This window comes from Callithrix jacchus, chromosome 19 (assembly GCF_049354715.1).
Source record: "Callithrix jacchus isolate 240 chromosome 19, calJac240_pri, whole genome shotgun sequence".
Lineage (NCBI taxonomy): Eukaryota > Metazoa > Chordata > Mammalia > Primates > Cebidae > Callithrix > Callithrix jacchus.
In genome coordinates, this window is record NC_133520.1 from 38,415,483 (window position 1) to 38,487,167 (window position 71,685).

The window sequence follows — 71,685 nt, forward strand, 5'->3', positions numbered from 1 at the left end:
TCAGGCAATTCTCCTGCCTCAGCCTCCCGAGTAGCTGGGCCTACAGGCGTGCACCACCATGCCCAGCTAATTTTCTTATTTTTAGTAGAGACGGGGTTTCAGCTTGTTGACCAGGATGGTCTCGATCTCTTGACCTCGTGATCCACCTGCCTCGGCCTCCCAAAGTTCTGGGATTATAGGCGTGAGCCACCGTGCCCGGCCCTAATAAATTATTTTATGAGAGTTATTGATGTATGAAGACATTAATGAAGAAACTGGATTTCAAGGTTATTCATTTCCGTATTCTTGCAGAAGAATCATAAAATTTAGTAAATATTATAGACACTCCACTAGATTCTCACAAGTCTGTGTGCCTGTAGCAATTTAAATGTAAATGTTCATGCATGTAATCCCAGCATTTTGGGAGGTTAAGGTGGGAAGGTCACTTGAAGCCAGGAATTTGAGATCAACCTGGGCAAGAGAGCAAAACCCTGTCTCTACAAAAATTTCTCAAAAAAATAGCTGGGCATGGTCATGTGCCCCTGTAGTGCTAGCTACTTGGGAAGCTGAGGTCACAGGATCACTTGAGCCTGGGAGTTCCAGGCTGCAGTGAGCTATGATTGTACCACTGTACTCCCACCTGGGTAACAAAATGAGACCCTATCTCAAAAAACAAAATAGAATAACTGTTAGCACTGTTTTACTCCCTTTGTTCAGTAAAAGTGTGACTTTCCCTTCCAGACTTCTGACTCTAGGCATTATTGGTTGGGCTTCAGAGAGAATGAGCTATTGCTGTTATATGTGTTTCTCTTCAACTATGAGCTGTATCTGATAAATATTATAGAACGGGACATGGCCCTTTACATAAATTTTTTGGCTAAAAATTCAAACTAATGAATTTAAGATAGGATTCTACCACTCTGGGCAAAAAGATTAAGCTTAATCTATTAGACAAAGTGATGCCAATAATAGACGACATTGCATTGTATCTTTCAAAATTGCCAAATGACTAGATTTAAAATGTTTTCACCATAAAAAATTATAAATATCGGAGATGATGGATTTGCTAATCAGCTCGACTTAATCATTCCACAATGTAAACATATCAAAATGTTACATTGGACCACATTATATATATATATAAAATTATTATTTGTCAATAATTATTATTTGTCAATTATAAAATAAATGTTTGGTAGAATTCACTAGAGAATCTCTCTAGGCCTGGTGCTGTCTATTTTAGATGGGACATGCTCTCCCATTTATCCAATTAAATGCTAAATTAGGTGCCACCTTGAGGGGATGAGGCTGATATAATCAAAGTCCCAAACCTTAGGTTAATGAACAAGGATGTTTCCTGGCTGGGCCTGATTCAGTCTGGTAGGTAAAATACCAATTCTTTTTCTTTGCATGGCTGGGCCTGATGGGATCATGGCAGTCTTCTCTCCCACCTCAAGAGCTCTCAAGTTCTTCAGAAGTTCTCATAATCTCAAGGTGGTAACCTCTCTGGGTTCTAAGGCCCACAACAAGAACTAGGAGGGACTTTCCCATTTTGTGCCAGACACGTTTCACAGAGAACTCATGCATCTGAATGACCAAAGAAAAGCATGAGAAGGAATACAAAATCTGTGCCAGGCCATTCACACTGTTTCACTAGTGCCCTGAGGTCCACATGGATTTCAGGGAAAAAAAAAGTATGTCAAGCCTGTGGCAAATTGAAAATGTCTTTTAGATATACATTTTATACCTGGAGTGTGACCTGCCCATACAGGTTCATGATTCAGGATTGTCTTTTTTTTTTTTGAGACGGAGTTTTGCTCTTATTACCCAGGCTGAAGTGCAATGGCGCGATCTCAGCTCACCACAACCTCCACCTCCTGGGTTCAGGCAATTCTCCTGCCTCAGCCTCCCGAGTAGCTGGGATTACAGGCATGTGCCACCACTCCCAGCTAAGTTTTGTATTTTTAGTAGCGACGGGGTTTCACCATGTTGACCAGGATGGTCTCGATCTCTTGACTTCGTGATCCACCCGCCTCGGCCTCCGAAAGTGCTGGGATTACAGGTGTGAGCCACCGCACCCGGCCAGGATTGTCTTTTAAAGATGGTATGTTAAAGTCAGATGTCAATAACAAATACAACATGCAGAATATGAGAGAGGAATTGCTAACTCAGATGGAACATGACGAGATGGCCTGCTGGGGAAAGCCACATCTACCAGTGACATGCTGCTCACACTGCCTTGAACTATACTCAATTACCTGAAGAATAAATGGCCCTATTGGAGTGAGATTGTATCTCCAGGTAAGAGATTGTGTCTTCCAGGTGAAGATATGACATTGCTTCTGCACTGGAGAGAGGCCACCTCTTCCCACACTGCACGAGTGGGGCTTATTCCTGCCCCTCAGTTTCACCGCCAGTTCCACATGCATCCCAGTCCTTCTCCTCCTTTGCTGCATTATGTCCACTGCTTTCTGACTGCTCTCTCCACCCCATATCATCTCACACAGCACAGTGCTCTGTTGGTTCTGACGAGTAGTTTGAAATTTGGCTTATGCAATAGAAATGTTTTTCAATGGGAGACTTTGAGCCCATTTGCAGGCAAAACATAATATTTGGGCCACTTAATTGAGATAAGAGAAAAGTAGTGTCAATGATATTGCCTCAGGCTTGTTAGAATGGCTCTTATCAAAAAGACCAATGATAAGTGTAGGTGAGAATGCGGAGAAAAGGGAACTCTCATCCACTGTTGGTAGGAACATAAAGTAGAACAGCCATCCAGGAAGACGTTATGGATGTTCATAAAAAGACAGAAAATAAAAGTACTATATTGCTATGGGATGCTTGGGGTATCGCTTTGCCGGCCAGAAACCTGTGTCCAATGGTGCCATTGCCCAGGTTTTGCTCAGGCCCATTGGGCCCGCCTGGCCTGCCAGGCTGTGCTCAGCTTATGCTGCCAGTGTGGATCCCATGCCTGCCAACGGCAAGAGGGGCGGCAAGGGGTGTGTGAGTGAGCACAGAGTCCAGCCATCTCACATGCAGGCACACGGGCTGCAGGGGGACGGGCGGCTCCAGGTGCTGGCATGGCACTGGCTCCCTGTGAGTCTAAGCAGCTTCCATGGCTGGAACCAGGGAACACAGTGGTGCCCAGAAGCTTGGAGACAGCAGGAACTGCAGAGCCCTGATGAGGGTGTCACAGCCTTGGTCTGGGGAACTCTGATGTCTGGGTTCCCTGAAGGGTCACAGTTCTTCTCTCCTTCTCTCTTCTCATCACCTGCAATATGGCCAGCAATGGTGTGTTCCAGCCTTACTTGTGTTATAGCTCTTTTAGCCCCATCATTTGACAGGTTCCAAGTTGTTATCCTGCGACCAGGAAGAATGAGGTCTGAAGACAAGTGGAGGGTAAGCGAGGTCTGCAGACAAGTGGATGAGTTTTATTGAGTGACAAAACAGCACAGAGAAGAGTCGCAGTGGGTGGCTTCTTTCTACGGCCAGGGTGTCCCAATGGGTGTTCAGGTTTTAGCGGAGGAGACCCTGGGTGGGTCGCTCCTCTCTGCAGCTGGTCATCCCATCATCTCCTTGAGTCTTGCTGAGTCTGAGACCCAGCTTTTACATGCTTCAGAGGGGAGAAAGTCCATGCCGATTGGTCCGTGGGTGGCTATGGGTGGGCTCGGAAAAACCACCACCAGCTACCACTTTAGTCTGTGGGACTGGCAGCCGGACCCCAGACTTCAGGCCCTCCCCAGTGGGAAAGTGGGGATTCACTGGGGACCCATACCCTTCCACCCAGGAGCCTGCCCAACTCCTGCTGTCATTCATGGTGCCCAGGCTGTTTGTGCCAAGCTGCCCTCAGCCCCCACCTTGGCCTCCCTCCCATGTTCGTTGGTGCCCAACGTCTGGAGGGGGCCGAGGTGGCAGGTTGCTGGCAATGTCAGCACTGCCCCAAGTGTGCACACACGTAGCCAGTTGGAATGTGCATGGGCTCAAACTCAGCTTTTCTCTGTGCTTGGAGCAGAGGCCAACAGTGAGGAGAAGTCAGACAGCTTGGAGCAAGCACTTCCAAGCCAGTGGGGGTGTGGGGACCTTCTCGGGCCCTCGAGGGTGCAGAGATGCATGGGTCTGCAGCTGTGACAGCCGCGCCCAGGAGGCGGGGGCTCCTGCCTGCTCCAGCTCCCACGAGCACAGGGGTGCCCAGCTTATCTATGGATCAACCCCCAAGAACATTGAGAACTTCTCTAGAATGGCATCACCCTTCTGGCAGCTGAAGGAGACGGTGGGAATCTTCTTTCAGAGGGCCCTGGGTCAGGGATGCTGGCCTGGCTGAGACAGATGACCTTCTGCCCTCCCTGTGCCTCCTGGATCAAGACTTGGAAACCTCACCAGGTTGCACTGCCAGTGGCAACAGGTCAAGGACAGGGTCCCCTTGGGAGGTACAAGTGGTCTGGGGCTCCCAGGAGAATTTAGAACTTTCTGCAGACAGATGCCTCTTTTTCCTCATTTTGGTCCAACTGATACACTGGGTGGTGAGTTAAACTTTGCATATATATATATATATATTCATTTTACATAAGATGCATATTTAAACAATCAGACACTGGATTTGAAGGGAAAAGTATTTTAGATTCATTCTTTTCTTTCAAGTGTCATTTAGTCCTATGTATGAACAGATTTGCCCTATTTGTAACAACTATGTAGAAGAAAAGTTATGAAATTGTTTTGCTTTTACAATTCTATATTAAAAAACATTAAAATGAACTCATTAAACAATCCATGCAAGGGCATCATGGTTTTTTGTTACTGTTGTTTAAGTCCTGAAATACAGAGCTAAGAGCTGAGTGGTGGCCACTGGTGGAGTCTTCACAGGACCAGTATTATTCTGCCCCAGCTCATATGGATGCTCAACAGCACATGTCATTTAGCAAAAACAGCAATATGCTTGTGTGCCTACCCCAGATTTTTACGTGCAATAATGGAATGGGGAAGGGGAAAATAAAAGAATGGAGAAAAAGATACCGTACCAGCCAGAACGTGGTGAAGTCACATCGTGGTTTTCTACACGAGAGTGTCTGCTGGAGCTGGAGGGAGGAGTTCTGGGTAAGGCAGCAGGTGTGTTTTCAGAAGACACTCCTGTCTGCTGCTGGAACACACTTATTTGTTCTCCATTTCCAGCTTTGCAGGTGTGTCAGTTTCATTGAGTGACCAGCCGTAAAATCCAAATCTGATTGACTTCATGGCCAAACCCTGCCATTCACCATCGGCTTCCATCCGTTCATTAAGGGATGTGTGCTTCCCCTTCAACTGCACCCCAGAAACATCCTCCTCTCCACCTTCAAATTCATAGAATTGTTTTTCTGTCTTGACTCAAACTTTGTTTCTGCCACTGGCACAGCACTGAACGTCTCTTGAGTTATAGCTTCACAACAGAGCTCTAAAGTCTGCTCAGAACTAGCAAATCTGCAGCCGTCGGAACAGCGGCATGAGCGGGCAGCAGAGCTTCATTCCACGTTTTCATCACCATTCCTACAACAGCAGAAGCAGCAGCAACAACAACAGCTACTACTTCTAAATGTGGTAAAAATACTTAGAATAACGACGACTAACAATAATTGTAGTTGTTGACATTTTTGGTTCATGTAGGATTATTTGTAATGTTCTGCAATTTACTTTTAGTAGAATACGCATAACTTTTGTCATAAGCATCAGGACCTCAAAACACCACACCTGATGAATGGGTCTCACCGATGGGCCTGTGGTCTTCACCTGCTGGTGCAGGCCCTCTCACCAGTCCATCTCCAGACCTAGGATCTGGTCCACCTTCTGAGACAATACAGTAGCATTGACACTCACATGATCTATTTGAGATCTTGGAAAACAACTTTGCCTTGTTAAAAAAACCAAAGGATGGTTGCAAATTGTATTCAGCTGTTTGGCTAAATCGCAGCAGAAAGAATTTTTTCTCAGCAAGTCCATTTTTATGTTACTTGCTTTCAGAGTAAGAGGTTATTTCAGACGAAGTAGTTTGATTTAGTCTTTGTTGAAAGTCATAAATAGTCTACAAATAACAAAAAGGGATGAATAGAATTTGCTTTCATATGGAGTGCATCATATATGCTTTTAAACTTATCCCGTGAAAAGAAATAAAATATATATAACATTGAGCACTGCTTTCCTAAATTAGGAAATCGCCCATTTCCTCAAATGATCCCAAGTTCTTCCAAGATGCTTCAGAAGCGTTCTCTGGAGTCAGCTGTTCCAAACTGTGAAGAGAACGGGCTGGATCGGAATCTCACAGGAGTCTTGCTTCTATTGCAGAAGAGTTACTTTCCAGGACTTCACAGGTTTGGAGAAGCTGCTCGATTCATGTGGTTTACAGAGGTGCATGAGCTTTGGAGTCAGGATAAGTTAATCCTGAGTCTCAGCCCAGCCTTGTAGTAGCTGTGGGACTTTGGACAAGTTTCTTGTCTTGGAAGGTTATATAAACGTCATCTGCAAGAAAAGGTATAATACTGATTGCAAAAATGACAGCAATTCATTTTATGCCCTTTGTGATGTGCTTTTATAGCTGCTTTCATTGAGAGGCAGAATCTGTTTCCCAAACGTTGAATCTCATTGGCCTTAGTTGCTCTGGCGAATAGAAAGCTGTGAACATGACTGTGTGCCAGTTTGGATCTTAGGCACAGGAGCTCGTCAGTGCTTCTGCGTTTTATTTCGGAACCCTGGCATCTCCATGATAACAGGTCCATGTGAGCCTGCTAGAGGATGAGATATTACCAGGGGGAAAACCGAAGCTCCAGTCGACAGGCAGCTCGCCCTCAGAAGCAGTGTTACCTAGTCAGTCAGAAACTGACCACACATGCCTGAAAGGGCCGCTGACACCAAAAGAACGGTTCATCTGAGCACAGCCTAAAAGGTGGACCAGCTCAATCTAATAAGTTTTGGGAGTTTTACTGTGAAGCAATAGCTAATACATACACCTAGTGCAGACAGGATGCTGGGATTCAATGACATGCTGATTACAAGTTACCAGACAGAAGGCGCCCTCTATGTACCGATTTCCTTTTCCCTTTATGTAAAGTTGGATCTCTGGTTAGATGGTGTTTAGCTACACAGAAGTGCATGTGGACGTGCATGCGTGTGATTGTTGCTTAATCTCACAGACTTCAATTCCACACCACAGGAGAAAACAGAAAACCACAGCCTGACCCTTAGGGCCGAAGTCAAATCGCAAAATGAAAAGTTTGTCTTTAAAGTATTCCGTCCACATCTAAACTCTGAGGTTAAGGTTGTGGACAAATCTGAAGACGTGGGTTTTCCACTCCTGGGGCCCCTCATCTTTTTTCCACTGTCTTATCTTTAAAAAAGCCTGGGCCCCTGGCAAGAGCAGGTGGGACACAGTAGACTCCCTCTAGATACTTTTTTTTTTTTTTGAGATGGAGTTTTGCACTTGTTGCCCAGGTTGGAGTGCAGTGGTGTGATCTTGGCTCACTGTAAACTATGCCTCCCAGGTTCAAGCGATTTTCCTCTCTCAGCCTCCCGAGTAGCTGGGATTACAGGTGCATGCCACCACGCCTGGCTAATTTTTGTGTTTTTAGTAGAGAAGGGGTTTCATCATATTGGTCAGGCTGGTCTTGAACTCCTGATCTCAGGTGATCCACCTGCCTCGGCCTCCCAAAGTGCTGGGATTACAGATGTGAGCCACCACGCCTGGCCTCTTAGATACTTCTTTATTGCAGCCCACTTCTCTCTCTGGGCACCGTCTCTGCCACACTTGGGTCCAAGGAGAGATGTTGGCAGAAAGAGGGCATTCCCTCACCTCTAGCAGTAAAGAGGGGTTCGGGCCCTTCACGTCCCTGAGGTCAGGGGAGTCAGAGCCCTCAAAACTGCACTTCAGCATGAGAGCCATTGCCCACAGGGATCTACTTAGCATCTAGAATGTGGCTGGTCTGAATTTGTATGTGCTGGAAGTTTAAAACAGTGACTTTGAAAGATTTAGTACCAAAAAACAAAGAACGAAAATCCTACATTAATAATATATTGATCATATATTTAAATCATAGTATTTTTGATATATTGAGTTAATTTTTTATTATTATTATTATTATTTTTTTTTTTTTTGAGATGGAGTTTCGCTCTTGTTACCCAGGCTGGAGTGCAATGGCACGATCTCAGCTCACCACAACCTCCGCCTCCTGGGTTCAGGCAATTCTTCTGCCTCAGCCTCCCCAGTAGCTGGGACTACAGGCGTGCACCACCATGCCCAGATAATTTTTGTATTTTTAGTAGAGACGGGGTTTCACCATGTTGACCAGGATGGTCTCGATCTCTTGACCTCGTGATCCACCTGCCTCGGCCTCCCAAAGTGCTGGAATTATAGGCGTGAGCCACCGCACCGGGCCCAGTTAATTTATTATTATCAATTTTATCTGTTTACTTCTCTTTTCTGTTGCTGCTAGAAATTTTTAAATGACACCTGTGGCTTGCAGGTGATTTCTATGGAAGTTGCTGCCTTAGAGGCTTGCTTCCCTTTTCAAACCTCAACCTGCTCAGACTGCTTCCCCAGAAGACCAGAGGCCATGAAAGGTAATAAGTCTGAAATTTTAAAGGAATTATTATATTGTTTCCTATTTTAAATATCATATATATTATTCACAAAGGAATGCAAGGTAACATGCAAGGTTAAGAGTATATAAATGAGCCGGGCGTGGTGGCACACGCCTGTAATCCTGGCACTTTGGGAGGCCGAGGTGGGTGGATCACCTGAGGTCAGGAGTTCAAGACCAGCCTGGCCAACATGGTGAAACCCCATCTAAGGAAGAAAGAAAGGAAGGGAGGAAGGAAGGAAGGGAGGGAGGGGGGAGGGAGGGAAGGAAGGGAGGGAGGGGGGAGGGAGGGAAGGAAGGAAGGAAGGAAGGAAGGAAGGAAGGAAGGAAGGAAGGAAGGAAGGAAGGAAGGAAAAGAGTATATAAATGAATGTCCCCTAGGCCAGGCTAGGTCCCAACCGGAGAGGAAGCCCTCCCAGAGAAGAGCTGGAGCCAAAAAGCTGCCTCATACAGACACGCGTGGGAGCGTGTCACCTGTCACTGAGGGCATGAGGGGGCGGGGCAGGAAGCCCTATCCAATCAGGAGGAGCGGGGCGGGGACTGCCCAATCAGGCGCTCGGCCAGAAAAGCGGTGGCGGCTTGCGGGTGTGCCGGGCCTTTGTCTCTAGTGTCCGCACGTGCGTGGGTCGGCCAGTCGCCGCTGCCCTTCGCCTTAGCTCCCGCGGGTGCAGGAGGCTCGGTCGCAGCCCGGGGCCTCCTGTGACCTGCCTGTGCTGGGAGACGCCCCGGAAGCCGGGAAATGGTGAGTCGCGCCGCCGGGGGTCTGGAGAAGGGGCGGGGGCTGTGGCGGCCGGGACCCGGGCTCCCCGCGTCGGCTCCCGAGGGCGGACCCGGTTTCTGCCGACGCGGCGCGGCCCTCGCTCCCCTGCGGCACAGGGCAGGGATGGGCGGGCAGGGGCACCCCGGGCTCCCGTCCCGGGTCTGCGGGCGACTTCCGCCCTGCTCGAGCCCCGCCCTCCCCAGCCCGGTGCCCGCCTCCCCGAGGCTCCCCGGGGTCCTGCAGTGAGACCCGAGGGTCCTCAGGGGAGAGGAGGCGCCGTAGCCACTGCCGCTTCCAGCCCCTCTTTAATCCTGTTAAACTCAGGTTTCATTAAAGCGCTCCAGTTCGCGCAAACAGCGATTCGTGAGTGGGGGAGCACCCAGCCACGGTTTTTGGTTTTTGGTTTGTGGGCCACCGGACGGGCTTGATGGAAAGGCTTTTACAAAGGAAGCAAACCACATTTATTTTTTCTTTTAGTGATGGGGGGCGGGGGGAGTCTCCTTATGTTGCCCAGGCTGGTCTTGAACTCCTGGTCTTAGGCTCCCGCCTCAGCCCCACAATGTGCTGGGATTACCCCGCCCAGCCCACAGCAACCCCAATTTAATACTTGATGAGTTTTAATTGTGTAGTTCTGTTATTCGGACTATTTAGGTGGTTGGTTCCCGGTTATGTAATCAGAGGTAAATTGCTGATTTGGGGTCAAGCTTTCTTTGCGTTCAAGTTATTACTTTACAAGAAAGGCAGGACGTACATTTAGGTTTCCTTGGTGAGGAGCTCTGCACGACGTCGCTTCCTCTAATGTCTTCCTGTTTCGTGATTTCCGCAGGTTTCCAGATGGATGGCAAGCAGGGTCTCAAATCCATGACCTGTCTCCCCAGCCTCTCTTCTAAAACTTGAGTAAAATTCCAAATTTCCAGTTTCTTCCTCACACTCTCACACCCCGACCTCCCCTCTCTAATTTACATGATTAACTATTTGGTCTTTATTGTACATTTGAAACAGATGCAGTATTTTAATTGTTTATCGTGTTTTCGTTGAGCACTGAGGAGCTGAACATTTCACCTGAGAGGAAAGCAGAGAATAATCACCTGACCTCGTCCACTATAGAAATTTTGCCTCTCCTTTTGTCTTCCCCAGGCTCACACACTTTTGCAGAAAGCCTTTGAATGGAGGTTTCCCTTTGGAACCTTTACATGGTGATGTGTCCTCAGACACCCTCCTGCATTTTCTGAATCCTGGCTTCAAAACTGTTTGAGGATGACGTAATGTGCCCACACTGGCCATGTCTCTGGGAGTGTCATAAATAGTGATTGTCAGCCGTTGGGTCCTCTTCTCCAGAAGACAAGGTGAGGTTTAGGGGTGGAGCCTCTCAGAGGAGCAGCTGGATGGATGAATGCCCTGGGACTGAGCGGAGTCTCCTGGTATACGCTTCTGTCCTCTTCCTCTAAAAAGCTAACCCATTGTGAAGGAAGAGACCCCTCTTTCCTGTCTCTTGTCTCGAAGGAGGAGGAAACAAAAGTTGAGACCTAGTAGGCGTGAGGTCAGCTGGCGCCGCTGATGAGGCCTGGAGGTTAGAGATTAAACCCCCCACCCTTAATCGCACTCCTCTATAAATCGCAGGCATAAGGTGGAGAATCGCCCTCGTTCTTCTCACTCAGTCTTGCTCAAACCCCCACCTGTCCTAACCCGCGCCTACTTCATCCATCGTGACCCTCTCACGTACTTTCTAGAACTGTAAGCCTTTAAAAGGGCTAGAACTTTCCTTTTTGGGGAGCTCGGTTCTCGAGATGCAAGTCTGATGCTGCCGTCTGAATAAACCCACTTCCTTCTTTAAATCCGGTGTCCGGGAGGTTTCACCTGTGGCTTGTCCTGCTACAGTTGGAACTTAGATTTCTTTTCTCTCACCCCTGTTGCCTCTCCTTAGAGACAAAATGCTGCTCAGGCAATCAGATACTGGCAATGAGGCAAGAAAGAATTTCTGCCCTCTGCAGTCTCTCATCCTTGCGAAGGGAGAACAGCTATTCAAAAGTACACTGTGGGGGGAACCCCCGCCCCGCCACAGTGAGGCAGGAACCCGAAAAGCAGAATGCATTTGGGGCACAGTGAGGACACACTGCAGTTTGGGGGAGAGTGGGCATTGAGTACTTCAGCGAGCAGGGTGGGGTGGGAGGATTAGGTGATTAGATGACCTGACTTGACACTTGAGTCAGATGTGTCCCTGTTCACCAGTACTGCTACTCCTGTGTTTGTCACCTTGAAAATATTTGTTCACTTATTTTAACTTCAGTTTTTCATTGATTGAAAAGTATGTTTTATCTGTACATCTTGAGAGAGAAGAAAATATTTTCAAAAGGGTAAGAAAGAGGTGTATATCAGAAAAATATTAGATAACTGTTTCATTTGTTAAAAATCCTTACATTTTTTTCTTCCCCAGAGGAAGTGTAGTAAGTTTCACAGGTCGATTCTCTTCTGGGAGTGGTTTCAACCCGAATTCCAGGGCTTAGCTTTGGGAATGCTACTAGGGAAAAATAGGGACACTGTCTTCCATTGTGGGTGCAGAAAAATACATTTTCACAAGAAAGTATAGTAGATAAATTAGTGAATAACAAAGACTCCCTAAAACATCAGTTCCACCTTTGGGCAGAGCGGAGATTTTGTGACAGTGGATGACTCTGTTGTTTCCTGTTACCTGGATGTCCAAGTTTAATGGTAAATTCCATAGGTGGGACTTGGCATTTTGAGATAATTTCCTTATGAAATAATTTGTTATGGAAATAATTAACATGTTTATTGTATGAAAGGAATACTTCTGCTTTTCGTGTTGAGGTATGAAATGTAAGTGCCTTACAATTTTATTCCATCCTATAAACATAAAAACTGAATTTGAGTGATTTTGCTGATTATTTTTTCATTTAAAAGTGGGAGCTGGCGCATGGGTCATGCCTGTAATCAGCACTTTGGGAGGCCAAGGTGGGCAGATCACTTGTCAGGAGTTCGAGACCAGCCTGGCCAACATGGTGAAACCCCGTCTCTACTAAAAATACAAAAATTAGCCCAGTGTAAAGGTACACGCCTGTAATCCCAGCTACTTGGGAATCTGAAGCAGGAAAATCACTAGAACCCTGGAGGTGGAGGATACAGTGAGATTGTGACACTGCTGCACTCCAGCCTGGGTGACAAAGACTCTGTCTCAATAAAATAAAATGAATAAAACGTGAGCTGGGTGTGGTTGCTCATGCCTGTAATCCTACCGCTTTGGGAGGATGAAGCAGAGATCACTTGAGTCCAGGAGTTTGAGACCAGCCTAGACAACGTAGCAAGATTCCATCTCTACAAAAAGTAGGAAAGAAGCCAGGTTTGGTGGCATATGCGTGTAGTCCCAGCTACTTGGAAGGCTGAGGTGGGAGGATTGCTTGGGTCCAGGAGGTTGAGGTTGCAGTGAGCCGTGATTGCACCACTGCAATCCAGTTTAGGTGATAGTGAAACCCTGTCTCAATAATAATAGTAATAGGCTGGGCGTGGTGACTCACACCTGTAATCCCAGCACTTTGGGAGGCTGAGGCGGGCAGATCACCTGAGTTTGGGAGTTCGAGAGTTCAAGGCCAGCCTGACTAACATGGAGAAACCCTGTCTCTATTAAAAATACAAAGTTAGCTGGGCGTGGTGGTGCGTGCCTGTCATCCCAGCTACTCAAGAGGCTGAGGCAGGGGAATAGCTTGAACCCAGGAGGCAGAGGTTGTGGTGAGCTGAGATTGTGCCATTGCACTCCAGCCTGAGCAACAAGAGTGAAACTCTGCTTCAAAAAAAATAGTAACAATAGTAATAAAATAATACCAATTATTTTAAATGACACTCTTTTTTTTTTTTTTTAAATACAGGGTTTCATCATGTTGGTCAGGCTGGTCTTGAACTCCCGACCTCAGGTGATCCCCTTGCGTTGGCCTCCAAAGTGCTTGGATTACAGGTGTGAGCCACCACGACCGGCCCTTTTGTTTTTTTTGAGACAGAGTCTTGCTGTGTCACCCAGGCTGGAGTCTAGAGGCGTGATCTTAACTCATGCAAACTCTGCTTCCTGGGTTCAAGTGATTCTCCTGCCTCAGCCTCCTGAGTAGCTGGGATTGCAGGAGCTTGCTACCACGCCCAGCTTATTTTTGTATTTTTAGTAGAGGCAGGGTTTCACCATGTTGGTCAGGCTGGGATCGAACTCCTGACCGTGTGATCTGCCCACCTCTGCCTCCCAGAGTGCTAGGATTATAGGAGTGAGCCGCTGTGCCCAGCTCATAATTATTCTTTTAAAATAATTAATATAATAAATATTGATTTAATAATAAACACATGAATAACCTTGACTGGAAAGCAGAAACATGAGCTTAGTGACTTAGAGCTAAGGCCAACCTTGATTGAGCCTGTGGGAGGAGGCAATTGAAGAGCCTGTTAGTTCTTCCTGGGGAGCCTGTCCTGCTCACACCAGCCATGAAAGGAGCCCTTTTTACCAACAGAAGCTGTAAGGCCCTGGAGAGCTGAGGATCCACAGGCTGATGGGGCTGGTCTTGGGATAGGAGGAGGATTGTGATGCCCTTTCTAAGGGTGTAATTGGTATTGTCCCGGGACTATTGCAGTAAAATTCTAAATTTCCACTTCCTTCCTCACTCAAACTCCAACTTCCCTCCTCCAGTTTACAACATTATTATTATTTATCAAATAATTTGAAATTTAGGTTAAAAGTAACTTTATTCTAAAGGAGTATTGCAGTAGGAAAGGACCAAATATAAGATCTGTAAGCCTCTCAAAGGTTGGGCAGAAAAGGGCTTTCTTTCACAGGGAGGAGCAAACATGATTAGAAAGGAGCTGGGAGGGAGAGAGCGGGATGGAGGTGGCAAAATCAGATCCTGGATCAGAGACTGTTTCACCTTGAAGTGGCCCTGTTCTTAGGAAAGGTGTGAAAAGGGGTCACAACTTGGCTGACGCTGAGTGTGGGTCAGAGTTCTGGTGCCCGAGGGAAGGAGAGAAACTTAAGCAAAGTTGAATAACAGATATTTTGTTCTGACTACTGAAGAGAAAAGTGCTCATCTAATTGTTTAAGAGGCAAAAAAATGAGAATTTGCAGAGTTTGTGTCTCGTTTTGTGAGAGGTAAAAAAGGAAGCATCATCTAGGTCACAATAAAAAGGAAGTTTCTTTGCAGTAAGCTGCTCTTGATACTCGCAAATGATAGGGGATTTCTTTAATCACAGCCGTTTGCCAGGGTTACTGCCCAGCCTGCCTTCCCTGCCTCTTTGCTCGCGCTATGCATTTTTTCCCTTTGGCTATTCCTTTATAATAAACTGGAAAACATAAAGTGATTTGCTGAGTTCTGTGAGTAGTTCTGTCAAATTATTAAGCTTGAGGAGCGGGTTATGGAATCTGTAGTTCATAGGTAGTTGCTCGGAAGTATAGATGGCCCCGGGGCTTGGGATGAGCATCGGTGGTGGGGGCAGTGTTGTGGGACTGAGCCCCAAACGTGGAGTCTGCTCTGACCCCGGTGGTTCTGAATTGAGCTGTACATTCAGGTGTGTTGGAGAATTGGTTGGTGTTGAGCAAACTCCACACATCTGCTGTCAGAAGAAGGGACATCACACGTCAGAACCTCAAACTGATCCCGGTGACTGGTCACTGGTGAGAATTGAGACCCTGGAGGATGGAGAGTTTTCGCCCTGTGAGGGGGACGGTTAGGAGTGTGGAGCTCCCAGAATGAAATGTCCTGGCTGCTGGGGTTCTCCTTACTTACTACTTGGGAGCGAGCCACCTCGTCACAGTGACAGTGATCCCTGAGCTTGTGAGCGTGTTTCAGTTACTGAGTATGGAGTTACTTGTGCACTGTGCATGAAGCAGGCTGTTTTTCTGAGCTGCTGCTTTGTTTTTTTTTTTTTTTGAGACGGAGTTTCGCTCTTGTCACCCAGGCTGGAGTGCAATGGTGCGATCTCGGCTCACCGCAACCTCCGCCTCCTGGGTTCAGGTAATTCTCCTGCCTCTGCCTCCCGAGTAGCTGGGACTACAGGCACGCGCCACCATGCCCAGCTAATTTGTGTGTGTGTGTGTGTGCGTGTTTTTTTTTAGTAGAGACGGGTTTTCACCATGTCGACCAGGATGGTCTTGATCTCTTGACCTCGTGATCCACCCGCCTCGGCCTCCCAAAGTGCTGGGATTACAGGCTTGAGCCACCGTGCCCGGCCTATATTTTGTGTTTTCTTTGCCTCAATCTGTTGCGCACCTGCTGCTTTCTGAGGGTGGTGGTGTGGGGGTGTTGTCAACCGGTTTACTCACCCATTCTGTGGCTTACAGGACTTGAGTTGTTTCAAGTTTGTTTTTGATGTGGTTGATATTGTTATTCTTGGTTTTGTGTCCAAATGCTAACAGTTTATAAATTTATGACTTATTGGGAAAAAATGGCTGGGTTGTAGATGATGGAAAAATTCAGATTTACTAGGAACTGCCATTGGAACGTATGGGTTTGCTGCTTTGCTGCTCATGCCTGTGCTTTTCTTCCTTTTCAGTATTTATTCAGGCTACATGGGGTGGCTCACACCTGTCACCTCAGTGCTTTGGGAGACTGAGGTAGGAGGATCACTTGAGGCCAGGAGTTTGATACCAGCCTGGCGACATAGCAAGACCCCCATCTCTACAAAAACATAGTTGGGCGTGGCGGTACGTGGCTCGCGACTGGGGTGGCTGAGGAGGAGGATTGCTGGAGTTTAGGAGTTTGAGGTTACAGCGAGCTTTAATGGAGCCACTGCACTCCGTCCTGGGTGACAGAGATACCTCATCTTTTAAAAAAAACTCGTTCTTGTTTATTTCTGTGTGATTATATGTTGCTTTTTACTGATTACCATTAGCTTTGAGCATGTTTTTATGTGTGGTCGTTCGTCGTCTTTGAAGTAGTTTTTCATTGCTTGCTCACATTTTGCCTGTTTGCATGTTTACTGCTTTGGTTCTTTGTGTAAGTGTTTTGTAAAACATACTCCAAACACTAATCTGTATTCATTTGTAAAGACTGTAAATGTTTTCTCCCAGGTTGTATTTTGTTTTTCACTGTATTCTACACGTTGATGGACCGTTCATAATTTTAGAACTGTTGAACTTGTCAGTCTTTTCTTTGGTTCTTTATTTTGTCTCCTGATGGGCAGGAGGGGATGTTGAGCTCACAGAGTTAACTCTTGCAGTCCCCCTGCCTCATCACCAGGACGGGTCCCCACTGGAGCTGTATTTCAGGAGTCAGAGTCTGGCTCCCAGGCTTGGAATATATTTAACTTTTGGAATGTGGGTTTTCACTGTGAGCTGTGGTGAAGCAGGCTCCTCTTCTGCCAGTTTAAACATTTGCTTTTCTTCTCTCTTAATTTCTGTATAGACTGTTGCTGCCATATAACTGTAGTTTTTCCATATATTTAATGAATTTAGTTCTTTGTTGGTGTGTTTTTATTTTTTATTTTTTTGGTTGAATATGAGTAGATTGAGGACTAGGGAAGCCGTGGCTATAGGCCAACAGCCTCCTCCCGGATTACAGAGCCTGGCCTGGGCAGCCCTCCTTTTCTAAGGTCAGGATGGCTCCTGTGGGTCACAGAGCCTGTGCTTCCCCTTGCAAATTTGTGATCCTGTGTTCAGGAGGAAGAAGCGGGAAGAGTTTAAGGACTGCAGGAAGACAACAAGGCCCACTGTGGAAAGCCAAGACCAAGTTTGGCTTTCATGCAGATGTCCCCCCGGAGGGGGGGGGGGCCCTTCCCCCAGCTCTCTGGGTAAAGCTGTGCCTGAATAGGGCTATAGCCAAAACCCTGTGATTCCGACTTAGTCACATGGTTGGTCGCGTCCCCTCTCACTCACAGATGGAGGGGACAGGGCTGGGAGTCCTGTACAATCCTCGTCCCCTCTCACAGATGGAGGGGATGGGGCTGGGAGTCCTGTACAATCCATCAGGGGCACTGAGTTGGCATATCCAGTCAGCTGCACGGTCAGGAGGTGGCCTGCCACAATCTGGGCACTGTCTTTGTGCCTACTCACTGAGCTTGTGCTCTGATTTCCATGGCTGTTTCCTGGGCTCTAGGAGACTCCAGGTGACTCTGCTGCGGTCTCTGTCACCTTGTGACTTGCAGGTACTGGTAGACCCCTAGGAAGGAATTTAGGGTACCCTAGGAGCCAGAAGTGTGCAGGGCCCAGCTTTCCAGGAAGTGGGTGAGGTGTGGGTAAAACCTGCTGGAAACAGCTGTGGCAGGACCCAGGTCACCCTGCTGTCAGCTCCGGAGTCTGCAGCCCCTCATCCTGGCTGGTGCAGCCTGGCCTGCAGTACCCTCTGGCTGTAGGGTGGGGACTGTGTCTGCAGTTGGGACCCAGGCATCCTGCAGGGACAACAGAAGGGTCATTGGGAGAATCCCTACTTGCTGGGGAAGGGGTGTTCACGTGGGAGGAGCTTGTGGTTCCTGCATTTCCCAGTTCCTGCCTATGGTTAAAAATTAAACAGAGGCACCTTTCAGTTGTAAAGAGTTGATTTAACGCAGTGATTGCTGAATGGGGCGCACCCGCCAGGGTTTGTGATGTGAAGGCCCACCCCAGGGCTTGATGGAAAGGCTTTTGTAGCGTGGATGAGAAAATGAAACCAAATCAAACAGTTGGCTGCAGTTACACAGTCCTCTTATTTGGACTGTTCCTTCGGTATTTTCTTGTTACGTAATCGGAGATGAATTGGAAGTTTGTGGTTGGTTTAACCTGTATTTTCTTGTGAGTTATTGACAAGAGCTGCATTTGAGTTAGACTTCATTAATTCACATTATCCACTATTTGTCTTTTTTTGAGACGTCTTCTCACTCTGTTGCTCAGGCTGAAGTGCAGTGGCGCGATCTCAGCTCACCACAGCCTCCACCTCCTGGGTTCAAGTGATTCTCCTGCCTCAGCCTCCCGAGTAGCTGGGACTACAGGCGTGTGCCAACACAACCAGCTAATTTTTGTTTCTAGTAGAGACAGGGTTTCACTATGTTGGCCAGGCTGGTCTTGAACTCCTGACCTCATGATCCACCCACCTTGGACTCCCAAAGTGCTGGGATTACAGGCATGAGCCACCACGCCCAGCCGTGGAGGTCACATTTTAAGACTTGTGTTTTGGTTGTGAACGTTGCACATGATGGCGAAGGGAGAATCGTCTCCCACTCTTCCACTGTTAAGTGATCTAGTTGCCTCTCTTCCTTTTGTCTTCAGTAAGTGCAGATACTTTATCAGAATGTCTTTGGGTTGAGGGTTGCTTTCACACGGTGATACAGCCAAGCCACCCTTCTGTCTTTTCATGGTCCTGGGCTTCAGAACTGCCTGGCCATGACCCATGTGCCCACAGTGGCCATGACTCGCATCCAGTGAAGTCAGACCATGCATCTCCGAGGACAGGCTGGGTGATGGGAGTGGAGCCTCACTGGGGATCACCTGGATGCCTCGGAGCTGCTATGCCCTTCATTTAAGAAGCTAATGTCCTGGACAGGCAGATTTTCTCTCCTCAATTTGTTTTTTTTTGTTTTGTTTTTTGTTTTTAATAAAAACCGGCAGATTTATTCCATAGGGGCCCATTTTTAAGAAGCTGAGGCCGGGCGCAGTGGCTCAAGCCTATAATCCCAGCACTTTGGGAGGCCGAGGTGGGTGGATCACAAGGTCAAGAGATCGAGACTATCCTGGTCAACATGGTGAAACCCCGTCTCCACTAAAAATACAAAAAATTAGCTGGGCATGGTGGCGCGTGCCTGTAATCCCAGCTACTCAGGAGGCTGAGGCAGGAGAATTGCCTGAACCCAGGAGGCGGAGGTTGCGGTGAGCCGAGATCGCGCCATTGCACTCCAGCCTGGATAACAAGAGCGAAACTCCGTCTCAAAAAAAAAAAAAAAAAAAAAAAAAAGCTGAAGCTTCTTAAAAGGTGGGAGAGGAGACCTTTCCTCCCCTTTTCCTTTCTCCCTCATTTTATTTTCCCCATGGGGTGAAAAATGACCCAGAGCCTCAAACCTACCCCTCCAAAAACACGAAGAAATTGATGTTCCAAAAAGTTACAGCATTTTAATTTCACTTAGAAAAGGGGGAGGAGCCAGAGCAAAGGGAGTCCCTGGAGTGGGGAGAAGCACCCAAGCCTGTGGGACATCCGCTCCCCTTAAATGGCGCCTCCAACGTGGCAGGCCTGGGCTATAGCATTTAAAAACTTCACAGCCCATTTTATAAAACAAAACAAACATCTCCACCCACAAAAGTGTGGTATATATAAATCGATGAATCACAGAAATTCACCAAAACATCAGTTTGTTTCTTGCAGGATGAAGCATTTATTCGATTGGATAAGTCTTTGCTATTTTCTATTATCTGCATTTTGCACATTAGTGCTAAATCTGTAAAACAACCTTACTCGGTCACTGTGGCTGGAATTTCCAATACTGTTGAATGGAGGTATTCTCTTCAGCTCTTTCCTGATCTTGGGAGGCAAGGGTTTTTATTTGTTTGTTTTGGTATTTCACCATTGATTACGCTGTTAGTGTTGGTTTTTCATATACAACCTTTTTCATATTGTAGTTTTCTTTTAGTCCTAGTTTGTTGTGTTTCTATCATGAGTGGGTCTTAATAACTTGCCAAAATACTTTTTCTGCATCAGTTGCGATGGTTATGATATTTCAGTCATCTTGGTAATGTCATGTATTACATTGATTGATTTTCTTTTCTTTTTTTTTTTTTTTTTTTTGAGACGGAGTTTCGCTCTTGTTACCCAGGCTGGAGTGCAATGGCGCGATCTCGGCTCACCGCAACCTCTGCCTCCTGGGTTCAGGCAATTCTCCTGCCTCACAGCCTCCTGAGTAGCTGGGATTACAGGCACGCGCCACCATGCCCAACTAATTTTTTGCATTTTTGGTAGAGACGGGGTTTCACCATGTTGACCAGGATGGTCTCGATCTCTTGACCTTGTGATCCACCCGCCTCGGCCTCCCAAAGTGCTGGGATTACAGGCGTGAGCCACCACGCCAGGCCCGATTGATTTTCATATATTGAGCCATTCTTTCATTTTATGGATAAATCTCACTTGGTTGTGGTGTATAACCCTTTTGTGCTGCTAAACATGGTTTGTTGGTACTTCAGTGAGGATTTCTGCATTCGTAGTTATAAAGAAGATTTGTAGCTTGTTTTCTTGTACTGTCTTTGTCCATCTTTGGTGTAAGTGTAATTTTTTTGGCCTCATAGAATGAGTTTGGAAGTATTCCTTTCTCTTTTTTTCTTGGCAGAGTTTGAAGAGGCTTGGTGTTAATTTTTTTTAATGTTGGGTAGATGTCAGTGAAAAAGGTCTTGGGTTTTTATAATTTAGGGGTTCTGATTACTACCTCAAAGTGATAAAACTGTAAGTCTTTATGTTTTCTAATTCTTCATGACTCAGTCTTGGTACACTGTGTGTTTCTAGACATTTGTCCATCTCATCAATGTTACTCAACTTGCTCATGTGCCCTTAGAGACTTTTTTTTTTTTTTTTTTGAGATGGAATCTTGCTCCGTCACCCAGGCTGGAGTGCAGTGGTGTGATCTCGGCTCACTGCAACCTCCACCTCCCGGTTCAAGCAGTGCTCCTGCCTCAGCCTCCCAAGTAGCTGGGATTACAGGTGCACGCCACCATGCCCGGCTAATTGTTTTGTATTTTTAGTAGAGATGGAGTTTCACTGTGTTGGCCAGGCTGGTTTCCAACTCCTGACCTCAGGTGAGCCGCATGCCTTGGACTCCCAAAGTGCTGGGATTACAAACGTGAGCCACTGTGCCTGGCCAGAGACTTTTTACATAAGATTTAAGACACAGATTTCTTTTATATGTGTTTTACTTTATTGTATATGTGTTCTGGTTGTTTTGTAAATGTTTATTTTCGGTTCAGGGTACTTGTACAAATACCAAGCACATGGAATTGACCTCAATGCCGAACGGCAGGAGACTGGATAAAGAAAATGTGGTATATACGCTGCAGTGACCTATGCATGCGTATTTATTTCTGGTAGAATGATTTCTATTTGGCTGTATACTCAATAATGGGATTGCTGGGTTGAATGGTAGTTCTGTTTTAGTTTCTTTGTGAAACTGCCACATTGCTTTCCAAAATGAGTAAATTAAATTCCCACCAGCAGTGTATAGCATTAGGGATATTAATTAGACCCTTGTTAGATGCATAGTTCACAGATATTTTCTCTTACTTGGTAGGTTGTCCATTTACGCAGTTTCTTTTGCTGTGCAGAAGTTTTTTAGTTTAATTAGGTCCCATTTGTTAATTTTTTCTTTTGTTGCGAGCCTTTTCTCCACAACCTCACCAGCATCTGTATTTTGTTTTTGTTTCACTTTATTACTGTTTCTGAGGCCGTGTCTTCCTCTGTTACCCAGATTGGATGAAGTGCAGTGGCAGGATTTTGGCTCACTGCAGCCTCCGCCTCCTGGGCTCCAGCAGTCATCCCACCTCAGCCTCACGAGTAGCTGGGACTATGGGCGAGAGCTAACAAGCCCAGCAAATGTTTTGACTATTTTGTAGAGACGGTGTCTCACTATGTTGCCCAAGCTGGTCTCGAACTCCTGGGCTAAAATATTCCTCCTGCCTCAACTTCCTTAACTGCTGGATTACAGGCATGAACCACCATGCCCAGGCTGCTTTTTGAGTTTTCGGTAATAGCCATTCTGACTGCTTTGAGATGGTATCTCATCATGGTTTTAATTTGCATTTCTTTAATGATTAGTGATAATGTTTATTTTTTTCATGTTTGTTGGCTAAATATCTTTTGAAAAGTGTTCATGTCCTTTGCCCACTTTTTAATGTTTCATTTTTGTGGGTTTTTTTGCTTAAGTTTCTTATATATTCTAGATATTAGACCCTTGTTAGATGCATAGTTTGCAGATATTTTCTCTCACTTTTATGTTGTCCATTTATTCTGTCAGTTTCTTTTGCTGAACAGAAGTTCTTTAGTTTAATTAGGTCCCGTTGGTCAATTTTTTCTTTTGTTGCAATCGCTTCAGTCATCTTCATCCTGAAATACTTGCCAGGTCCTCTGTCCAGAGCAGTGTTTCCTGGGTTATCTTCCAGGTTTTTATATCTTTAGGTTTTACATTTAAGTCTTTAATTCATCTTAAATTTATATTTGTATATGGTATAAAGAGTCCAGCTTTAATCTTCTGCATATGGCTAGCCAGTTATCCTAGTACCATTATCAAATAGGGAGTCCTTTTGTCATTCTTGTTTTTGTTGATTTTGTCAAAGATCAGATGGTTGTAGGTGTATGGCATTATTTCTGGGCTTTCCATTCTGCTCCATCGGTCTATGCGTCTGTTTTTGTACTAGTACCATGTTGTTTTGGTTACAGTGGCTTTGTAGTATAGTTTGAAGTTGGTTAATATGATGCCTCCAGACTTAGTTCTTTTTGCTTGGCTATGCAGAATCTTTACTGGTTCCACATGAATTTTAAAATAGTTTTATCTAATTCGGTAAACAATGTCATTGGTAGTTTGATAGGAATAGCATTGAATCTAAATTGCTTTGGGTAGTTGGACCATTTTATCAATGTTAATTCTTCCTATCAATGAGCATGGAATATTTTTCCATTCATTTATATCATCTCTGAGGGTTTTTGTTTTCTTTTTCCAGCAGCATCTTGTAACTTGTAGAGATCTTTCATCTCCTGGATAGCTGTATTCCTAAATATTTTATTCTTTTTGTGGCTGTTGTGAATGGGATTGCCTTCCTGATTTGGCTCTCAGCATGGATATTGTTGGTGTATAGAAATGCTACTAACTTTTGTACACGAATTTTTTTATCCTGAAACTTTGGCAAAGTCATTTATCAAGAGCTTTTCAACAGAGACTGGGGGGTTTTTTGGGGTTTAGGCTCATATCATTTGCAGAGAAGTTTGATTTCCTCTCCTTCTCTTTGATTTCTTTCTCTTCCTTGATTGCTTTGGCTGAGACTTCAGTAATATGTTTTAGGAGTGGTAAAAGAGGGTATCCTTGCCTTGTTCCAGTTTTCAAGAGGAATTTTTCCAGCTATTGCCTATTCACTGTGATGTTGGCTGTAGATTTTTCTGTATGGTGCCAGCCCCCACACTCCACCCGTGGGTACCCAGAGTCCAGTGGTGACAAAGGAATGAGACAAAAACAGGCTAAGAGTGCATAAAGTGGGACCAGAGGACCATCACTTGTAATGCAGGCAGTGAAGGCCCGGAGCTCTGGTTTCCACAGTATTGATTGAACACAGTCACTTTTATCTATAGTGCAGGTGGCAGGGTGAATCAGAGAAAGGGAGGCTGTGCATCAAACATAAGATCGATAGCAGTGGTGGTTTGTGTGGGTTTCTCAAGCACCGAAAGCGTATGTTTATCAATAGACAGTGCAGGTGGTGGGAGGGGCTCAGCAAGGAGCCTACATGCCTGGTTACATTCCAGTGCTTCAAGGGAGTGTTACGTCCTTGGGCACTTGTTTAGAATATCAGAGCTTAGGTCACTGTGTTCCCGGGGACACTCCCCAGAGGCTTCCTGTGGCTTCCGCAGTTTGTTGTTCCTGATTTCGTTCATACATTACTTATAACCGGTTTACATGGGCTCACTGTAAACCCTTCCTCCACTGCTGCTCGCCCCAACATTTTTCATATATAGCTCTTACTGTTTTGAAGTATGTTTCTGCAATGCCTAGTTTGTTGAAGATTTTTAACATGAAGGGATGTTAAATTTTATCAAGAGCTTTTTTTGCATCTATTGAGATGAACATGTGGTTTTGTTTTTAGTTCTGTTTATGTTGTGAATCACATTTATTGGCTTTCGGATATTGAACTGTTACATCCCAGCGATAACGCCTATTTAATCATGGTGGCGGATTAGTTTTTTGGTTTGTTGCTAGATTCGGTTTGCTAGTATTTTGCGTCTGTGAACTTTTACATCTATGTTCATCAAGGATATTGGCCTGAAGTTTTCTTTTTCCTTGTTATATGCCTGCCACATTTCGATTTCAGGATGATGCTGGTCTCATAGAACGAGTGAAGAAGGAGTTTCTCCTCTTTAGTTTCTTGAAATAGTTTCAGAGGAAATGTATTACTTCTTAATACATCTGGTAGACTCTTCTTAATATATCTGGTAGAATTTAACTGTGAAACCATCTGGTCCTGGCTTCTCTGTTTGATAGGTTTATTATTACTGATCAAAAAATTTTTTTTTTTTTTTTGAGATGGAGTTTCGCTCTTGTTGCCCAGGCTGGAGTGCAATGGCACAACCTCAGCTCACTGCAAACCTCTGCCTTCTGGGTTCAAGCAGTTTTCTTGCCTCAGCTTCCTGAGAAGCTGAGATTACAGGCATGCACTACCATGCCCGGCTAATTTTGTATTTTTAGTAGAGACAGGATTTCTCCATGTTGATCAGGCTGGTCTTGAACTCCTGACTTCAGGTCATCTGCCCGCCTTGACCTCCCAAAGTGCTGGGATTACAGGCATGAGCCAGTGTGCCTGGCCAGCCACCGTGCCCAGCCTACTGATTAAATGTTCTGTTCAGGGATTCTGTTTCTTCCTGGTTCAATCTTGGGAGGTTTTGTGTTTCCAGGAATTTATTCATTTTTCTAGGTTTTCTAGCCTGTATGCATTGAGAAGTTTGTAATAGCCTCTGAGGGTTTTTAAAAAAAGTTTTTATGAGGCTGAGGGTAACATCCTTTTTGTCACTTCTGATTGTGTTTATATGGATCTTCTCTCTTTTTCTTTCCTTTATTAGTCTAGCAATCTATTTTATTTCAGAAAATTGACTCCTGAACATGTTGATCTTTTGCATTTTTTTGGTCTCACTTTTTAAATTTCATCTCTAATTTTGTTTTTTTGTCTTTTGTTGGCTTTGGAATTGGTTCATTCTTGTTTCTTTAGTTCCTCTAAGTGTAGCGTTAGGTTGCTAATTTCAGATCTTTCCAAGTTTTTGATGTGTCCCATTTAGTGCTATAAACTCTTCTGTTAACACTGCCTTAGGAGTGTTCCAGAGATTCTTGTATGTTGTAGCTTTGTTCTCATTAGTTTCAAATAATTTCTTGATTTCTCCCTAATTTCATTTTTTTTCCTTTGGATTTGTTGAGGATTGTTTTATGGCTGATTGTGTGGTTGGTTTTAGAGTACACACTATGTGCAGGTGAGAAGAATGTATATTCTGTTGTTTTTTGGTGGAGAGTTCTGTGGATGTCTATTAGGTCCCTTTGGTGAAGCATTGAGTTCAGATCTCAAATATCTTTGTTATTTCTGCCTTGATGATATAATACCATCAGTGGGGCCTTGGAGCCTCCTGCTTTACTGTGTGGTTAAATCTCTTTGTAGGTGTGTAGGAATTTGCTGTATGACTCTGGGTGCTCTTGTGTTGGGTGCATGCATATTTATGATAGTTAGTCTGCTTGTTGGATTGAACAGTTTACCATTATGTAATGCCCTTCTTTGTCCTTTTTGATTGTTTTTGGTTTAAAGTCTGTTTTGTCTGAAATTTGAGTAGCAACCCCTGCTTTTTTTTTTTTTTTTTGCTAAGAGTTAATATATTGTTTGTGTAATTATCTTTACTTAATGTGTTGTTAGGCACACATAAAGCAATTAACATCATAGCATGTACTTAGGCAAACCTAGATGGCATAATATACTACACACCTAGGCTATATGCTGTGGCCTGTTGCTCCTCGATTTGCTTTTTCCTATTTTCCATTTGTGCTGTAGATTTTTCTGTATCTCTTCACTTGGAACGTGTGGGTGTCATTGTGTGTGAGATGTGTCTCTTGAGGACAGCGTACTATTGGGTTTTGCTTCTCTATCCAACTTGTCACTTTGCCTTTTAATTGGGTCATTTAACCCATTTGCATTCAAGGTTACTATTTACATGTGTGGATTTGATCTTGCTATTGTGTTGTTAGCTGGTTATGCAGACTTGTTTCTGTGGTTGCTTTATAGTGTCACTGGTCTGTGTGTTAAGCATGTTTTTGTGGTGGCTGGTAATGGTCTTTTCTTTCTGTATTTAGCACTCCCTCGAAGACCTCTTACAAGGCAGATCTAGTGATAACAAATTCTCTTAGCATTTGCTTGTCTGAAAATGCTCTTATTTCTCCTTTGCTTATGAAACTTATTTTGGATAATTAAGGGTAAATTTATGGTTGGAATTTCTTATCCTTAAGTTATTCAAAATAAGTGTCCCTTTATAGGTGGCTATCCTTCTCTCTAACTGGTTTTAACATTTTTTATTTTATTTCAGCCTCAGAGAGTCTGACTGTATGTCTTGGGGATGGTCGCTTTGTCTAGCGTCTCAGAGGGGTTGTGGAATTCCTGAATTTGCATGTTGGCCTCTCTAGTGAGCTCGCAAAAATTTTAATTGATGATATCCTCAAATATGTTTTCCAGTCTGCTTGCTTTTTCTCCCTTTCTTTTTCAGGAATGCTAATGAGATGTAGATTTAGTCACTTTACATAATCCTATATTTATCTGGGGTTTTGTTCATTCTTGTTTAATATTTTTTCTTTATTTTTTTCTGACTCAGTTATTTTGGAGAACTGGTCTTTGAGCTTTGAAATTCTTACCCCAACTTGGTCGATTTTGTTGCTGATACTTGTGATTGTATTCTGAAATTCTTCTTTTTTTTTTATTTGAGATGCAGTTTCGCTCTTGTTACCCAGGCTGGAGTGCAATGGCGTGATCTCGGCTCACCGCAACCTCCACCTCCTGGGTTCAGGCAATTCTCCTGCCTCAGCCTCCCGAGTAGCTGGGATTACAGGCACACGCCACCGTGCCCAGCTAATTTTTTGTATTTTTAGTAGAGACGGGGTTTTACCATGTTGACCAGGATGGTCTCGATCTCTTGACCTCATGATCCACCTGCCTCGGCCTCCCAAAGTGCTGGGATTACAGGTGTGAGCCACTGCGCCTGGCCCTGAAATTCTTGAAATGAGTTTTTCAGCCCTATCAGAGCAGTTTTATTCTTTCTTTAAATGGCCATTTTATCTTCTGCCTTTTCTGTCATTTTACTGTATTCCTTAGAATCCCTGGATTGGGAGCCAAGATTCAGTTTACCACTCCTGGGCTGATATCAAGCCCCGGCTTTGTTCTGTGGCCCCTTGAGATTAGGAACCTGCTGCACTGCAGAGGCCAGTGTGTTCCTGGAGCACTGGGCACAGCACTCCAATGGGTAGTGTTGGCCAAAGTGCTTCATCCAGTGGTGGCAGCAGGACCCGTGCTCACCCACACGTGCCAGCAGCAGCAGCAGCCATGAGGCAGGGTGCATGCATGTTGGGTGGGATACTGGTGGCAGTGGGGCTGCAGAATTCCTGCACGTGATCCCACCAGCAGCAGTGGTGGGAGTGGTACGCCGACAGGCCTGGGGCTGCCAGCCTCTGTGTGCACTCACACCCGCAGCAGTGGTGGGAGTGGTACTCCGACAGGCCTGGGGCTGCCAGCCTCTGTGTGCACTCACACCCGCGGCAGTGGTGGGAGTGGTACTCCGACAGGCCTGGGGCTGCCAACCTCTGTGTGCACTCACACCGGCAGCAGTGGTGGGAGTGGTACTCCGACAGGCCTGGGGCTGCCAGCCTCTGTGTGCACTCACACCCACGGCAGTGGTGGGAGTGGTACGCCGACAGGCCTGGGGCTGCCAGCCTCTGTGTGCACTCACACTGGCAGCAGTGGCTGCACGGCAGGTGCAGGGGGCTTGGTTTGCCAGTGCCCATGCATAAATTTGCACCAGCATTGGCAGCATGGCCAAGAGGGCATATGCCTATGTCGGCAGCAGGGGTGTGGTGGGGTGCACGTACACACGCCAGCAGGGGAGGGGAGTGGTCCATATGTGTGTGCCGGCAAACCTGGGGGACTGTGGCCATGGGCAAGTGTGTGCTGGCAGAACAGTGTGGAGGTGGGTGTGGTGGGGACAGGCTGCCGGTGGGCTGTGTCAGTGGGGTCTGCTCTGCTTTAGCTCTGCAAGGTCAGGTGCAGTTTGACAGTGAAGAAGCTATGGTAAGGGCCCCCAGGAAGCACCCCAGTTGAGCATCTGAGGCTATACTGCAAGTGGGTGGCCAGGTGGGGGTCCCCGGGGAGCACCACAGACAGGCCGCCACTGAGATCAGACTGGTCCTGTCTCATGGGCGAGACTGCTCTGTTCTGTCCAGGTGCAACAGTTCCCCTAAGACTCAAGTCCCCTAGAGGTGCATGGTCAGTATTAAGGGATGGCCAGCCCTGGCCATGCTCTGCTGCCAGTGTTCTACACAAACTCTCTGGGTTCTGCGCAGCCTAGAGTCCTGCCCCACCACCTCTCTAAGCAGTACTTGATGCCAGCTCAAGTGTTCATGGGGTCCCCTGCTGCCAGGATTCCGGGACCCCATGATAAGAGTGGCTCACTCCTCACCTGTTTACCCTCCTCCCTCCTCAGGAGTCACTGGGGCCATGAATGAGCTTCTGTGCAATAGCCCCCTGCAGGGTTCCCAGCTCCGTCCCCTTCAGTCCAGCATCTGTGTTTCCTTCCGTCCACTCTCAAGGCCTGCCTTCTGAACATCTTCCCAGTGTTTGGTCTTGGTGACAGATGTTCCTCTTGGCTGCATCTGGTCAGTCATCTTGACATTCTGCTTTTATTGATGGGCTGGTGAGGTGAGGTGTGAGGAGAAGCGTTTTATTGAGTCATGGTTTAGTTTCATTTTTAGAAAGGCTTTGTGTGCCTGGGTTATGACTTTTACAAGCACTTCTCTGTTTTTACCTCTGTTATTGAAGCAGGAGGTTAGAGGGCTAATGGAATTGGGCATTTCTTTTACCCCTGGAAGTTTGGCTCCAGTAAAAATCTCAGCTGGTTAGGCTTTTGAGAAATAGTTTCTGTTTATCGCAGAACGATTAAAAAGAAGATAATTCTATGGGCATATTTGCAAACAAGTACATTTTCCTTCTGCTGGAAGCATAAAACCATTTTTTTGTGATCTTCACTGTAAAAGCCTAGTAGAATTTTTGGAAGTAAAACTCACAACTTTTAGGAATGCCTAAGACCGACTACCCTGGAGATTATAAGTCTCATTCTTCAGCGACTCGCCAGTTACAGTTTAGTTTTCATACACATGAACTGCTTCCCACAGGGATTTCTTATGATTTTCTGGTTTAGTAAGTTGTGATTATCTGGATTCATCTATGTCTCAAATTTGAGAGGATGGGTTGCCCTGTGAGTTCGATTCTCAGATGAATCTAAGAGTGTGATTTTTTTTTTTTTAGTTTGTTTGCCTGTTACTTTTGCGGATGTGAATGTCACCTTCCATGTCTTTATCTGTGAGACTGGAAACCAGAAGTGTGTCTCCAATTTTTAATGGCTAACTGCTGACAAATTTTGATACTGAACCCTTTTTCTTCCACTTGTGGACCCACATCTGGCTATGAAAAAATATATAACTTAAGTGCTTCCTTCTTTAATGGCGGGAGCAGATTTCACCATGCCAACTCCTGCCCATAAAAGTGAATTCTGATCCTAGCTTCTCACCTAACCTCAATAGAAACACCGGTGCCTGGCCTTTTTTCTTCCTCACTTAACCACCTTGAGAGGCCTGCTACTCTCCCCATAAAAGTCAAAGCCACATCTCTGCAGGTGACCATAACAGTTGGTACCAGAAGCAGGATGTACAGACATTGCCATCACCCTGTAGGTCCGCCTTCTCTCGCGCTGACTTACCAGCCTGCTCTGCTGCCAGGCGTCCAGCGTGCGCTTTGACCTGATGCTTGCTGAGGAGTTAGTGTTGTATGTCGCCTTGCTCTTTTGTGCCAAATCTGTGAATTAAAACTCAGATTGCCACATTACAGGACACTCTTTGTAATAGTGTTGTTTTTTTAAAACAATTCAATTTTTTTCTTATATAGTATAAGAAAGAATGAATGCAACTTTTTCATAATTTTTAGTAATTAGAAACATCTGCACTTCGGGACACTGAGATGGGAGGATTGCTTGAGCCTAGGAGTTTAAGAAGTAAAACTCCTTAAACTTTGCCCATCCTGGGCAAAGTGGTGACATCTTATCTCTACAACAAAAGTAAAAAAATTAGCCAGGAATGGTGGCACATGCCTGTAGTCCCAGCTACTTTGGGGGCTAAGGTGGGAGGATTGCTTGAGCCTAAGAAGTAGAGGCAGGACTGAGCCCTGGTCATGCCACTGCACTCCAACGTGGGCAACAGAGCAAGACCTTGTCTCAAAAAAGAAAAAAATCATTGAAATTATCATCATGATTTATAAATCACTGAAATTGTCATCATGATTTATGACTGAGCCTTGCATAGTCTTTAGAGTTTACTGTTGGTCACCTCCCAGACTTATTTTCATCTTGCCTCTCAAATGACTACCCTACTGATGCTTTGGCTGTTTTTCATATTTTTTCAATTCATTTGTTTTTAGTTTTGCTTTTGAACTTTCAATAAATATTAATGAAATTAAAATAAAAGGGTTTGTCAGTGGTTTCCTTGCCTCAGTGTGTTTTACACGTTAGTATCTGAGGCTGTGCCATCCACTTTTACTCATCCATTTCAGTGGGTTGTGCTTTTTCAAGATTTTTTTTTTTTGGAGGAAAATACTGCTTCTGTCATTATATGCCAGTCTCCAAAAATGCACAATAAATTTTCTGGACACGAGAGAAAAATTCCTGGACCGTAGATTGTGGTAAAGTTCAAATTACTAGAAATAGCAATGGAGTTGCCTTTGCCCTAATTTCTGTGTATTTACTTGGTATGGTAATCACCATTGGAAATTCTCTAATTTTCGTTCTTCTAAAGAATGTGAACTATTATCTACATGCCGTACTATTTGGCTATTTCATTACCAAGGAAATGGAGCTCTTTCCATAGAAAGAGATTTCTGTTTTCCCTTTTATGTATCTTTTGCTGATTTTCCCATTTTAAAATCCTATTCTATTCATTTTGACTCTGCATACTAATTTTTTATATTGCATGTATTGCAGGTTTTTTACTATTTTTTATGTTTTATTTCCCCTAATTTTAATATATTTGAATTTGTCAGTGTCTGTTGTTTACTACTTTTCTCCTATTTGTGAAAAAAGACCTTGTCTGTGACTTCTGCAGGTGGTCTAGTTGTGCTTTTTATGTTTGAATTGTCCACCTAATAGAGGGCAGTACAATCCATTCTTTTTCAATTAAATACCAGTTAGCTTTGTTCCATGTTTAAAGTCCTCGATAGTTAGGCCACTGTTTTACGGTGCCTCCTCTGTAACTAGTCAGCTTTCCATATCAATTCCAGCTCCTTATATACTAGAGGCCTTTCTCTTGGCCTGTTTCTTTATCTCTCTACTTATACTACACTGCCCTGAATATTATATTTGAAAATCACTGATGGGTGTTAAGCCATCCCACTGTTATTCAGAAGGTTGTGATGGTTGTTAGACACTTTTTATTTTTGTAGGTTTTGAAAAGTAGTTTTTGCCGACCTGCTAGAAAGTCTGTTTCAGGCATCTTTGAAAGTTTACATGAATATCTTTTGTAAGAGGTGACATCTAGATGACATTGAGTTTTTTTCTTTGAACACATGTTTTCTTTTCACTTACTCTATTCTGCTTTGACGTTTTTCAGTAGAAATTGTAAAATAATTATTTGGGGATTATTGAATATTATTAGTTTTAATTACCTCTTGATTAGATTTGGTCTTGAGTGAACCACTTGCAAGTTTCTACATGTTTTCTCTTGGTGTAACCATGTGGATTGGGCTCAATTTCCCAATTAAAAAGTTGTGACATCATATATGAACTGTCATCTACAGGGAAGCTCATCAGATGTTCTGTGCTCGGAGTATGTTTTGTTTGTTTATTGAGGCTGGTCCCCTAGCCACCACTGCTACAATAAAACAAAATAATAGACTTTTGGAAGGAAAACACCAGATTGCTTAGATAAACTATTTAGCTACAGTTATCACTTAGGTTGTTGGGATGATTAAGTTCCCGTCATACCAGCAAAGGTTGAACTTTGTAGCATGTATTTCTAAGGATAAGTAGTCTCGTGACTGCTGATACTAACTCTCTTATACATACTAGATACTAAGACTTTGTTATAATATGTACTACAGGTATATTCTATAAAGAAAAATTATAACAGCAAATATTACTCCCTGGGTCCACCAATAAAAAGGGTATTCCTTTGCTGCTGCCTTGCTGATTAATTCAACTTTAACCTGCTGTGTGGGAGAAAGTAAGTGTAGGCAGAGTCGTAGTTCTCATGACTAAGCTGTGGAATAACTAAATGTTCACCACAGAGTCAGGTGAACATCTTATGAGTTGACTATAGATTTCCAGTGTTCTCAGTCTCATCCATCCTCCTCTACCGAAACGTGGACTGTTTCAGAACCCTGTCGCCTTTGAGGATGTGGCAGTGAACTTCACCCAGGAGGAGTGGGCTTTGTTGGATCCTTCCCAGAAGAATCTCTATAGAGATGTGATGCAGGAAACCTTCAGGAACCTGGCTTCTATAGGTAAGAATCACAGTATTTCTTTTTTTTCCCCCCTCAATTTATATATATTTTTTATTGCATTTTAGGTTTTGGGGTACATTTGAAGAACATGCAAGATAGTTGCATAGGTACACACGTGGCAGTGTGATTTGCTGCCTTCCTCCCCTTCACCTATATCCGGCATTTCTCCCCATGCTATCTCTCCCCAACTCCCCACCCCCTGCTGTCCCTCCGCTATTTCCCCCTAACAGACCCCAGTGTGTAGTGCTCCCCTCCCTGTGTCCATGTGTTCTCATTGTTCAACACCCACCTATGAGTGAGAACATGCGGTATTTCATTTTCTGTTCTTGTGTCAGTTTGCTGAGAATGATGTTCTCCAGGTTCATCCACGTCCCTACAAAGAACACGAACTCGTTTTTGATTGCTGCATAATATTCCATGGTGTATATGTGCCACATTTTCCCTTTCCAGTCTATCATAGATGGGCATTTGGGTTGATTCCAGGTCTTTGCTATTGTAAACAGTGCTGCAATGAACATTCGTGTGCATGTGTCCTTATAGTAGAACGATTTATAGTCCTTTGGATATATACCCAGTAATGGGATTGCTGGGTCAAATGGAACTTCTATTTCTAGGTCCTTGAGGAATCGCCACACTGTCTTCCACAATGGTTTAACTAATTTACACTCCCACCAGCAGTGTAAAAGTGTTCCTTTTTCTCCACATCCTCTCCAGCATCTGTTGTCTCCAGATTTTTTAATGATCTCCATTCTAACTGGCGTGAGATGGTATCTCAATGTGGTTTTGATTTGCATCTCTCTAATGACCAGTGATGATGAGCATTTTTTCATATGTTTGTTGGCCTCATGTATGTCTTCCTTTGTAAAGTGTCTGTTCATATCCTTTGCCCACTTTTGGATGGGAATCACAGTATTTCTTTAGTCAGAGTAAATGTTTCATGGTTTTCAGTGTTGTTCCATTATTTGGAATGTATAAAGGGAACACTTTGGTAAATGAATAAGGCATGGACCCAGCGTGCAGTGACTCTTGTTTCTTAGTCTGTTTTTAATTGTTATAGCAGAAGACCTGATCCTGGGTAATTTACAAAAATAATTTTATATTGGTTTATGATTCTAGTGGCTAGAAAGTCCAAGGTTGCATCTGGTAAGGACCTGATGCTGCTTCAGCTCAGGACATGAAGCAGAAGGGAGTGGGCATGCACACAGCGAGAAAATAAGAGCAAGAAAATAAGGAAGGTAAACTTGCCTTTGTAACAGCCTGCCCTCTGGTAACTAATTCAGTCTTGCAAGAGTAAGAGAGAACATTCATTCCCAAGCAAGGACACTATTTATTAATAAGGACTCTGTACCCATAACACAAATGATGTTGCCATATTGGTGACCAAATTACAGCATTCCTTTTGGTGGGTAAAAGCCATATCCCCACCATAGCACCTAGAATCTAGTAACTTTTCTATAATTTCAAATAATTTGTAATATGTTTCTGGGTCTACATTTTAGGAAACAAAGGGGAAGACCAGAGCTTTGAAGATCGGTACAAAAAGTCCTGGAGAAATCTAAGGTAATTTGTACTCACAAGAAGCAGCAGTCCACCTTGGGGACAATTGTAGTATTGTAATCATATGTTTAAAACAAGTAAACAAGGCCAGGTGTAGTGGCTCATGCCTGTAATCCTAGCACTTTGGGAGGCTGAGGCAGGTGGATCATCTGAGGTCAGGAGTTTGAGACCAACCTGACCAACATGGCAAAACCCGTCTCTACTAAAGATAAAAAATTAGCCAGGCATGGTGGCGCATGCCTATAATCCCTACTTGGGAGGCTGAGGCAGGAGAATTGCTTGAATCTGGGAGGCGGAGGTTGGCAATGAGCCAAGGTTGCATCATTGCACTCTAGCCAGGGAAAGGAGAGCAAAACACCATCTGGAGATTGCGGGGGAGGGAAGCAAACAAAAAAAATTAAGGACAAATCAATTTATTCTCAAAGATTTTACCAAAAATATATGCTTTAATGTAACATGGATTATAAGTGTTTGCAAAATAGTTCACTTGGAAACTGTGTTTTTAGTCTACTTGCATTGCTATAAAAAAATACCTAGGCTGAGTAATTTATAAGGAAGAGTTTTATTTGACTAATGGTTCTCCAGGCGTTATCAGAAGGATAGAATCAGCATCTGCTTCTGCTGAGGACCTCAGACAGCTTCCAATTATGGTAGAAGGGGAAGGGGAGATGACATGTCACATGGGGAGAGAAAGAGCAAGAGAGAGGAAGTGCCAAACTTTTTTTTTTTTTTTTTTTTTGAGACACAGTCTCACTCTGTCATCCAGGCTGGAGTGCAGTGGTGCAATCTTGGCTCACTGCAACCTCTACCTCCTGGATTCAAGCAATTCTCCTGCCTCAGCCTTTCAAGTAGCTGGGACTACAAGCACACGCCACCACACCCAGCTAATTTTTGTATTTTTACAAAATTATGGGTATGAGCCACTGTGCAGGCCATTTTTTTTTTTTTTTTTTTGAACAATTATCTTTTAGGAACTAATGGAGTAAAAAGTCACTATGATCACTACAGTGTCACTTATGTGGAATCTGCTCCCATGACCCAAAGACCTCACACTAGGTCACACCTCCAACATTAGGATCAACTTTCAGCATGAAATTTGAAAGGAGTAGATACCCAAACTGTATTCAGTACTAAGAAACTGCATATAAGAATATGACTTTTGTTAATAGCTATAAGGGAGGGAGCCACGTTGCAGACTAGTCAGTGCATTTATGTTCAGTTTGTTTATGGTAGAAAACTTGCACTTTCTCTGATTGGTAGCAATGTCAGTTCAGATTTGGTAATAAAGGAAAATAATTAATAAACCATTAATGATGGGGTTGTCATTTTCTGTAGAAGTCATTTGATAGAGATACTGTGTAAAATTAAATAAATTAGTGTAGAAAAACCTTCAGCCAGATGCCAGATTGTAATCTGAATGAACAAGTGCCTACTGGAGTAAAGCCATGTGAATGCAGTGTGTGTGAAGAATTCTCCATGTCGTTCATCCCTTCATAGGCACAGCATATCTCACTCTGGAAACAACCCACATAGCTGTGAGGAAAGCAGAGAGCAGCCATGTACACATAACCAGTGTCAGAAAACTTCCCTTTCTGTCACAAGGGTTCAGAGAGAGACAGTAGTGCACACTGGAAATGGACCTTATAGCTGTAAAATATGTGAGAAAGTTTTTAATATTCCCAGTTTATTTCAAATACATCAGAGAAATCACACTGGAGAGAAACCCAATGAATGTATGGAATGTGGGAAAGCCTTCGGGTTTTCCCGTTCTCTTAACAGACATAAAAGGATTCACACTGGAGAAAAACCCTATGAATGTAAGAAATGTGGTAAAGCCTTCAGTCGTTCCAGTCACCTTCATGACCATGACAGAATTCATACTGGAGAGAGACCCTATGAATGTAAGCAGTGTGGGAAAGCCTTCCGCTATTCCAATGGCCTTCACTACCATGAAAGAACCCACACTGGAGAGAAGCCTTATGTATGTGTGGAGTGTGGCAAAGCATTAAGTTGTCTCAGTTCCTTGCAGGGACATATAAAGGCTCATGCTGGTCAAGAACCCTGTGCATGCAAGAAATGTGGGAAAGCCTTCAGATACTCCAGTTCCCTTCAGAAACATGAAAAACTCATACTGCACAGAAACCCTATTTGTGTAAGAACTGTGGTAAAGTCTACAGATGTTCCAGTTACCTTCGTAACCATGAAAGAACTCATACTGGAGAGAAACCCTATGAATGTCAGAAATGTGGTAAAGCCTTTAGTCGTGCTAGTACCCTTTGGAAACATAAAAAAACTCATATTAGAGAAAAGCCCTATAAATGTAAAAAAACGTGAAGGTTTCAATCCTTTCAGTTCTTGTCAAAAACATGAACGATCACGTGCTTGAGAGAAACTGTGAGTGTAAGGTGTAGGACGGTATTTAACTTTCCCAGATTTCTTCAAATACATGAAAGGAATCAAACTGGAGATAAACCCTGTGACCCTATAAGCAGTATGGTAAAGCCTTTAATTTTTCCATTTCTTTCTAAAAACTTGAAAGGACTCACGCTGGAGGAAATCCTTACGAATGTATAAAATGTGGCAATACAGGCGTTTGATGGTATAAAAACACCTGCATTCTGGAGAAAAACTTCCTGAATGTCTCAAATGTGGGAATACCTGCATTTATCCTGTAACTTACTCAAAGGCCTATGGTAACACATACTGCAAATTGACCTTATAAATAAAAGAATGCCCCCCAGATTGAAACCTTAGTAGCTGGGGAAATACATAAAATTGCAAATTTTAGCAGTTACTTTAAAAGTTATGTGAAAACTCCTGCTGGAAATAAATTCTGTAAATGTAAGTAATATGGAAAGCTTTTGCAAATTAATTATAGTACAATTCTCTAGAAAATTCACTACGTGAATGAGATGTTTTAGGAGCTATAAATGAGTTGAATTGATCAATTCTCATTTTTAAAGAGAGTCTCTAGAATATAGTTTTTCACTTACTTTGCAAACAAACATAGAGGTGAGACTTCTGTAAGTACTTTTCAAGCAACAGTACAAGAGTTAAATATGTATTTTTATTTTAAAACTAGTAAATAAATTTTATTTTTCTACCTAAAGTGTGTTGGACATGTTCATTTTCCTTCTTTTCCTTTTTTTCTTGCATAGCCATTTTTAAAAAATTTTGTGGGTTCCATACTAGGTGTGTGAAATGTATTTCTGACATGTATATGTAAGTTTATATAGCTGTTTGGTTAATTGGCCATTGATAAATGAGTCTTTGTGAATTGCTGGGATTTTTTTACTGGCTATATATGGCAGGATTTGTATATTTTTCAACCACTATAGATATGTTCCATATTTTACTTGACAAAAACTATTCTCTTTGTGTGTAAAAAAAAGTTTATTTTCTTTGCTAATAAAGAGTTGCTGTCAATTTGTAAGTGTGTAAAATTTATTATAGAGTATATTCTTGTGAATTATTTTCATCTGTTCTTTACAGTGTCACTATTTTTGGCTATTTGCACAAGTCACATTTGCTTAAGGAGAGAGACCTGTGATAGAAAAGTGTCTTGTGTCTAATCTGAGAATGAAAGCATCCAGGCTTCCCATCATGTATGATGTTAGCTGAGGGTTTTAAAAACAAATGCCTTAAAGCAGGTTGAGAAAGTTTCCTGCTGTTCATTATTTATTGAATATTTTATTGTCAAGTGTTGTTGAAGTTTGTCTTTTGGCTTTTGTGCATCTGTTTGAATGATCTCGTGGTTTTGAAATTTATTCTGTTAACATGGTATATTACATTAACTGACTTGCCTAAAATAAGAGATGGCGTCTAACTTTGTCACCCAGGCTGGTCTCAAACTCCTGGGCTCCAGTGATTCTCCTGCCTTGGCCTCTCAAAGTGTTGGGATTACAGACGTGAGCCACTGTGTCCAGCCAAATTGACTTCGAGATGCAAAAACAACATTGCTTTTTTGGGGGGTTAAATCTCTCTTGGTAATGAAGTCTGTTTTTTTAATATGTTGGTAAATTTAGTTTTGTATCTTTCGAGACTTTCTGCATCTGTGTTGAAAGAAATTTGCGTACCCTGGTTTCATTTATAATGCTGTATATTATATAGTGTTATTTTGTATATATACAGTGTATTAGTTCATTCTCTATGAAGAAATTTTTGAGACTGGACAGTTTATAAAGGGAAGAGGCTTAATTGACTCACAGTTCAGCATGGCTGAGGAAGCCTCAGGAAACTTAAAATTCTGGCAGAAGGTGAAGGGAAAGCAAGGTACCTTTATAAGGTGGCAGAAAGAAGTACAAGCAGGGGAAGTGCCAGATGCTTATAAAACCATCAGATCTCATGAGACTCATTATCGTGAGAACCGCATGGGGGAAATCGCCCCCGTGATTCAGTTACCTCCACCTGGTGTTGCCCTTGACACATAGGGATTATTACAAGTCGGTGAGATTTGGGTGAGGACACGGGTGTGTGTGTGTGTGTGTGCGCGCGCGTGCAAGGAGACTTCCATTCTGGAGAGAATTGGGAATCTCACACAGTTGCCTCACAAGTGACTGTTGTGTAGGAAACATAGTACCCTTGTGTTTTCTATGGAACTTTTTTTCTTGCTGCTGTTATATGCACTTTTCTAATGAGGTGCGTATCCATAGATCCTCACGGTTTAGGTGCAGATGAGCAAAGAGAAGGGAAATAATCATTTTATATTATCCCCTCCCAAAGGATGGGAGAATACCTCTCTCAATGCAAAACTCCCAGCCAGCGTGGGCTTTCCTCAGCATCGCTGCTTACCGGCATGCTAAAGATATAATCACAAGGCTTGATGAACTTAGACAAAATGACCTTCATATTGTTGTGGAATTCAAGAGACCGAAGAGACCAGTGAGGTTGCAGAAGGATTGAATTTTAGGTGCACACCGGCTCAGCTCAGATTCGAATCCAAAATGGCTGACTGCTGAACAAAGACGGGGCTTCACCTTTTATATACGAAGTACACAGTGATGGGAAAAACAAGTTTGCAGGTGCAGAGAAAAGACCGCTTATTAAGCAAGGACAGGCACATAACTCGGGCTTACATATGACTTTTGCTATGCAGCACTGATGCTTATTATCTGTAGAGCTCAAGGGTTCTAACACGGGCCTTATCTGTTGCCCTCCACTACAGTGCCTAGAAGGCGGGAGTCTGGTCTGTTTAGGCATTTCTCATCATCTTTGCTGTGTTACAGAAACTTAGAGTTACCGGCTATGGAAAATTAGAATTTATAAACTTATAAAACTTGTAAAGCAGGATACCATTCCACAGGAGGGGGAAGGACTCAGGGAAGTTTGCTTATAGAAGAATAATTTAATTTCTGCTTCCCTTTCCTAGATTAATATGGACGCTAACGTCAGCATGATTTGGTTGCACTCACTGTAGGCTCAAGTGGTCTTTTTTTACTGTGAGTTGCTGGGTTTCTTAACACTTTCCCTTAACCACACAGATAGTCAACACTGTCTGTTACCAGGTAGAGATAGTACCTGAAACCTGTAACTTTACATAAGTAGACATCTGAAATGTTATAAGGTAACTTTTACAGTGAGAAAGGGGAAGAGTATGTGATGTGCTCACGTCTGAAAACCTAATAGCAGATGATCACAAATCATAATAGAGCATGTCATTTAAAGGCACTCCTTGGCTTCAGACAGGATCAAGTTCCCACTCTACTCCTACCCCGTGTCTGAATTTAGACAAATCACTGACCCTCTCGATGTTTAAATTCTCATCGTGATAATGGCAGCACCTACCTCATAGATTTGTGGAGAATAGAAAGTGAGCGCATGGTTGCGGGGACACTTTAAATGGTATACGTTTACATATGGGGAACCTTTTAATCACTGAAAAACATCAAGTAACATTTCTAATGGTGAAACAATGGTCAGTGCAGAATATTGGATTTTGTTTGACATTTTAAATGTAGCTCATGTCTCATGTTCTGCAGAATCCCGTGGCTCTGAGGGTAGTGTCAGTCTGTGGGAACTGACAGAACGTCTGCCAAGACTTCACACTAGGAATAGTCTTATACAGGTGGCCCTTGGCATCTGGGGAATTTTTGTCCCTTTGCCAGTGTCTCTTCCTATAGTTCACTGGGTGCAGGTTAAGTTCTGCAGAGTTGATTACCAAGTGCCCGACTGCAGTCACTTTGTTCCTCCTCTCTGGAGGAGTTCCGCAGACCGTGACAGATTTGGGATGGAAACATTCCCTGGGTGATTTTGGATGCTGACATGCTCGCGGAGTGAGCACGGCTGTGTTTACTGGCATCGCCTGTCTCTTCAGTGTCTTCCAGGTGACCCCGATCAGTACCAGGAACTCCCCGTGGGCACATGTGCCTGTGGTAGATGCTCCAAATTTTGATACTATTTTTTGTGTACTTGACTAGCAAACAAAGTAACTTCACACAAAAACAAGATGTCTGGGATGCTGTTGTTTTGTTTATCCTGACGCACTGGAGTGACACAGGCAGCACTGTCCCCGTTCCCTGGTGTTTTGTGCTTGAGGATCATGCCCTGGGCCAGTGGCTTCATGGTTTTCATCTCTACAGGCAGTGAACAGGTCCAGGACATACACAGGACTCATGTCTCCCTGGACCTCTCCCTGAATCCAGGCTACCAAAACCATCTTTTTTTCTAGTGATTGCCTTTGTATCTTTTCTCACTGTCTCTTTCGGCTTTCGGTTCTTTTTAAATAATCCCACTGTTCACGGTGAACATCTCTGCAGCAGCCAGCGCAGGTTTCCCAACCATCAGTTTCTTTTTTCTCACCAGCAGAGACTCCAGCCTATCCAGGATTTGCATTACCTCGATGAGCAATTTTAAAATCCCTTCATCTTCTCAGAAGTCCATGGGTCGTGTGTGTGTTCGGGGCTCATCTATTTACTCATCTCTATGGAACTGTAAACACAATTACAAAACAGTGACTGTTGGGTGCCAGCCCCAACCCTGTATGTGGGTGACCTTAGTCCTGGCAGTGACGAGGGGTAGAGTTCCACAGTAGGGTCCAGGGGACCGACACGAGAGTGGGGACCGCGTTAGCCCTGAGCTCTGGGCTCCACACGCTTTTATTAGGTGCATTATCTTGTTAATCTCTCGGGCTGTGGTGAGGGGAGGTGAGAAGGGTCAACTAGAAGCTATTGTGGGGTAAGACGGGGTGCGGTGCGGGAGAGCGTGGGTCTGCAGCATTCAGTAGCAAATGTGGTTCTTGTAAGAAGTGCTAATGTAGGACACTGAATATTACCACCGATGATTACGAAGGTGCATCTGCATAGGACCACAGCGGATAGGGCACCACCAGTTCTGATCACACACAGTGCATCAAGGGGCTGTCATCTCCCGAACATTGTGGATACAGAATCAGTTACGCCATATTCTGAGAACCTAGGCAGAGCCTGTGGTGGTGCAGTTATCTCTGCCCTGCAAGGCCTTCTCCTACAAAGACCCTCTGGAGTCTTGTGAGCAGGGGTCCCATTCCTTCCCAGAGTTCTTACACAAGCCCTCATTACGGGACCCTCATGCAGACTCTATGTTGGGAAGAGGTCATGGGACCAAAGCCTGCTTCCTGCCTTGCACCTACACCGCTGCGTTCTGTGGTTTTAAAGTGCTCTCAGATGGTCTTCACCGTAGGCCACTTGTTCCTGCTTGGTTTCTGTTTTTACAGGTCTTAATCTTAATTTTACTGCACCATAGTTTGGAGTTTTTAAAATTCAGTATTTGATCCGTGGCATGAATCTCAGTGTATAAAAAGCAAAGCAAGCTTGTAATCATTTAACTAGAAATAACACAGGTCTGCCCCTGGCCATCTTGGCCCACAAGTAACATTACAAGAAATTGACAGTATATACTCACATAATACATTATCTAAACTCCTAAAGGTGTGATTGTTTTTCTGTGTGTGACAGATTCTGCTTATCAAGCAGTAATGCTGCAAAACTGTACAGCAAGGATGTAAAAGCAATAGTAATTACAATGGCAAAATGATTTACCATAAATTCTATTACATTTAATATATCACTGTACTAGGTAATTTATGGTTAATTTATCTTTATTCCACTATATATAGTCAAGTAATATTTGCCTTTAATCGGAGTGACTAGTCTATTTTGTTGAATATTATAATGGGTGTATTTGGGACTGGATTTATTGACTTGCTGTGTTCGTGATACCTGCTATGTTTATTTTCTTTTGTACTATATTTTAATATAATTCTGTGTTTTCCCTCTTTTTCACTGGAAGTCATATATTTATATCTTTTTGTTTTTAACCTAGAAATTGCAACTTATTTTTAAACACTGCCACAATGTCAAGCGACTTAATGCCTGTACCCTGTGAGCAATACTTTAATCCATTTAGCATCCTTCAACTTCAAACAAAATTCTTACATGTATTTAAAATATTTAAAGACACGAGCCCATGTCCTAAGTGGATAGCACAATATAATTTTAAATATTGGGCACAATTTCGTCAGAGGCTTTTTAGATCTTAAAAAAAAAAAAAAAAAAAAAAATTGGTTGGAGGGGGAAGACATTTTTAGCCCAAAGATACACTTGTGATCCCAGCCACTTATTCTCAGGGATGAACACTGTATCGATCTCTAATGGATGGGTCACTTTTCCTTTTATACTTTATATAAACATCATGCAGGAGGAATGCTTTTGTACATTGCTTTTAAAATTCAGTAGGTTGTTTTGAGTTTTTCTGTATTTCTGCATGTTTTGGATTTTTTTAAGCATTGGATTCTGTTGTGTGAATATCGGACAATTCTGTGCTGATGCACACATGTGTTTCAGTTGAGGGTATCAGGAACGGGACAGTGTGTAAATTCTAGAAAATGTATTGGCATTGGTGAAACGTACACATTTCTGTTGGGAGCATATGTAATAGTGAATTGTGTTGTATGTTTACCTCTCTTCAGCTGTAGGTGCTATTACCAGTTCTTTTTTGCTTTTAACCCTTTTCATGCCAACAAGTAATGTGTGAATTAGTGATATGTGAATTAGTAATGTGTGAATTTTCCTGTGTACCCACATCTTTGTCAACACATGGCATTTCTGTCATTTTCATTTAGTCTTCTGGTTGCCGTGTGATTGTTGATTGTCATCTCTCTGATTACTAACAGTTGAACATTTCAGCATACTTTTTCATTATTAAATAATCTCTATTTTGAAGACTTATTTTTCTCATCTCCTCATTGTTTTAGGGTTTTTTCTTCTTGACTTACGGTAGTTCTTTACATGGAGCTAGATAAGACTCGTTTCTCTGGTAGCCCTCTCACTGAGTCTCTCTCTTTCTGTATTTTGATAAGCTCTTAATTTTAATAAAATGTTATTTTCCCCAGTATATTATTTTTCATTTTATTTAATAAATATTTCTCTATTTTAAGGTTTTTTTGTTTGTCTGTCTGTTTTAGATGGAGTCTTGCTCTTGTTGCCCAGGATGGAGTGCAATGGTGCGATCTGGGCTCACTGCAACCTCCGCCTCTCCGGTTCAAGCAATTCTCCTGCTTCAGTTTCCCAAGTAGCTGGGATCACAGGCATACAGCACCACACCCCGCTAATTTTGTATTTTTTAGTAGAGACAGGGTTTCTCCATGTCAGTCAGACTGGTCTTGAACTCATGACCTCAAATGATCTGCCCACCTCAGCTCCCCAAAGTGCTGGGATTACAGGCATGAGCTTCCGTGCCTGGCCAAGATTTTGTTTTTTAAATCAGGATGTATGTTTAAAATGTTATTTTGCAGTTCATTCAGAATTGAGTTTTTTCGTGGCTAGGAATTTTATTTTTTTTCCAGTAAGCTAAAAATATAATTTATTTTGCATTTTGATAAGTTCTTAATTTTAGTAGAATTTTATTTGTTCTTTCCCCCAGCATAGCAAATGGTTTTTTTGTTGTTAAGAAATCTTTCTTGCCCAGCACAGTGGCTCATGCCTGTAATCCCAGCACTTTGGGAGGCCAAGGTGGGCGGATCATGAGGTCAGGAGATCAAGACCATCCTGGTCAAGATGGTAAAACCCCGTCTCTACTAAAGATAGAAAAATTAGCTGGGCATGGTGGTGCATGCCTATAGTCCCAGCTGCTCAGGAGGCTGAGGCAGGAGAATTGCTTGAATCTGAGGCAGAGGTTGCTGTGAGCCAAGATTGTGCCATTGCACTCCCCACTGGGCAAAAAGAGCAAAAACTCCGTCTCAAAAAAAAAAAAAAAAAAAAATCTTAAGGCCACAGAGATTTTGTTTATATTTTTGTTTTTTTTAATCAGGATGTGTATTGAAAATTTCATTTTGTAGTTCATTCAGAATTCAAGTTTTTTTGTGGCTAGGATTTTTGTTTCCAGTAAGCTAAGAAAATATAATTCATTCTGATTCTGACTATGGTTCTTTTTATTTGCTTTGCCCAAATCAGTATCATCTCACCCTCAGAGCTGACTTTTCTGTGAAGACTGTGTATAATTCTGTTTCTCTCTTCGTCTTTCAGTTTTCAGCAGCCCCATAGCACCAGAGTCAATGGTGGTTTTAGTCCAAAATCATCTGTGGGCCTTTTTTGCTCAATGGATAAATTATTTTCATATTTTATTCATGTTTAATTTTAAAATGTTGACAGACAAATATTGGATATATTCAAGATATCTCCAAATACACATTGTGTGATAATTGTTACAAAATCAATATCTACCATGGCTGAAAAGTTTGAGCTTCTCTTAAATTCATGTTGAATCTTAAACTCCAAGGCAGTAGTATTAAGAGATGGGGCCTTCAGGAGGTAGTCAGGTCATAAAGGCTGTGACCTCATCATCGAGATTCATGACTTCATAAAAGGGCTTGAGGGAGTGAGTTCTGCCATTTCTGCCCTTCTGCTGTCTGTGAACATAACATTCAAGGTATCATCTTGAAAGCAGAGACCAAGGTCCTCACCAGAGACAGTCTGCCGCTGGCTTGATTTTGCACTTCCCAGCCGATATAACTGTGAGCAATGAAATTATGTCATGTATACATTACCTGGTCAGGTATTTCGTTAAAGCAGCAGGAATGGATTGAGACAGCATCTGTTGCCACCCATGCTGCACATGAGATTGCCAGAACTTATTCATCTTATAACTGAAAGTTTGTACCTTTGAGTGTCTGCCCATTTCCCCTACCTTCCAGCCCCTGGAAACCACTGTGTCGTCTGTTTCTATGAGTTCAATGTTTTTAAGCTCCATCTCTAATTAAGGTCATATAGCATTTGCCTTTCTGTGTCTGACTTATTTTACTTAATATTTTCCACTTTCATCCATATTTTCACAAATAATAAGACTTTATTTTTTATGGCTGAATATTCCACTGTGTGTGTATATACATATATATCATGTATACACACACACACATATATATATATTTTTATATATCACAATTTCTCTATTCAATTATTAATGGGCATAAAAAACCTGGGAGTGCAGAAGTCTGAGATACTGATTTTATTTCCTTTGGATATAATACCCAGAAGTGGGGTTGCTGGATAATATGGTAGTTCTATTTTAATATTGTGATGAGCCACCTTACTGTTTTTTTATAATGGCTATATCAATATTCTCATAAATGCAAGGGACCATTGCACCCTTCTGGCTGACAGTTGTCCATGGATCTCTCAGTTCCTTTTCCTCCAACTTAGATAAGCATTTCTTCTGGGCTGTCGTTTTCAGGATTTTTTTTAAATGAAAGAAACAGACTTGAAGGATGTGTCTCTTCAGGTCAAAGACCAAATAAGTACCTGGACATTTTGATAAAGATTATGCCTTTCTCTGAGGCAGTGGTTGGAAGGCTTTTTTTGAAACACACTTTAAAGCACTGGGATTTCTTAACCTTTAGATTTCTCAGTTGTGATCAAAATCCACTGTGCAGAAAGTATCCAGTTGGGTCTCTTTGTATCATCCCTGCCACTTAGAGTGGACGTGGAGAACAAATGCAGATATGGAGCTCTTGCTTTCATTTGTGTGATGAATCATAAAATATTTCATCAGGCCCAGGAATCTCATGCCTTCTAATATCTGTGAAGTTGACAGTCTAACTTTTTGGCTTGCAAATAGAAAAAAAAATCCAAGAATGTTCACATTTTTGACAGTTTGGGTGATGAGGATGGGATTGATTCTGAGAGATCTATAACCTTTTTATAAGAGGAAAGTAGAAAGATTCTTCACAGACCTGGTCAGGAGATATGAGAAGGCTCCCTGAAACAAGTAGCAGATTCTCTCATCCAAATTAGGATTAAGTGAGAGTAAGATCCCTCCACTCTCCAACCTGTTAGTGAGGCTGTTGTGTGAGAGGGAGCATTGAAAGGAGCAGTCTAACTGTGCCTCATATGTTCATTCTCTTTCTAGCCAAAGTGGGAAAGAATGAGGAGTCCCCCAAGCTGATAGAGCACTTCAGATAAATAGAAAATATTTTAAGTTCTTGTGGTTTTGCTGAAAGCAGTCAACAGGCTGCTAGAAACTAAAAGAAAACATGGGTGTTGGTGCCTTGCTTATAAGCAGAGAGTCACTATGTTCTCACTGATACCAAAACTCGGTTGACACGGATTGGGCAGGGTGCACCATGAGGGCAGAAATTTCACATAACAATGGAGGTGGGGCCTTTGGGACTAACTCAATGTCCTCTTGTGTTTCTACATCAGAATTTATAGTTAGAATTGTGTTATGTGTTTTTGGGCTTCCTGTCCTGTAAGTGCCAGAGGGGACTATTCCAGCCTGGGCAAGAGACACTTCCCCATTTTCCACAGAAGGCAGGTCAGTATCATGAGTGCCTTTGTGCTCTGATATCCAAATATGTTTACCCTGTATGAGCAGTTGGATGCAAAGATAGAGGTGTATTAGGGCTCCTCTCTAGAATGGTAGTATCTCTCTGCTAGTAGATGTAGCTGATAATTGAAACTGCTTCAAAAAGTTAGAGAAGCCAGTGACTAACAGAAATCCTTGAGTTTACAGGATGGCAGATAAGGAAAAAAAAACTTGCCAAGACCCTGAAATTCCCTTCACTTAGGAGATAAAGTAACTAGCTGAAATTGTTTTGAATAAATAGGACCAGTAAGACTCTGCACAGAATGAGCTTGCTGACAGCATAGCTTAAATTTCCACCATGTTTCCTACTAACTCCCTTAAAATTTGCACATATGACCCATGAGGTAGCATAAAGAAATAACTGGGCATGCCCAGGGATGTGCCAGACCTCTCATTGTCATCCACGAGTCACCTTTTAATCTCATAATCTACCCCCTGTACCTTTCCTAATAGAAGTACCGCCTTGATGCCAGCAAAGGGAGACAGATTTGAGCCTGAGACTCCTGTCTCTTTGAGAGTGAACTTTCAGTATAAAGCTTTTCTCAATACAAAAACAAGCAATGACAATTCAGTGTATTGGCTCCTAACATATTGGGCAATAAGCCCTGTTTTCTCAATAACAAGAAGACCTGGGAAAAAAAACAGTTTTAATTTCCAAATAAGGTTTAGCATATTTTTGTTGCTGAATTCTTCCAACAGTTAAGAAAAACTTGATAATTTTGGAGCCTTTGGCAGAGTCAGCACCTAAAGATATTATTTGGGGTTTTTGACTCCTAGCCACCCTGACACTACAGGTTACACTATGTGAAAGTCAGCTATAAGCTTGCTACAGAACTCCAGTCAAACTGAATCCCAACTCAGGGAGGGCTGGGGGCTGCCTAACTTTATATTCCAATTTTGGGGTGGGTCATTTTGAAGACCTCAAAAGACTACATGTTAAATATAAATAATGTATTCTAGAGGGAAATTGGACTGGCACAGAAATCACTTTAAAGGGAAAATTGGAATCTACTTTTGATGGAAATTTTGTACCCTGCTGCACTATCCAAAGCAAAGCTTCTGGCTCTGCTCTGTGGGGCCCCCACTTCACTAAGTATTCCTAAATTTCTGTCCCTGGTTGACAGGGAAACTGATACCTCATGGTGTTCACTGAGCTGCTGTCTACGGTAGCTTTTTAACTTCAGTGCTAGCCATGCAGAATGTGAGTGGAGTGGTCACTCCACTTAGTGGTCAGAACTCAGGGTTTTGGGTCATTGCTCACATTCTAGCTATTTGGTCTTTTGCATTAAAAAATACAGATTGCCTGATAAAAGGAAACTTGCAAACTGGAAACAACCTTAGCAGCTGATTTACTGTCAGGTCACTTATTTAGAAGTTTTTAATAAGAGCCTGTTCTCTGAAAAGGCTGACATAAGCTGTGGATTGTGCATGTGTCCTTATAATAGAATGAGATATAATCCTTTAGGTGTATACCCAGTAATGGGATTGCTGAGTCAAATGGAATTTCTAGTTCTAGGTCCTCAAGGACCACACTGTCTTCCACAATGGTTGAACTAATTTACACACCCCCCTATTTCTCCAGATCCCCTCCAGCATCTGTTGTCTCCTACTTTTTTAATGATCACCATTCTAACTGGCATGAGATGGTATCTCAATGTGGTTTTGATTTGCATTTCTCTAATGACCAGTGATGATGAGCTTTTTGTCATGTTTGTTAGCCATATAAATGCCTTTTTTTGAAAAGTGTCTGTTAAATCCTTTGCCCACTTTTTCATGAGATTGTCTTTTTTCTTGTAAATTTAAGTTCTTTGTAAATCCTGGATATTAGCCCTTTGTCAGACGGATAGATGGCAAAAATTTTTTCCCATTCTGTTGGCTGCCAGCTCACGCTAACGTTTCTTTTGCTGTGCAGAAGCTCTTTAGTTTAATTAGATCCCATTTGTCTATTCTGGCACAAAGTTTACATGAGCAAACAATAGAGACAAAAGAATGTGGGAAAACAGGCTTAACTGGGGAAGCTTTTGTTATCCCTGATCTTCACCCTATGACCTAATGCTCTAAGAAGAGCTGGCTGCCTTCAGTCTGTTCCACAAGTTAATAAAAACCTTTCGGCCTTCCAAAAGGTTTGAGACTATAATCTTACTGTAAGGGTTATTGTCTTGTGAGGTTTATTGCCGAGTTTAAAAGGAGGAAACTGAGGCCTGCATGAGAACAATTAGATGCCAATTTATTCAGCTACTGGGTCAGGTTCTGTGGTCCCAGGGAAAGAGGCCAGAGAAGTCATGCCCAACTCCTCTCAGGCGTGGGGTTTTATAAGGAGTGAAGGTGTTTGATTGGCTGTGAAGAAACAGGACGTGGATGGCGCAAGCTGCTATTGGTAGGTAGGCGGGATTTCTGGTGAGCAGGCTAGGTGCTGAGTGCAGAGCTTAGTGTTGAGTGCAGAGGGGATTTCCAAGGTGGTCTAGGTGCTGGGTGCAGAGCTTAGTGTTGAGTGCAGAGGGGATTTCCAGGGCAGAGCTAGATGATGGGTATATTCTGGTGACTTAATTTTCCGGTGGGAAGAGGGATGGGCGTGTCCGAGCTCCTGGCGAGGCAACCCGGCCTTACATTCTGACCCTTTTGATGATATATAGGATGCCGCTTCTTTCTGGCTACTTCCTGCTGAATAGGGGTGGAGTGAGGGGGAGGGGTCAGTTGGCTGGTGCCTTGATTGGGAGTCAGACATAGGGGTGAAGTATCATCTGGTTTATGGCCACCCTGGAAATTTCTCTCGTGTGGGCCTGTAAAACCTTGAGAAAAAAGGGACTAGTATTAGTAGAAGACACAACGATAACAAGGGTGATAATGGGAGTTAGCCAGGTAAGCATGGGGGATTGCCACCAGTTGAGAGATGAGGCTGGTGCGCTCTGCTTCCTGAGGAAGTCCACTTGGAGGCAATAGAGAGTACTGACATTTTCTTCCACAAGGCCTGTTTCATTGATGTAATAACAGCACTGCTCCTAGAAACAGACAGGTACCTCCTTTTTCTGCCATTAGCAAGTCTAGGGCCTGTCACTTCTGGAGAGTTACCTGAGCCAGTGATGTGATTTGTCGCTAGAGGGAGGGTGAAGAGGCGGCTGACGCTTCAATAGCCACACGGAGCTTGTCTTCCAGTTGAGCAGCTGCGGTGACCGTGTAGCCCATGGTGCTGCTCCCTATTCCAGCTGCTACTAGAGAGGATGCTAAAGAGAGGCCAACTACTATCAGGAGGAAGACTGCTCGTTTGCTCTGGCAGTTAAGGTATGGTGTGATGAGGGATAGGAACTCGGCTTGTCCGTACACTTCTAACTGCAGGACTAGTGTGACGGGCACACAGGGGAAGGGGAGGGAGGCATCAATAACTTTGGCTAGGGTTCCATTACACCGAAAGAATCCTGGAGGCGTGTAAAGGGAGGATTTTACTTCTACTGTGGTGTTGGACCTAAGGCTAGGGCTGCTGGCTGTCCCATAGCAGAGAGAGAGATTTCGAGAATGTACATTGAACAAGGGGATACCCGTTAAGGTAGTGTCAGACCCCGTGGAAGATTGTGACAGATTGAACCCAGTCTGGAGGGAACTACGGCTAAGGGGGGTTTGTTAAGGGAGGCACATAAAAAGCAGTTAGTGAAGTTTTTTGCTTCAGTTAAGCTCAACATGTTAACACCTTGCCGTACTAGCGTTAACCAAGAGAGAGGTTGGGGAGTGTTGAGTGTTCAATAAATGGTGACTTTCACTATCATACAATCACTGACACCACAGCACTATCATCTAAGCATCCTCACTATCACTTTCATCATTACCATCATTATCATCTTTATAATAATCACCTTCATCATCACCATCACCATAACCTTCATTATAATCATCACCACTTTCACCATCATCACCATCGCCTCCATCATCACCTACAACATAATTACCACTACCATCACCTTTCACTCTTACCATCATCTTCCTACTCCTCACACCATCATCTTAATTTCCTTCATTATCACCACCGATATCATCAACAGGCACCTTCGTCACCATCATCAGTCATCATCTATTGAGTCCTAGTGTCTGACATTTAGTATCCACCTTTTTACAAGTTTAAATAAAATGAATAAATAAGAGCATGGCCAAGATTATGTGGAAAACTAGAAAGAAGGTAGGGCTTGGTATCTTTATCTTTAGCCTTGCATTTTAGGATCCTTTCTCCTAAACCAAGCTTTGGATGTAACATGAACCTCTACTCAAATTTCCAGGTGCAAATGGAATACAAAAGATGGTTCAGTGGGATGCCGAAAGGTGTAGAAACTGAAATGATAATTTCCTGAATTAAGAGGCCACCATGTCTGCAGTTTCCCTGGAGGTGGGAAAGGCTTCAATCCAACCTGAAAAGGTATCTACAAAGGTTAGAAGATAGCGGAGTTTTTTGTGAGTGGGTATATGGGGGTAAAATCAATCTGCCAGTCTTGAGCTGGCAGATGACAACGCATTTGGTGGGTAAGAAACTGTGGCCTTAAGCTTCCCTGAGAGGAAACCTTAAAGCAGGTAATGTATGTCTTGTGTACTTGCTCAATCGTCTGTTGCAGACCTGGCAAGGAAAAGAGGGGCTGCATGAAACAGTGCAACGCTTTGGGCCTTATATGTAAGGATTGGTGGATTTCAGCAATGATTTTTTGGGGGCCTGTTCCCGGGGAAGGGGGATTCTGTTGTTAGGAAGATCCAACCCTGATCAGACTTGGTTCCCTCTTTTAATATAAGGGCCTGTTTCTCTGATGGTGAGCGAATCAGCGGCGTGGCCATGGTGAGAAACAGGACTGGAATGGGGGCTAGCTTGGTACTAGTTAAGGATTTTGCTGCCGCATCTGCCCTTGCATTGCCCCAGGAAACAGCATCCTGCTGGGCTTGGTGCCCTCAGCAGTGGATGACAGTGACTTCTTTGGGCAGTGATAGGGCCTGTAGGAGATTAGAGATTCGGGTAGCATTGATTATGGGGGACCCTTTCGTAATAAGGAATCCCCGCTCTTTCCAGAGGGCAGTATGACAGTGGGTAATAAGGAAAGCATACTTTGAATCAGTATAGATATTTGCCTGCTTTCCCCGTGCTATGGTTAGAGAGCTCAGGTTAAGGCAATGAGCTCTGCTTTTTGTGAGGTGGTTCCATCTGGGAGGAGACATGCCTCAAGGGTGGCTGAGAAGGTCAGTCAGTCGATAAGGAGAGAACACCGAGATAGGCTGGCCCAAGGTCAGTTTTAGGGATTCCTTGGTAAGTTCTGTTGCCGCTCCCAGGGCCCACAGGCAAGGCTGCCACACCCTGACTGTGGGATCAAGTTGTTTTGATGAGTATGCTACAGGACGATACACAGGGCCTAGGGGTTGGGTCAGGACTCCAACTGCAATACCTTGTTTTTTGTTAGTAAATAAGTGGAAATAAGGTGCTGTGGACAGAGCAGTTTGTAGGGTTCTGAAAGCTTGGTTTACAACTCCAGGATGAGAGAGGGGTCCCGTTGGTGTGTCCTTAGCTGCCACATACAGAGGTTTAGCTAGAGCAGCAAAGGTACGTACCCAGTGACAGAAGTATCCTACAAATTCTAAGAAGGGGAGAATCTGGTCTGCAGTCTCCAGGGGCTGCAATGAAAGAAGTGCCTGCCGGCCGTCAGTTGTTAGGCTTTTAGTCTTGGGGGTGAGGCGAATGCCTAAGTAGACTACTGAGGTGACTGACAACTCTAGAGGGAGATACACGGTATCCCTTGGATCCAAGGAAGTTAAGGAGAGGCTGTATGCTCTTGAGAGAGAGGGAGGGAGGGGCTGCAAAGTAACAGGTCATCCACATACTGAAGAAAGAGACTGGGTTGGAGGGAGCAGGAACTGAGGTCAGCTGCTAAGGCCTGTCTGAAAATATGGGGGCTGTTTCTGAATCCCTGGGGCAGGACCATCCAGGTAAGCTGCTGTGACAGGTTGGTGTCAGGATTGGTCCAGGTGAAGGCAAAAAGGAAGTAAGACCCTGGGTGAAGGGGAATAGTAAAGGCGTCCTTTAAGTCAAGAACCATAAAATGAGAGGTAGTGGAGGGACTGTTAGATAATAGGGTGTATGCATTGGGGACCACCGGGTGGAGGGGTACCACCGCCTCGTTGATCAGGCGCAGGTCCTGAACTAGGCAGTAGTTGCCGTTCGGCTTTTGGACCGATAAGATAGGAGTATTACAAGGGGAACTGGTGGGGATAAGGAGTCCCTGGGCCAGAAGTCGGGTGATGATAGGCTTTAGGCCTTGGCAGTGGGTTTTTGAGATGGGAAACTGAGGATGTGCAGGAAAGTGGGTAGGGTTTTTTAGAAGTGTTTTAACTGGCGTGTGATGTCTGGCCACCACAGGCTTGGAGGTATCCCACACCGAGGGATTAACTTCATTAGGAAGGAGAGCAGGTTGAAGCGAGGGGTCAAGACAGAGCGTGGTACTGGTTAGGAGTAGCAATAGGAGGTGGACGGAGGATGGGCTTGAATGTGGGGGGCCAGTGAGTTGGAAGGTGGCCCCTACAGTCTAGAGAATATCTCATCCTAAAAGGGGAACTGGGCATGAGGGTATAATTAAAAAGGAGTGGGAGGAGGGGTGTCTAGTGAGGACACAGGCTAGAGGATGGGTTTGATTAGGACAGGAAGGCTTCCCGTCAATTCCCACGACTGAAACCTGGGAAGGTATACTAGGCCCTGAATAGGAAGGCAGTACAGAATAGGTAGCCCCTGTATCCATTAAAAAGGAAATGGACTTACCTGCTACCTGCAGCATTACCCTGGGCTCGGCAAGGGTGATGGGGGTCCTCGAGTCCAGGCTGCATCAGTCATCCAGAAGGCTGAGAAGTTCAAGTGAAGGGACTAGATCCTGTGGACCAGCCTGCCCTCCACATAGAGGTGTGGGGAGTTAGCCTGCAGCCTGGGACACAGAGTCAACCTTCCAGTGTCCAGTCTGTTTACAGCTTGAACAGGGTCCAGGAGGTGGAGGAGGATGGGGCACTGCTGTGCCCAGTGTCCCTCCTGGCTGCATTTGAAACAGGGCCCAGGTGGGGCCTTTGAAGAATTTTGGGAGGGTTTCGACGGACCCCCTCCGTCAGATGTTTGGTGGGATGCTGGCCTCGGGGCTGCTACAGGAGCTGGGGTTTGGTGGGTGGCCTCAGACTTTTCCTCTCGGCCATTGAAAACTTTAAATGCCACATCCACCAGGTCCCGTATGGGAGTTTGGGGGCCCTCCTCAGCTTTTTTAAGTTTCCTCCTTATGTTAGCTGCCGACTGGGAGATGAAGTGGGTGGCTAGGACTGTAGCCCCTGCTATGGAGGCTGGATCTAGTCGGGTAGGATCATAGCATTAGCTAATCGGTCTAGGAAGGCAGCTGGGTTTTCATCAGGACCCTGAGTTATTTCATTTAACTTGTCATAATTAACTGCCTTTTGAGCTGCGCTTTGCATGCCCGCTGGGAGGCACTGTAGCATTTGGTCTTGGCAGTGGCGGCCATCTTGACTGGTTTGATAGTCCAATTAGGGTCGGCCTCGGGAACTGCCACTGCGCCTACTGGCATTTGATTCTTTGTGAGATGTACCTGATCAGCGTGAGCTTGGGCCGCTGTAAGAATGCGGTCATGCTCATTGGGAGTAAGAGTGGAGGACAGGATCACATAGGTGTCATACCAGGTGAGGTTGTCCTCCTGGGTGAGGCAATGAAATTCTTTGGTATAAGCAGTAGGATTGGTAGAGGATGACCCTAAGCATTTTCAATGGCTGACAGATTCGAAAGAAAGAAGGGAACGTTCACCCAGACAATGCCTTCTGCTCCGGCTATCTCATGCAAAGGGAAGAGGAGTGGGGGGTCGTGAGAGTGGGTGCAAGCACTGACGGGAAGTTATATTAGGGCTTTGGGGAGGAGGAGGAGAAGAGGGAGGAGGGAGTTGAAGTATTGCATAAGGAGGGGTGTGGGTAAAGCGGGCAGGGCAAGACAGGTCTTCAGAGTGCGGAGCCAGGCAGGGCTGAGAGCAAAGGCAGGGTTTTGGCTAACAGAACCTGGGCAGAGGAACAAGAGGAGCAGAGGGAGGGTCGGGAGCAAAGGTACCAAAAGGCCTGCAAGTAGGGGACCTCTGACCATTTGCCATTCTTTTGGCAAAAGTTGTCTAAGTCTGTCAGGACATTAAAGTCGAGTGTGCCCTCTGGAGGCCACTTAGACTGGTTGTCTAGGGGATACTGTGGCCAGGCCATGGTAGAGAGGAAAAGCGGCCTTTTCTTTTTAATGGAAATACCCAGTTTGGGTAGATTTTGGACTAGGCATCCTAATGGCAATTTGGGGTTTGGTTGGGACATCTAATTGCCCATGGTTCACCTTCTTGTGGGGGTAGTTAGGGGTAAGAAAGGAATATGGAAAGGTATTATACCCAACACGGGCAGAAGTACTCCTTTCCTGGGGGTGGGGGTGAGAGAACTTAGAGGCTGCAATGATTATAATGAGAAAGAAAATAAAGAGAGACAGGGCTAGGGCTACCTGAGACAAAACCACATACAGGATTGACGGACAAAAGGTGGGTGCCTCCCAGATGGGAGACCAGTCTGATGCCTTCCCAGCCACATCCCCAAAGGGATGTTTCAGGGCATCTTGGCTAAGGTGTACCCGTATAACCCCCAGGCCTAGTCACCCCAGAACTTTCAGTCCTGAGGTAAATCACTGTTATGCCTTATGATGTCCCCGTGGTACTGCAGGTTGAGGCCCACACAAGCCCTGTAGCCATTAGGCAGTGGGACTACACATAAACTTGCTCACTCACTCGCTCAGGATTAGGAAGAGAAACCAAAAGTACAGTTACATAATTAACGGGAGCTTATATGCCAAAAGGCTGATTTGAGATAAACGTTTTAGTACTGTAAGCCGGGAATTCAGTCCTGCTGTTAGGCAGGGCCTGGGTCTGCAAACAGGGCTTCTGAATACCTAAACCTTGGCCACTGCTGCGGAGATGTTTGGAAGGCATCCTAAATGGCATTTCCGAACACCGGAGAGAATTCAGTAAGATGGGGACATCTCCCTCAAATTCCTGCCCCTGGAAACCCCTCACAGGGAGAAGACAACAGTGTAGGGACGTCTCCTCTATGCTCAGGTCCTCGAGATGAGGCTGGGGCCCTCGGCCCATGGTGGGAAATGAGAAGGAGTCCCTGACGCAGCTGCAGTTACAAGGTGGGAGTCCACTACGCAGGCAGCAGGAGAGGCTGTGGGTAACAGAAGTCTTACCTTGTGATGGAATGGTTCCCTGGTCCGGCTTCGGGTGGAGGAGTCAGTTTCCCCCAGGAGGGGTCTTAAAACTCCTCCCGGGTTTTGGAACCACTTGTAAGGGTTATTGTCTTGTGAGGTTTATTGCCGAGTTTAAAATGAGGAAACTGAGGCCTTCATGAGAACAATTAGATGCTAGTTTATTCGGCTCCCAGGGGAGGTTCTATGGTCCCGGGGAAAGAGGTCAGAGAAGCCATGCCCGACTCTTCTCAGGTGTAGGGTTTTATAGGGAGTGAAAGCGTTTGATAGGCTGTGGAGAAACAGGACATGGACGGGGCAAGCTGCTATTGGTAGGTAGGCTGGATTTCCAGTGAGCGGGCTAGCAGAGCTTAGTGTTGAGTGCAGAGGGGATTTCCAAGGCGGTCTAGGTGCCGGGTGCAGAGCTTAGTGCTGAGTGCAGAGGGGATTTCCAAGGCGGAGCTAGATGATGGGCGTATTCTGGTGACGTAATTTTCAGGCGAGGAGGATGGATGGGCGTGTCCGAGCTCCCGGTGAGGCAACTGGCCTTACACTTAACACTTTCCCTAATATTTCCCATAACATTTTGCCAACCACCCCAAGTTGATCTCAACAGAAAGCCACTTACATTTTTCAACAGCTATTTCAACGCATTTCTGATGTGATCTTCTGTGGACTCCTGGGTGGTATGACCCAATTAAAAGTATGTCTTTCTCTTAGATGTCCTGCATAGACATCTCTAACACTTCTTCTAGGAACTGGCTGTATTTTCCACACAATAAGCTTGGGGTTTAATCAAAAATAATAATATTCTTTCATTCCCTCAGGTCCAGCTCTTGTGACCTCTCCTTGCTCTTCCATCTTCCTGAACTCTGTTAATAAGTTTTTCAGTGTCTGGAAGGTATAGCCTAAGTTAGAGAGAGAGAGAGAGAGAAAGAGAAATATTTGTTGGCATCTCAGAAATAAAAGGAATCCTAACACAGTAAGCGAGCAGTGTGAGGATGAGGAGTCTTATTTTTGCTGAATTGAATATCAGGAGGCGTAATGGGTCCAAGTGGGGCAAATATTCAGCTGCATAATATTCAAGCCAACTAAGTGAGATGGTAGATAACACCTACCAAACTCTAGTGCCCTCCTGTCTGAAGAAACTATATGTACTTTGGAGGTTTGCCCTGATGACAAGCCAAGAACTTCAAATTGTCATTCTCTCCTTACTGCAACCAAGCGTAGAGAATTTGGTTGGGGTCGGGGAGTTAGCTCTCAAACACTGAGTGCAGGTGGAATGGAAAGAGGTGCATCTATGACTCTTCAGAAATCATTATATGGCAAGAGGACAGGATGTGTGGATGTGTGAATAGATATATGCAATATCTGCCTGAAGTTCTGGGTCAATTGAAGCTGATAAAATTGGTGCCTGTCCTCCTTTCTTTGGAAGATATGGGAGAGACTACTTGTGTTTAAGAGAGGCACTGGGAACACTGTGAGTCTGTTTCCTGGGAAAGAAGAGAGGCTAGGGTGTGACCTGGCTGGGATTACAGGCACCCACTATTATGCCCAGCTCATTAAAAAAAATCTTTTTTAAGTAGAGACAGGCACCCACTATTATGCCCAGGTAATTTAAAAAAAAATTTTTTTTAAGTAGAGGCAGGGTTTCACCATGTTGGCCAGACTGGTCTCAAACTCCTGGCCTCATGATTCACCTGCCTCGGCCTCCCAAAGTGCTGGATTTACAGGTGTGAGCCACCTCACCTGGCTGGAATCTCCTTTATTCTTAAGACTAGTTTCTATTATATGTATGTATCAATTTTTGGTTATTGTAAAACGATAATGCTTTAAACATGAGTGCACCAATACCTCTTTAAAACCTTCAGTTCTTTTGGGTATATACCTAGGAGTGAAATTACTGGATAATGTAGTAATTTTATTTTTACCTTCTTGAAGAGTTCACATACTGTGTTCCAAAACAGCTGCACCATTTCACATTCCAACCAAGAGTGCTCCATGGTTTAAATTTCTCTACATTCTCACCAATTATTTTTATTCATTGAGTTTTTCTCTTTTGTTTGGTTTTCTTAATTTACTTTCAAAATAATGGAAACTATTTTTCATTATTCCTTTATTCATGCTTTAGTTCTGTGAAAATATTTATAATGTCTACCTAGAAGTATTTTTCTGTTAAATTTAACACTTACTGCTCTTCCATAACATTTCTTTTGTGAGCTTTTTTTCCTGGTGTATGGGGTCTTACCTTTGCGTTTCCTTGAATATCTCCTATTTTTGTTGCAAACCAGACATTTTAGACAATATATTAAACCTTCTCAGAGTATGCCTTTCTGCTCTAGATGCCATTATTCTTATTTGCTTGGTTTAAATTTTTTTTTACATTTTGTGGATAAATAGTGGGTGTATTTATGGGGCACTTGAGATGTTTTGATACAGGCATGCAATGTGTAATAAATACCTCATGAAAAATAAGGTTTATATTCCCTGAAGCCTACACCGTTTTATGAATAATTCAATTACACTTTTTTAGTTATTTTGAAATTTATAATTATTATTGGCTATAGTCACCCTTCACTTCATTTCCCCACTACCCCTTTTAGGCTCTGATAACTGTCTTTCTACTCTCTATCTCAATGAGTTCAATTGTTTAAAGTTTTAGATCACACAAAGTTAGAATATATGACTTTTGTCTTTCTGTGCCTGGCTTATTTCATTTAGCATTATGATCTCCAGTTTTACATATGGCTGAATTGTACTCCATTGTGTATGTACCAAGTTTTCTTCACCCATTCTTCTGTTGATGGACACTTAGGCTTCTTCCAAATCTTACCTATTGTAAACAGTGTTGCAACAAACATAGGGGTGCAGATATGTCTTCAGTATATCGATTTTCTTTCTTTTGGGTTTATACCCAGCAGTGGAATTGCTGGATAGTATGATCGCTCTATTTTTAGTTGTTTCAGAGGAAACTCCGAGCTTTTCTTCATAGTGGTTGTACTTATTTATGTTCTCGGCATTCATCTTTTTGTTAAATCTGCTTTGTGTTTTACAACCTTCTTGTATTTTGATACTAAAATATTTCTCTAGGTTTAGGAAGTAATTTGCTACCTCTATATCTTTTTTTTTTTTTTTACCTTCTCTTTATAGCCAATAACTCTTAGAATTACCCTTTTGTAGCTGTTTTTTAGATCATGTAGGAGTGCTTCATTTTTTAAATGTTTTTCATTTTATCTCCTCCAACTATTTTAAAATAGCCTGTCTTCAAGCTCACTAATTCTTCCTTCAGCTTTATACATTTTGTTATTAAGAGACTCTGAGAATTCTTCAGTATGCCAATTGCATTTTTCAGCTCCAGAATTCTTTTTAATTCTTCCAGTCTGTTAAATTTATCTGATAGAATTCTGAATTACTTCTGTTTAATCTTGAATTTGTTTCCTCAACACAGCTATTTTGAATTCTCTCTAAAAAGTCACATATCTCTTTCTCCAGGACATGTCCCTGATGCCTTAGTTAATTTGGCAAGGTCATGTTTTCCTGAATGGTGTTGATGCTAGTAGATGTTCTTTAGGATAAAATCATAGGGTTTGTCTCTGTGTCTCCATCTAAATCTCATATTGTTTCTCCCATAATTCCCATGTATTGTGGGAGGGACCCAGTGGGAGATGATTAAATTATTGGGGTGAATTTCCCATGCTTTTCTCATAATAGTGAATGGGTCTCATGCGATCGGATGGTTTTAAAAATGGGAGTTTCGCTGCACAAGCTCTCTGTGCCTGCTGCCCTCCATGTAAGATGCTCCTCTTTGCCTTCTGCTATGATTGTGAAGCTTCCCCAGCCATGTGGAACTGTAAGTCCAATTAAACTTCTTTCTTTTGTAAATTATGCAGTCTTGAATTTGTCTTTATCAGCAGTGTAAAAATAGACTAATACACAGTGCTAAACCTATAATGTCTCTTCAGTGGAAAAATAAATGGCTCAAGCTTTTTTCTGTTCAGAGTCACCTAAGAATAACAGTGGTATTGGTAGAATCTTTTCCTCTCGGGAGCACTCAGAGGCTAAACTGCACTACTTGATGGCTGAAGGATATATTGTTTTCAAACGTGTTCTGAAACAAATTTTCCCTATAAGGTAATCAAACCTGTGGCTTCTTTTTTTCTGTTTCTTTGTGTTGCCAAGGCTAAAGTGCAAATAGTGCATTCATGGCTTACTGCAGTCTCAATGTCCTGGGCTCAAGGGATCATTCTGCCTCACCCTCCTGAGTAGTTGGGACTACATGCACATACTACCATGCCTATTTTTTTCTTTTGCACAGTCTCTGTATATTATCCAGGAATATTAAAGTCTTTTTGCAATTACTTTCTTTGTTTATACAATTAGTGTAAACTGTCATCAGTTTAAAATAATCAGTTATATGATATTATTGGCAGGCCTCATGGTAACCTCAGATCTATAAATATACAATGGACACACAAAAATTAAAATCAATAAATTAAAACACACCACCAGAGAAAATGACCTTCACTAAAAGGAAGACAAGAAGGAAGGAAAAAAAGGAGGAAGACTACAAAACAACCAGAAAAAAAAATTAACAAAATGGCAGATGTCCTTACCAATAATACTATTAAGTGTGAATAGCCTGAACACTCAAATCAAAACAACACACACACACAGATACTTTGTGTTTACTTGATATCTTTTTTCTTTACATAGATGTTTATTAGCACAAATGCTCTCTTAAAACTACTTTTGCTGAATACGTTTTCATATGTTGCGTTCCCATTTTTGGTTTTATCAAAGTATTTTTTAATTTTCTATTAATTTTTCTTTGATCATTGGTTATTCAGAAGTTATTTTGTTTAATTTTCTCATATTTGTACATTTTTAAGTTTTCCTTCCCTAATTAATTTCTAATTTTATATCACCTTGGTCAGAAAATATACTTGAGGTAATTATAATTTTATGAAATTTGTTGACTTTTTCTGACCCAATATATAATTTGTCATTGACAGTGGTCTCATGTGCACTTCAGAAGAATGTGTATCCTGTTGCTGTTGAATGATATGTTCTGTATTTGTCTGATATTTTATCTAAAATGCAGTTCAAGTCTGTTCCCTTATTGATCTTCAGTCTGAATTATCTCCCTATTGTAGAAAGTAGGATATTAAAGTGCCTTAATATTGGATATTGCTCTCTATTAGTACCATTAGATTTGTTAATATTTGGCTTATAGATTTAGGAGCTCTGGCGTCAGGTGCATATATATTTACAATTGTTATATCCTCTTGATGAATTTACTCTTTTTTTTATTTCTTCACTCTCTATTTGTATCCTCAAAGATAAAGTAAGTCATTTGCACACGACTTATAGTTTGGTTTTCTTTGTATGCCTTCTAAATCTGTTTTGCCACTTAATGTCCTTTGGATAATTTAGTTTATTCACATTTAAAGAAATCGCTGCTAGGTAAGAACTTGCTATTTCAATTTGTTAATTATTTTTCTGGATGTTTTGTAGATATTTTGTTCCTTTCTCTATCTCTGTCTTTCATTACAACTTGATGTTCTACAGGGGCATGCTTTGATTCATTTCTTTTGTGTGTCTAATGTAAGTTTTTGTTATATGGTTGCCTTGAGGCTTACATATATCACCTTATAGTTTCAAATGTCTATTTGGGGTTTTTAACAACTTAACTCTGATTGTATACAAAGGCTCTGCACTTTTACTGCCTGCACACACACGTATTTTATGTTTTCATGCCACAGTAATTCACCAATGTTAAATGAAGACTCAGTATATACTTTTCAGTGAAATTTATATTTCTGTGGGCTTTCATACTGTTTTTTCCATCTAATTCTATTTTAAGAACTCCCTTTAGCACATCTCAGGAGGCTGATTAAGTGGTGATAAACTCCCTCAGTTTTTGTTTATCTGGGAATATCTATGTCTCTTCCTTTTAAGGGATAATTTTGCCAGATGTATTTTTTTTTATTGGCAGTAGGAATGGCCACTGGCTGGGCTTCATGATGGAGTGAGACTCTAATGTTAGGTAAGTCTCCTGACTAGGTTTTATAGTTAGGGAATTTACCCATTCCAGCAAGGCTACTCAGAGGCTCCATGCTTGGGCAGAATTTACTTTTAAAAAGCTCCACAGTAGAGTTAGTCTGCTAACAGGCTCCGCTGTCACACAAATCCTGCTAGGCTGCTACTGGAGTGAAGAGGTCCCAGATTCATGAACACCTGTGTTGCAAGTCCTGCCCATTTTTCTTTCTAGTTGCCTCCAAGTGGTCCATCCATGCCAACTCTTTTAGTGTTACAGGTATATTGAAAAACAAGCAGGCCTGAAAGACAGTGTCCCAAACCTCTGAGGAACTTTGACACCTTCCTTGATTTCTCTTTTCCACACAGTAAAAATTACATGCCAAGTTTGTTCTTCCCAGTACTGCACTATAGTGAATTGGGAGAGGGGTGATTCAGTGAAACTAGCTTTTTACTGTAGTTTCTTCACTAGTGAGCTATAACCTTCCCTGTAAGTTCCAGGATTTTCATTAAGGTATTTTTGGTCACATAGTTGCTTAATCAGTGTTTCTGTGGGGGAATTACGGGTTGGAACATGAGATATCTTTCCACTTTTTGGAATACAATGTATTGAGGTTTTCAGTGTAAGAGTCTTTTGTTTCCTAAGTTAAATTTATTCTTAGTATTTTACTCTTTTTAAAATGTTCTAAATGTTTTTCAAATTTAAATTCAGGTCATTCATTGCTGACGTATAAAAATGTAAACTATATTTGCAATTGATTTTCTACCTGCAACGTTACTGAATTCACTCATGACTTCTAAGATCCTTCTCTCTCTCTCTCTCTCTCTCTGTGCGTGTGTGTGTGTAATCTTTAGTGTTTGTTCTGTGTGATACCATGTCACCTATAAAGAGATAATTCTACTGCTTCTGTGCCAATTTGGAAGACTTTTGTTTCCTTGCTTAAGTGCTCTGACTACATCTCGAAATATAAAGTTGAACAGAAGTGGTGAAAGCAGATAGCCTTTTCTGACTTCAACTTAGTGGAAAACCTTTTGATCTTTCATTATATATGATATTCACTGCAGTTTTTCATATATGACATTTATGTTGAGAGTAGTTTCCTTTCCCTAACTTGCTAAGTATTGTTTTTTTTTTTTATTATAAAAGGGTTTTTTTCTGAATCAATTGGGAAGATTTATTCTCTCTCTCATTCTGCTAACATGGTGTACTACATTGTTAGATATTGAAATGTGGAATCATCATCGAATTCCAGAAATAAATCCCACTTGCTCATGTTTCATATTTTTATTTCTGGCTCAATACTATTTGCTAATATTTCTGGAAAAATATTGGCATCAATAGCCATAAAGTACATTTCATCTGTAGTTTTTTTATGCTACCTTTGACTTTGGTATCAGAGCAATGCTGATCTTATAAAATGGGTTTTAAAAAATCCTTTAACAGTTTTTGAGAAGATTTGGAGGAGGACTGGCGTTAATTTTTCTTTATATATTTGGCAGAATTCACCTGTAAAGCCATCTAGTTCTGAGTTTCTCTCAGTGGAAAGGTTTTTGATCATTCAATCTTCTTTCTAGTCATAGGTCTGTTCAAATATTATGTTTCTCCATAATTTACTTTTAGTTCATTGTGTATTTTTACAATTGGTTTATTTTACCTAAGTTATCCACTTCATTGACATATCCTTGTTAAGCAAACTTGAGGTTTTTGAACAAAAACAATTTAATAAAGATTTATTGGACGTCAAATGTGAGGACTAACCTGGAAAAACACATCAACAGAGTTGTGTTTTGGAGTCTGCTACACCTGGAAGGACTTACAGGAATGTGTAGAGGGTAGGACTCTTTATACCAGAGTTTTTGTATTTGATTTTCCATTGGAGGGTAAAACACAGAGTTTACACTAACTGGCTAGAGATTGCATCATACAGGCTAAAGTGTCTTCATGCAAGACAATGAAAAAAATGCCTCATGATTAAGAAATAAATCAGTGCACATTTTAGAATCACTAGGTTATAAGTTAACCAGCATAAAGAAGCACATTAGTAGGGATTCTCTTTAATAACAGGTTAAAGGGATAAGGGAGGAAAAGTACAGTTCTGATTTGGCTTCATTTTTTGTGGGCCTGTCCCCAGGCTGTAACTTTAAAGACGGCTTTTCAGTTCTCATTTTTAGTTGAGGCAGAAGGGGTAGTGTGGGTTGGAGTTTAGTGTCTTTGTTTCAGGTCACCTAGGCTTTGGTGACATAGTTTCATTTTTGAGGATGGATCATATGAAGAAGTACCAAATGGTCACAGGTTAAAATGGCTACATTTTCCCTCCACCAGAAATTTTTTATGAACTTTTCTGTGAACCTGGAATACTTTGGGGATACACAACTCATAAGCAGCTGGGTGTGGTTGCTCATGCCTGTAATCCCAGAATTTTGAGAGGCTGAGGCAGGCCAATCATGAGGTCAGGAGATTGAAACCATCCTGGCTAACACAGTGAAGCCCCATTTCTTCTACAAATACAAAAAATTAGCTGGGTGTTGTGGCATGTACCTGTAGTCCAAGCCACTCAGGAGGCTGAGGCAGGAGAATCGCCTGAACCCAGGAGGCAGAGGTTGCAGTGAGCTGAGATCATGCCACTGTACTCTAGCCTGGGCGACAGAACAAGAATTAGTTAAAAAAAAACACAAACAACAACTCATAAACTTCTGGTGATGACACCATAAGATAGAGTCCCCTGTTATTTCTTACTGACAATCATGTTCACACTAAGCCTTCAACAATTTGCCAATTACACTTTCAGTTTTCCTACAGATGTACTGGCTCATGAAGATGTTTATGCTCATGGGTTTCTACTCTAAGTTTTGGGACTATGTATGTATATTTCTTTCTCTGCAACCTGGGGCAATAATTTGCTATGTGACTGATGAAAGAATTGTTCATTTTAAATTAGTCCAGAATTTTTCCTTTTTATTTCTTCTAAGAAAAAAATGAGATGTGTAGAATGTGCAGCTTTGTTACATGGGTATATGTGTGCCATAGTGGTTTGTTGCACCTATTGACCCGTCCTCTAAGTTTATGAGAGGACCCGTCCTCTCTTAACCCCCTGAATCTCAAAAGGCCCTTGTGTGTGTTGTTGCCCCTGTTTCCATGTGTTCTCAATGTTAACTCTTACTTATAAGTGAGAACATGTGGTGTTTGGTTTTCTGTTCCTGTGTTAGTTTGCTGAGGATGGCTTTAAGCTTGATCCATGTCCCTGCAAAGTGCATGATCTCATTCCTTTGTATGGCTACATAGGGTTCCATGGTGTATATATACCACATTTTCTTTATCCTATCATCGATGGGCATTTGGGCTGGTTCCATATATTTGCTGTTGAAAATAGTGCTGCAATAAATATACGTGTGCACGTACCTTTATAGTAGAATGATGATTTATATTCCTCTGGGTATATACCCGATGATGGGATTGCTTGGTCAAATGGTATTTCTGGTTCTAGATCCTTGAGGAAATGCAATACTGTCTTCCACAATAGTTGAACTAATTTACATTCCCACCAACAATGTAAAAGCATTCTTCTTTCTTCTAAGGCTAGCATTCGTGCCAGCATCTGTTGATTTCCTGTCTAATAATCGCCATTCTAACTGGCATGAGATGTTTTCTCGTTTTGATTTACATTTCTCTGATGATCAGTGATGTTAAGCTTTTCTTCACATGCTTGTTAGATGGATAAATGTCTTCTTTTGATAAGTGTCTATTCATATCCCTTGCCTACTTTTTGAGGGGTAGAAATTTTTTTGAAAATGTTTAAGTTTCTTGTAAATTCTAGATACTAGATCTTTATTAGGTCGATAAGATTGTAAAAATTTTCTGCCATTCTGTATGTTTCCTGTTCACTCTGATGATAGTTTCTTTTGCTGCACAGAAGTGTTTTCATCAAATCGGATCCCATTTGTCAATTTCTGCTTTTGCCTATATGTCTGTTTTGGTACCAGTACCATATTATTTTGGTTACTGTAACCTTGTAGTATAGTTTGAAGTCAGGTAGCATGACGTCTCCAGCTTTGCTCTTTTTGCTTAGGATTGTCTTGTCTATACAGGATCTTCTTGGATTCCATATAATATATGTAGGTACATTTTTTGAAATAGGTTTTGCTCTGTTGCCCAGGGTAGAGTGTGGTGGCGTGATCTCAACTCACTGCAACTCCCACCTCTTAGGTTCAAGTGATTCTCTGGCCTCAGGCTCCCCAATAGCTAAGATTACAGGTGACATGCCCAGCTAATTTTTGCTTTTTTAGTAAAGACAGGGTTTCACCATGTTGGCCAGGCTGGTCTCAAACTCCTGACCTCAAGTCATCTACCCACCTTGGCCTCCCAAAGTGCTGGGATTACAAGCATGAGCCACTGCACACTGCCAATTCCATATGAAATTTAAAATAGTTTCTGCTAATTCTGTGAAGAGTATCAATGGTAGTTTGGTGGGAATAGCATTTAATCTATAAATTACTTTGGGCAGTATAGCCATTTTCATAATACTCATTCTTCCTATCCATGAGGATGGAATATTTCTCCATTTGTTTGTATCCTCTATCTCCTTGAGCAGTGGTTTGCAGTTCTCCTTGAAGAGGTCCTTCATATCCCTTATTAGCTATATCCCTACTTATTTTATTCTCTCTGTAGTTACTGTGAATGGGAGTTCATTCATGATTTGGCTTTCTGCTTGCCTATTGTTGGTGTAACATAATACTTGTGATTTTTGTACATTGATTTCATATCCTGAGACTTTGCTGAAGCTGCTTATCAATTCCAGAGTTTTTGGGCTGAGATGATAGGGTTTTTTAATTATAAAATTATGTCATGTGCAGACAACTTGACTTCCTCTTTTCTTATTGGAAAACCCTTTATTTCTTGCTCTTGCCTGATTGTCCTGGCCAGAAGTTTCTATACTATGTTGAATAGAAGTGGTGAGAGAGGTCATCCTTGTCTTGTGCCAATTTTCAAAGGGAATGCTTCCAGCTTTTGCCCAGTCAATATGATATTGACTGTGGGATTGTCATAAATAGCCCCAGTGTGTGATGTTCCCTTCCCTGTGTCCATGTGTTCTCATTGTTCAACACCCACTTATGACTGAGAACATGTGGTGTTTGGTTTTCTGTTCTTGTGTCAGTTTGCTGAGAATGATGGTTTCCAGCTTCATCCATGTCACTGCAAAGAACATGAACTCACCTTTTTTATGGCTGCATAGTATTCCATGGTGTATATGTGCCAAATTTTCTTTATCCAATCTATCATTTGGGATTTGGGTTGGTTGCATGTCTTTGCTATTGTGAACAGTGTCACAATAAACATACATGTGCATGTGTCTATAATATGATGATTTATAATCCTTTGGGTATATACCCAGTAATGGGATTGCTGGGTCAAATGCTATTTCTATTTCTAGATCCCTGAGGAATTGCCACACTGCTTTCCACAATGGTTGAACTAATTTACACTCCCAACAGTGTAGAAGTGTTCCTATTTCTCCACATCCTCTCCAGAAACTATCTCCTGATTTTGTAATAATCGCCATTCTAACTGGCATGAGATGGTATCCCATGGTTTTGATTTGCATTTCTCTAATGACTAGTGATGATGAGCTTTTTTTCATGTTTGTAGGCTGCATAAATGTCTTATTTTGAGAAGTGTCTGTTATATCCTTCACCAATTTTTGATAAAGTTGGTTTTTTTCCTTGTAAATTTAAGTTATTTGTAGATTCTGGATATTTGCCCTTTGTCAGATTGGTAGATTGCAAAAGTTTTCCCCCCATTTTGTTGGTTGCCAGTTCACACTAATGACAGTTTGTTGTTTTTTTTTTTTTTCTGTGCAGAAACTCTTTAGTTTATGTAGATCCCATTTGCCAAATTTGGCTTTTGTTTCCATTGCTTTTGGTGTTTTAGCAATGAAGTCCTCGCCCATGCCTCTGTCCTGAATGGTATTGCCTAGGTTTTTTTCTGGAGTTTTTGTGGAATTATGTTTAAGTCTTTAATCCACCTGGAGTTAATTTTTGCATAAGGTGTGAGGAAGGGATCCAGTTTCAGCTTTCAACATTTGGCTAGTTTTTCCAGCATGATTTATTAAACAGGGTCCCTCCCTCCCTCCCTTCCCTTTTAAAATTTTATTTATTTTTGGAGTCTTGCTCTGTCACCGAGGCTGGTGTGCAGTGGCACAATCTCAGCTCACTGCAACCTCCACGTCCAGGGTTCAAGTGATTCTCCTGCCTCAGCCTCCCAAGTAGCTGATATTACAGGCACCTGACACCAATCCCAGCTAAATTTTGTATTTTAATTAGAGATAGGGTTTCATCGTGTTAGCCAGGATGGTCTCAATCTCCTGACCTTATGATCCACCCATGTTGGCCTCCCAAATTGCTGGGATTACAAGCATGAGCTACCATGGCCAATCCCACCTTTTCAATTGTTTGTAATAATTTCAGAAGGAATGGTATCAGCTCCTCTTTGTATTGCTGGTAAAATTCAGCTGTGAATCCATCTGGTCCTGGGCTTTTTTGGGTTGGTAAAATATTAATTCCTGCCTCAATTTCAGAGCTTATTATTGGTCTAGTCAGGGAGTTGACTTCTTCCTGCTTTAGTCTTGGTAGGGTATACATCCTGGAATTTATCCATTTCTTCTATATTTTCTATTTGTGTTGAGGTGTTTATAGTATTCTCTAACAGTAGTTTGTATTTCTATGAAGTCAGTGGTGATATCCCTTTTATCATTTTTTATTGTGTCTATTTGATTCTTCCTCTCTTATTAGTCTAGCTAGTGGTCTATTTTGTTAACTTTTTCAAGTAACCAGCTCCTGGGTTTGTTGACATTTTGGAGGAGTTTTTGTGTCTTCATTTTCTTCAATTCTTATCTGATATTAACTCTTTCTTGTCTTCTGCTAGCTTTTGGATTAGTTTACTCGTCTCTAGCTTTCTGATGTGGACATTTAGTGCTATAAATGTTTGTTTTTTTTTTTTAAACATTGCTTTAGCTTTGTCCCAGAGATTCTGGTATGTTGTCTCCTTTTTCTCACTGGTTTCAAAACACCACTTGATTTCTGATTCCAGCAGTCATTCAGGATCAGGTTGTTCAATTTCCATGAAATTGTGTAGTTTTGAGTGAATTTCTAAAACCCTGAATTCTATGTGGTCTGAGAGATTGTTAGGATTTCAGTTTTTTTGCATTTGCTTCCAATTATGAAGTGTTATACTTCCAATTATGTGGCTGATTTTAGAATAAGTGCCATGTGGCACTTAGAAGAATGTACATTTTGTTGATTGGCAGTAGAGTGTTCTGTAGCCATCTGCTAGGTCCACTTTATCCAGAGCTGTGTTCAAGTCCTGGATATTGTTGCAAATTTTCTTTCTCATTGATCTAATACTGACAGTGGGTTCTGAAAATCTCCAATTATTATTTTGTGGAAGTCTAATTCCTTTTGTAAGTCTCTTAAAAAACTTGGTTTATAAATCGGGGTGCTCCTGTATTGGGAATATTTAGAATAGTTAGCTCTTCTTGTTGAATTGCTCCCTTTACCATTATACAATGTCCTTTTTTTTCTTGTTTGATCTTTGTTGGCTTAAAGTCTGCTTTGTCAGAGTCTAAGATTGCAACCCCTGCTTTTTTGCTTTCCATTTGGTAAATTTTCCTGCATCCCTTTATTTTGGGCCTGTGTGTGTTTTTGCACATAAGATGGGTCTCCTGATACAGGACACCAGTGTCTTAACTTGTTATCCAGGTTGCCAATCTGTGTCTTTTAAATCAGGCATTTAGCCCATTTACATTTACTATTTATATGTGTGAATTTGATTCCATCGCCATGATACTATTTTGTTATTCTGCACACTAGTTGATGGAGTTTCTTGTGTCATCGGTCTTTACATTTTTTCATGTTAATGCAGTGGCTGGTACTAGTTTTTCCTTTCCATCTTTAGTGCATCTTTCAGTAGCTCTTGCAGGGAAGGCCTGGTGGTAACAAAATCCCTCAGCATTTGTCTGAAAAAGGTTTTATTTCTCCTTCACTTGTGATGCTTAGTTCAGCTGGTTATTAAATTCTAGGCTGAAAATTCTTTTCTTTAAAAATGTTGAATATTGCTCCCCTATTTCTTCTGGCTTGTAGTTTCTGCTGAGATGTCCACCATTAGACTGTTGGGCTTCCCTTTGTAGGTGACCTGGCTATTCTGACTGCCCTTAACAGTTTTTCCTTCATTTCAACCTTAGAAAATCTGATAATTCTATGTATGGGGTTGATTTTCTTGTGGAGTATCTTAATAGTATTCTCCATATTTCCTGAATTTGCGTGTTGGCCTGTCTTGCTAGATTGGGGAAGTTCTCCTGGATAATATCCTGAAGTATGTTTTCCAGCCTGTTTCCATTCTCCCTGTCTCCTTCTAGTACTACAGTCAATGATAGATTCAGCCTGTTTATGAAGTCCCGTATTCCTTGGAGGCTTTGTTCATTCTTTCTCTATTCTTGTCTGAATGTCTTATTTCATAAGGTCATCTTCAAACTCTGATATCCTTTCTTCCACTTGTTCAATTTAGCTGTTGATACTTGTGTGTGTTTCACAAAGTACTCTTGCTGTGTTTTTCAGCTCCACCAGGTCGTTTATGTTCCCTTTAAACTGGTTATTTTAGTTAGCAATTCCTCTAACCTTTTATCAAGGTTCTTTGCACTGGGTTATAACATGCATCTTTAGCTCATAGTTTATTATTACCCATCTTCTGAAGTCTACATCTTTCAATTTGTCCATCTGATCATCCATCCTGTTCTGTGTCCTTGATGGAGAGATGTTTTGATCATTTGGAGTAGAGAAAAGCCCCTGGACTTTTGGGTTTTCAGCATTCGAAAATTGATTCTTCCTCATCTTTGTCTAGCTTCAGTTTTGAGGCTACTTACCCTTGGATGGTTTTTGTGAGGCCTTTGTTGTTGTTGATGCTGTTGTCACTTTCTGCTTATTTTTCTTTTGACAGAGGTTCCTCTTCTGTAGAGCTGTCTCAGTTTGCTGGCTATTCACTTCAGGCCCTATTTATCTAATTTGCTCCTGTGCCTGGAGATGTCACTCAAGAAGGCTGGAGAAGAGCAAAGATGGGTGCCTGCTCCTTCTTCTGGGACTTCTGACCTCAAAGCACACCAATGCCAACCAGATGCCCATTCATCTGGACTTCCCATATTCCTCAGAACTACCAGGAGGACAGTCT

At 42.6% G+C, this 71,685-nt stretch overlaps 2 protein-coding genes and 1 long non-coding RNA gene across 7 annotated transcripts in view; 2 read left to right on the forward strand and 1 right to left on the reverse strand.

Annotated features, from left to right (window-relative positions):
* Nucleotides 1–9,122: 9,122 nt before the first annotated feature.
* Nucleotides 9,123–37,774, forward strand: ZNF124 (zinc finger protein 124). Its single transcript, XM_008985656.5, is given in 5 exon segments — nucleotides 9,123–9,318; nucleotides 32,665–32,791; nucleotides 34,291–34,351; nucleotides 35,846–36,465; nucleotides 36,468–37,774. Coding segments are annotated over 5 exon segments (1,026 nt in total). The 5' UTR covers nucleotides 9,123–9,315; the 3' UTR covers nucleotides 36,683–37,774.
* A 7,930-nt stretch (nucleotides 37,775–45,704) lies between these two features.
* The window catches only part of LOC144580419 (uncharacterized), a 65,452-nt gene continuing 39,471 nt past the window's right edge, over nucleotides 45,705–71,685 (forward strand). Inside the window, exons 1-2 of the long non-coding RNA XR_013529911.1 lie at nucleotides 45,705–50,461; nucleotides 51,445–71,685. The exon at nucleotides 51,445–71,685 is cut by the window's right edge and continues 39,471 nt beyond it. This is a non-coding gene — a long non-coding RNA (uncharacterized LOC144580419). The remainder of the gene's footprint in view (nucleotides 50,462–51,444) is intronic.
* The window catches only part of ZNF670 (zinc finger protein 670), a 66,078-nt gene continuing 50,989 nt past the window's right edge, over nucleotides 56,597–71,685 (reverse strand). For 3 of the 5 annotated variants that reach the window (XR_004737000.3, XR_013529910.1, XR_013529908.1), the window contains 2 exons: nucleotides 65,011–65,108; nucleotides 56,597–57,343 (listed from right to left, as the gene is read on the reverse strand). The gene's annotated coding sequence lies outside the window, so the exon portion shown is untranslated. The remainder of the gene's footprint in view (nucleotides 57,344–65,010; nucleotides 65,109–71,685) is intronic. The other 2 variants (XR_004737001.3, XR_013529909.1) reach the window with 1 other exon arrangement.